Here is a 72,089-nt window from a genome sequence, read left to right on the forward strand (position 1 = left end):
TATGATATGCAACCTCCACGCCCTGGGTGGGCTCCATAATATTGGGGGCCCTGTACAGAATGACAAGTCGGCCCCTGCATTATTGTGACCTCCCTGAGGGCAGAGTTTTGTCTCTGTTTTGGTTGGATGGCCGTTCTTTTGCCAGTGCCTGGTGCCGGGTGGAGGCTCACGATATGTTGTTGTTGAATAAAGGCTCAGTGTTTAAGTCATGATATGGATGTGTTAGGGCTTCTTTTAACGTGTGTTAGGACTTTCTCTGTATCAGATGGGAAGCCAGGTGGCTCAGTGGTAAAGAATCTGCCTTGCAAGCAGGAGACGCAGGTTCGATCCCTGGGTTGGGAAGATCCCCTGGAGAAAGAAATGGCAACCAATTCCAGTATTCTTGCCTTGGAAATCTCTTGGACAGAGGAGCCTGATGGGCTGCAGTCTATGCCGTTGCAAAAGAGTTGGACACGAATTAGCAACTATATAGCAGCTGCAGCTGTTTCAGGTACGAGGCTAGGACAGTGGTTTTCAGCCTTGGCTGCGAATGAGAATCCCTCTAGGAATTCCTGCTAATCTCAGTGCCAGGCTCTCCCCTGCATCCATTCTATCAGAATCTAGACAGGGAGTTATTTTTAAAGATTCCAATGTGAGGTGGAGCTTGACAACCAGGGGTCCAGCTGTATTCTATATGTTGTCAAAGGCTGTTGTACACTGGAGTCACCTGGGTAGCTTGGTTACTGTGCAGATGCCTGGGCCATTTTCAGAAATCTAGAAACCAGTAAGTTTGAGAAACAGTTGTTCTGATAACAAAATTCCCAGGGGATTTTGCTCATGCTAAAGTTTAAAAATGTAAATTATCTTTTTGAACCCTATGATTATGCCCACTTTACAGACAAGAAAAATGGGCACTGAGAAAGGTTTTATCTAAAGTGTATCTAAAAGTTTATCTAAAGTAACAAGGTAAGTAACTGGCAGAACTAGGATTTGAACCCAGGGCTTCTTAAGCCATGGTCTGGGCTTACCCATTAGCTCCCTCGCCTTTCATTTGTAATGAAAACCTTTTTGCTGCGGGAGCAGAGAGTAAGGTGGTTGTGAAAATTAAAGATTAATGAGGTGCATGCATGTAATGCTGTTTTGAGGATGGGCAGGTTGGTACTACTACCCGCATGGGGAAGAAATAAGTCCAGCAGGGAACTGACCTCCACCCCTAAGGTCAGTCAGGCTTTAAGGGGCAGAGCTGGCATTGCAACCCTGGTTTCTGGATCCTAGATCTGGCCCGTTTCTTCAAGACCTTCAAGTTCCACATTAGCAAACAAATCACTAAGCAGCTAGAATTTTTGTTGCTTGCACCTGGTGCAGAGTAGGTTCTCAAGCAACGATGCCTAAATGAATAGCCATAGGGATAGCTGGTTGGGTGGGTGGGTGAGGGAGTGAAGGGGTCTGGGTGGCACCCTTCTGTCTCTGGTGGGGTTACTGTCTCCATTTTTCAATTAGAGTTGTAACCACTAGAGGGCGATGTCGGACAAGAGAAAGGAAAAAAGATGCTTCGCTGCTGTTTCTAGGACTGGAGAAAATATTAAAAATACACTTGTGGTGTGGATTTAAACCAAAAGGGGAGGCTCTAATTCACAGAGCAATTGAAGTGAGCATTGCTTTCCCCTGGGCTTGCAGGCTGCTGAGAACCTTTTTCAAACCACAGGAACATGTGGGCCACCCCTGACCTTTCTAGATTTAAAATCAACAGATCAAGGGGAGGGGGGACATCTTGGTTGGCCTGGAAAGTGGATGTTTATAGATAATAGGCAGTTTTAAAGAAAAGACATTTTGCAGTTTCCCAGACTTTTACAACATTGATGGGAGTTAATGTTTCGAGAAATGGTATTATGATGAAGTTGTATGCTGAATTAATTTTCCGTAAATAAAACCATACATTTCTACAGATCGCTTTTCCTTTCCTATCATGGGGGTGTGTACTCTTGGTGGCTGAACATTCTCTCCCCTTCCTCCACCTGCCCTGCTCCTCTCCATGAGCCCTGGAGTAAGAGAGACCTGGCTTTGAATCTGGGCCATGTTGCCACAGCTTGTGTGACCTTGGGAAAGTCACTTATGTTCTTGGAGGTCAGAATTGTCACCTGAAGAGTGACAATCTTCTCCTAAAGAGGGAGAGGAATTATATTGCAAGTTTGTTATGAAGTCCAAAAAGAACACGTGGAAAGTTTCCAGCCCAGGCAAAGCCCTGGGCTCGTGGGAGCCATTTTTCATGTTATGCTCCCATTTGCTTGGGAACATGGTCAAGACCAAGAAGTAGGCACAAGTCACCTTGGGAACTCCCCCTGGCTTCAGCTCTTTGCCCTTCTCTCCTCTCCTTTTGCATGGGGCACAGAAAGTCTTGTTGTCAAAAGCACAGCCAGATCTTCAGTGGGAATTAACCTGTTGCTCCTCCCTAGTGTTAGAACTAACTCACCCCAAGATTTGCACTTGTCTGAATTGGAGAGGGAAAGAATGGTGGCCTTTCAGAATCAAATCCTACGTAGTGCTAATAATGATGATAAGTATAAGAACATTTCCTGGCACATGTAATATGGTCTTCACTGTGTTAAATGTTTTATATGCATTATCTTCTTTAATTCTCACTACAAACTCTGTGAAGTAGGTGTTTTATCATGTTATTTTTACAGATGGGGAAATGGAGGATCAGAGAGTTTAAGGAACTTGGGCTGAGATCACACAGCTATTAAGTGGGCAAAGCTGGAGTCAAACTCAGGTCTGACTCCAAAGCTTGCTGTTGAGAAGGAAACTGGAAATAAAAATATGTGCATCACTCATGCACTCTACTACGCTGACATCATAGAAAGATGTAGCATGTTGGGAGGTTGAAGGGAAGGGGAGACACATGTAACAGACAGACTCAGAAAAACTTGGTGGAGATGAAGTCTTCTGAGCAGTGACCTAAAGATTAGGGAAGGTTCCAGAAGGCAGAGATGAGGTAGGAAGAGGCCTTTACAGGTGAAGGCAAAGGCAGAGAGGCTGCAAGCATAGGTTTGTTCTGGGGACATGGATATGTTCAGTAATGCATCACCGTATGACGTTGGTGCTACCTGTCATTATGGAGGAGGAAAATGAAGCACAGAGAAGGTGACTAACTTGGCAAAAGTCACACAGCTAAGTGGTAGAGTTGGCATTTGAACTGCCACATGTCTTTTAGAACATCTTTAAGGTAGAGATCACCTATGGATCTTAACTCAGTCATTAAGATATTGTGGCTTCAGGGAGGATTCCAGGCCCAGCAGCCCAGCCACACCCAAGCCACGTACCATGTGCCCCCACCTAGAAGTATGTGGGAGCCAGGATGGGGGAGAATACTAGGGAGCAGGAGAATTATAATAAGACTGTACCTTTGCACAACATGTGCTTTTCTTTTCTTCCTGCCTTGTCATCCAGTTACTATCTTGCATTCTTTTACATTGAATAATAATAATAACTCCTTAACCACCTGTCAACCCTGAGATAATGAAGACAGGTGGAGGTTGGGTGTCACAGCTAGGAAGTGGATGGAAGGTTCAAGAGCGGCCAGTGCCGCCGACCACTCTCCTGCTCCCCTTCCTGGTGGTTCTCGTCCTGGTCTCACAACAGCTCCAGAAATGTCTCTGCAGCTCACGGAGTCTGTCTTGCTGGGCTGGAGACTGTGGAACTGGCCTGGGAGACTGGATCCTGCCTCCTGGCCCAGTGCTGTCTCTGCTCCCCCTACCCTCCAGCCCTCAGGGCCTCTGCTGCTTCCTTCTGTCTGTCCACAGTCAGCAGTTGCCCATGGACTGTGAGTGTCCCCAACACCACCACAGATCTCAGCCTTAGGTTCTTGTCCCCTGAGAACTTGGCCTACAGGGGCCAGGAACCCCAGGCCACTCACTGGTGGATCTATTTATGTGGGTTTTCTGATCCATGGAATCCTAACTTGTTTTACATCTGTGACCAAAAACTGCCTTGGCCCTGGAGGGACATTTGTAGGGCAGGGGTGTATCCACAGATGGACAAGGCACAAACAGAAATCTCATTTAGAGGGAGGCGAGGTGTGAGGGGCACTGGAGGGTATTCCAACTGTGGACTGAGGGGAATTTCCAAGTAGTGGGAAGAGTGGAGACTCACCTCCATGTCTTCCTGGCAAAGGGAGGAAGAACACGTGTGCATTCATTCTGTCATTCAGTTATTCATCCATTCACTCAGCATGTACACGTGCATGCTTAGTCGCTTAGTCGTGTCTAACTCTTTGTGACCTTATGGACCGTAGCCCATCAGGCCCCTCCGTCCGTGGGGTTCTCTAGGTAAGAATACTGCAGTGGGTTGCCGTTTCCTCCGCGAGGGGATCTTCCTGACCCAGGGATTGAACTCGTGTCTCTTGTGTCTCCTGGATTGGCAGGTGGATTCTTTACCACTGAGCCACCTGGGAAGCCCCAACATGTACATGTTGAGCAGCTATTCTGTACCAAGCAGTGTTGAAGCAGGGAAGAAAACAGGTAAAATTCTTGCCCTCAAGGTGCCCTCACCCCATTCTCCTGGAGAGGATGGTGGGGGCAGGGGTGAGCAAATAAAGCAAATACCTAGTAAATTAGATGACAGGGACAAGTGACATGGGGGAAAGCAAACTGCGGAAGGGGGCATGGAAGGCTGGTGAGGTGGAATCTGTCTATATATGAATCTTCCTTGTAGTTCCAGATGGAGCTAGAATCAGATTCTTTTTGTTCTAATCAACCTGGGCATTATTCAGAGATGCCAGATTCAGATTCAATCCATTTAGGTAAAACGCAGGCAAGTTCAATATCTGGCACCCAGAGTTAAAGAGAGGACTTAACAGTAAAGCTACTGTCTGTTCCAGACGGGGCCCAGCACACAGAGCTGCGCTGCCCGGGTGCAGGGGAGGTGCCCAGGAACCCAGGGTGGGGGGGTGGGAACACTTCTATCAGTGGATCTCAGTGCTCAAGGCCAGAATGCATACATGTCCTGGGCCCTAGAGAGGTGGCCAGGCAGCTAACGTGGCTGGGCATTCTGGGGCTTGAGCTTCCCTAACGTGAGACTATAAAAACAAAATGTGGCTATAAGCCCACCATGTTGTTACATGTTAAATGGGGCTCTGGTACCTGAACCAAATCAGCATTAGTCACCTTCTACTTAGGGCCCACGAGCATCTTCTATTTTCACAGTCCACAGGGAGGCCCAAGAAACACAGATTTACGAGAGAATGGCTTTCTTTTGGCCACATAGTTCCATTCTGAGGTACTAGAGGCTGGGCTCCAACATGTGCATTTTGCAGGGTACCCAATTCAGCCCATAGCAGATGGGCAGTGGCTAGATGAAGAAAGGCCTGGGAGCTGTGTGAAGGAACATGGATTTCATCTGAAGTCTCACACAGAGCAACGATGCTCATGTTTATATTTTACAGAGTTCTAATAGAAGCAGTGAGGGGAAAGACTTGAAGGAGGGTGGAGATGGGTTTGAAGGTGCTGGGGGTTCTCTCTAAGAGAACCTGGCAGAGGGGAAATGCAGGGGGCAGAAGCAATGACTTGTGATGGGTCATCTGCAAGGGGGCTGGACAGAGTGAGTTAGATTTCTGGTTTGGATTACTGGGTGCACTGTGGAATTTATAACCAAGAGTTATAAAGAGTCCTGGAGGAGTCCTGGAGTTCTGGAGGAGAGTCCTGGAGGAGAGTGTGGCCCAAGCAAAGGGGTGGAGATGGGTCCAGGGTGGTGGGGGGACATGCTGAGTTTGAGGGACCGGTGGAACATGAGTGGAGGCTGATCTCCAGCTCTGGAAAGAAATCTGAATAGAGACATGGATTTGGGACTCATTAGTTTGGGTGGTAATTGAAGCCATGGGAATGGAGGAGGGAGGGGTACTGGCCATGAGTTTGAAGATTCAGAAGTGAGCTGAAAACTCTTGTTAAAGCTGGAGATGTGTGTGCCCAGAATGACAAATGCTCTGCTGATATGGAAACCCCGCTAATTTTTATGCCCATGTTCTGTCTGAGGAGTCACTGGAGACTGGGGGTGAGGAGAGATTCTCTGGTCTCCTGGGTGTTAGCTCTCTTCCCAAGCCCGCAGGGTGTTTAATCAACTTTTGAGACTTAATGAGTTACTGGACGCCCTCCCAGCTGAGTCAGCCCAGGGCCCCCTCCTGGGATGGGCTGTGAGTGGCCCTCCAAGACAGAACCACCTGCTTTATCGGGCAGGAGGATGGAGGTGTGACTGCCCAGGCCAGCAAGATCCAGTGGCTGGTCTACATAGCGTCACTAATGATGCCAAATGACGCCAGTGAATGAAAAGTGTTTGCTGAACTTTGAGGATGCATGAAACATAATTTTGGTAGTCATAGCAGGTTCGTCTTTTTTAAGATGTCTTTCTTGGACTGCTTTTAAAGTAATACCAGCTGACACGTATAGAGTCCTCACAAGTCCAGATGATGTGTGAAGCATTTTTCCTGTGCTGGCTCACTCCATCCTCATGGGTAGTTGTGCCCGTCTTACTAATGAACACAAAAGCTCAGAGAGGGAAGCAGCTTGGGTGAGATTGTGTAGTTTGCAGTGGAGGGGCCTGGACGTGAACCCCAGCAGGCTGATGTGAAGTCTCCCACGTTGTCACTTGGCTGATGCCTGGTGTGTTCCTTCACGGAAGGGACACCTTCCCTGTTTCCCTGGCCTCACAGTCAGACACATAGCTGGGGCTTGTTTCTAGCTCACCCCATGGCTGGCATGTGACTTGGGTCAGTTGTTTACCCTCTCTGTATCTCAGTCTGCCTTTTTTTGGTGAAATGAGACCATTATGTCCACTAGAATGGGACTTCAGAGTGAGTTTAGTGATAATGAGGCATAATGATTGTGAAGCACTTGGCTCCATGCTTGGAACAGAGTAAGTGCCTGTGGCAGATGGTTCCACTCAGAGATGGCCATGACAGTATCTATCCCATCCCATAGGCTCTTTTACTCCTGTGATGGTGACACTTCTTCACTGACCATTGGGTTTAGATCCCAACCTCTTGAACCAGGAGGTACCTTTGTAATCACCTTGGCCAACAGGCTAGGATGGAAGTGACGCTAGGTGACTTCTGAGGCTAGGTTATAAAAGTGTCTGCCTGACTCTCTCAGTGTATCTTGAGACACGTGCCGAGGGAGCCATGAACCAATATGTAAGCTGTCTGGTTATCCTGTGGCCACTGTCCTGGAACGTGCATGTGGGGAGACTCATCAGAGATAGAGCCCTGGCTCTTCCAGCCCCCAGACCTTTGAGTGTGTCCAAAAAGTGTGTCAGTTCCTACTCACTGAGAGTTTATGAGCAATCATAAAGGCTAATTAGATTGCCTGATAGCAGAAGGTTTGGACTGTTCAAATGAGGGCAGTCAGGATGAGAGCCCTGTATATGGCAGCAGAGGGAGGGGCATTTTCCCTTGTCTCTTCCCTGAGAGGCCTCTGTAAGCTAAGGTAATAAGACACCCTTTGGTGCATCATTTTACACTTCCCTCAACACTTCCATATCAGTAATCTCATTTCAGCTACACCATACGCCTCCAGGTTGGAGTAGGACAAGGGTTATTTACTCCATACTCCAGCTGAGCAAACTGAGGTACAATGAAGGGAGGGGACAAAATTCAGGGACACATAATTTGTTAGGGGCAGAGCAAAGAAAGTGTGTTCTCCTTGCCTTCAAAGCCTAGCTCGTCAACTTGCTAGCTGTGTGACCTTAGGCAAGTTAATTAACTTTTCTGTGCCTCAGTTTTCTCATCTATAAAATAGGGATTGAAATGGTACTCCTTTATAGGGCTGTGGTGAAGATTAATTTATATACTTCATGAGAAGTGTTTAGGGCTTTACTAGACAGTATGGAAAAGCTGGGAGATGGCTGAATGGGGGGTTTCAAATCAGGTAGTCTAACTCCTGACTCCACACTGGTGGGCCCAAGTCCTGGAAATTCCTACCAATCCTCCAAAAGGAGGTCGAACAGCAATATCCCAGGCACTCCCACCTCTTCCCTGGAGAGCCTAACTTTGAGTCCACCTTGGCCACTGTGCCTTGATTACATGATGCCTGAATTGAAGGCAGCACCATCACCGCCTCTTTTTTTAGTGCAGTCCAAGATTTCACTGTTTTTTTTTTTTTTTTTTTTTTTTGCAGTCAGAGCATACCATTGACATCCTGTTGGCAGTAAAATCCGAAGCATCCTTACCACAGGTACTCACATCAAGCTGCATTCCTACCCATCTAGGATTGACGCAGGTGGAGATGTAACAAAACTGACTATGGCATCATTAGTTTGTTACAAAAGATTTTGCTTTGTTGACATCAGCTACTTAAAGAAGAACCCAGATGAGTTCCTCCTCCCTGGGTACTTGGAAATGCCCCTATGCTGCTTCTAATACACCCTCCTTTTTTTTTTCTCAAGTTAGTAGGAGTGGCTTCCTGTTACTTGCAACCAAAAAGGTAAGTGATGGACTGACTTCTGGGTGGTCCATATGTAGGCAGGAAGGAGGTGTAGCGTGGATATCTTGCATGGCAGAGTGTAGAGAAGGCAAGCACTGGGAGCTTGTGCCATGTGCCACATCCAAGCCTGTGGCTGGTGTTATGGGTGATCATGAGTCTTTCCTGCTGAGTCTGGATGTGACTAGCTTTGATCAGCTGTCCCTGAATGTGAAGAGACCATGTTCTAAGAGGACACTGGTGTAGTCAGGCTTCTAGCATTTTGGTTGTTCAGATGGCTTCCCAGCTCCCTTAATGTACTGCTGTCTAACTCACATTTTTCTAGCTTGCCCACAAGGATGAAATGATATTTTTGTCATGTCTTATTTCTTGCTGAACTATAAATTATCTAAGTGGCCACACTGCTTGATCCTACTCGTCTAGCAAAGTTATGTGTGGTGCTGGCTCAGATGCCACTGGGTGGTGGTCTCTGGGCCCCACAGTGGGTGGATGCATCAGAGTGGATGGAACCCCAGCCCAGAGCCCACTGGGCATCCCTTTTGCAGTCAGTGGTGGGATGTTAACTCCTGTGAGTGCATTTCCACCAGGTGTCTGCTCAGGTGATATATGGTGCATGGCAAATGGACTCTGTTATGTCTACGGCTCTTTGTGTAGCTCCTGGGCAGTATTGGAGGACAATGCTGACTCAAGTAGAGGCTGAGGCAGCCTTGATGCTTTTCTGCCTTGTCTTTGAATCCTGCAAGTTGTATCCTAATTGACACCCATTCTCTCCCCACCTCAGGCCCCAGTCTAGGGACACCTTTCTATTCTGGGGAGATGTAAGTTCACCCTTACTTATATTCTCTCAAATATATTGTTTATGCATAAGCCCTTCTAATTTGCCTATGCCTTGGCTTTTGAAGCTCAAAGTTAGTTATTAACTTCTTTTTTCTTTTCCTCCACTGTGTTTTATGCCATTGCTTCCTTAAAGGGAGGAATGCAGACTGCTAAAAAACGAAGAGAAACATAGGGCTATAAGGAAATGCCAGAATGAAAAAGCATATTGGTGCATATTTTAGAAATGTTATCCCACTCCACAAATTATAGAAACTTGTTCAACCTAGCCTAAGTAAATTAGAGGAGTTTATGATAAGAGTGAGGTTTAGGCAAGGCATGGAGAGAAACATCTGCCTGTCACAAACGATGGGGTTCAGGAGCCAGGCAGCGTGAGAAGCTGGAAGAAGGCGCGCTCGCTGTTGTCACTGTATGGTTTCAGCCATCTCTTATCTCTGCCCTTCTTGGATGTCTTCTTGGCTCTTCTCTCTCGAGACTGGCTTTCACGCGGCCGTGGTGGGCATATGACATATGGATCCCCAGCCCTGCCTTTAGCTCAGATGGTGCCTTTGGACCAATTGGAAAAGCTGCCCTTTCACAGAAACACTTTACTACCATCTGCTGAATACTGTATTAAAAATACATAAATAAGGGAAGATTGCAAATGCAAATATCCACTCCAGAGTTGTTTAATGAACAGCTTATAGTGTTGTGTGCTATGACTGCAAGGGTGCCTCCAGTTATTCTCAGAAGCAGCCACAGAGAAGAACCAACATTCTTGAGTCTGAGCCCCAGAGAAACTCTGGTCCAGCCTGGGCCAGGTGTCCACCTGACTGTGCTTCAGTCAGCAGTCGCAGGGGGCCGGCTAGCCAGTACAAAAGTGTCTTCAGACAAGTAGCTGTGAAGGTTGGGCAGACCACCCCAAAATGCACATGTACAGGGATTTATCACATGCATGTTAGGGTATTTCTTTGTCAAACCCCCCAGATTTAACACATCCTTTAAAATACTGAATCAATAAATCTCAAGATAAATGTTCTTTAGCAGGACCAACATGGTAGTTTCTTTTGGGACCAACCTCTATACAGGTCACCTGATGCATTGTTGTCTAGTGTTGTTGCTTGAAATGGGATGATCAGCCCAAATGTCAGTTCCTCAGTAAACCTTGCTTGATCCCTTGAGGAAACAGCATTGCCTTCACTCAAGCAAGGTTAATGAAGGGTGCTTTCCCAAAGGTGAGGGCAGAGTTAAGGGAATCCAACAGGGAAGTTAATGTATTGCTGGAGCTAGCAAAAGCTGGCAGCCTTACCTCTGCTATACTTGAATAGGTAGGAGTAGGAGCAGCTTTTGGGGTCGAGAAAATGGTTGGAGTTGTAGGGATTGCGTAGAGGGTGCCTGGCAGGACCTGTGGCCTCAGGTGCAGGGAGGCAGCCAACTCACTAGGGAAGCTGCTGGGCAAGTAAATATCTCGACCTCACTCTCTCCTCCTCTCCACGCTCCTGCCAGTGCCTTGATTGTCTGAATCTAACTGGAAGCCAGGAGACAAGAGATGTTGTTGAAACAGTCCATATATGTTAGCTTCCTGAGGGTACAAAGGATGGAGAGAGATGGAAAGTGGATCTGGGAGAGGCAAACGGAAAATATCCAGCACATCCCAAACTAGGTCCCTCTCCTATTTGCCGCTCCAGAGGATTGCATGTCCTCATCATAATGCTCATTCTAATGTATTGTTTCTATAGGGAGATTAAGCCTTCCCAGGTGGCTCGGTGGTAAAGATTCTGCCTGCCAAGCAGGAGATGCAGGTTCGATCTCTGGGTTGGGAAGATCTCCTGGAGAAGGAAATGGCAACCCACTCTAGTATTCTTGCCTGGGAAATCCCATGGACAGAGGAACCTTGTGGGCTACAGTCCAAGGGGTCACAAAGAGTCAGATGTGGCTTAATGACTAAACCACCACCATTGGGAGATTAAGCATATGGTAAGGATTGTGTCTGACTTGTTCATTGCTCTATTCCCAGTGCCTACCACTGTGCCTGGTTTGCAATGGTGGGGAATAGTGCTTGGGAAATGAGGCGGTGGATATGTCTGATGTCCTCTCATAGGCCATAAATGTCTTTGAGAACAGTGAATCTCCCAGCACAATGCTTGCACATAAAGGGAGATTTCTGGTGAATAAATATCTGTGCAGTTAAGTGAATGGATGAATCCTGAGGATAGGGAACCCAGAAAACCCCATGGTACCAAGTTTATGTCAAGATTCACTCCCAAATTCGTTAAATTTAGCAGAACCTGTTCCTTCCTGAGAGGCCTGGGAGCTTATACATGAGTCATCTTCTCCCACCCTTTATCCATACCACCTTGGTCTGGTAGCATCCACTCCATTTCCTCAGAAGCAGACTAGGGATGGTCACCTCAGCCCTAGTGGAGGAGTGAACCATGATCAAGGCTGAGACCATCAGTCTCTCCCTGGGAATTAGCCTCTCAAATCCACCGATGATGGAGAATGTACCCCTTTCCTTGCCCTCTACCTTTTTGCCCTCAAATTGATCAGAGGTAGTGCTTGTTCCATGCATTAAAAAACTGATACACTCAGATACCAGACTTATCCGGTCATATGCTGATGTGTTTACAGTCTTGGGCTTTGCAGCTACGCTGCTTGATTTCACTTCCAGCTCTGCCAATTCTTAGCTGTGTGACATTAGGCAAGTTACTTGTCTTCTCTGTGCCTCAGTCAAGGATTCAGTGAGTTAAAGCATGTAAAAGCATGTGCCTGGCACATGGTGAGCACTCAGTAAATTTCATCCGGGTCTTGACCACTCAAGCAACTTGAGAAAAAATAATTGATGGAGTTATATTTCTTTAAGCAGTGGGTAAATGAAAGTAACAATCATGGAATAAATTGGAATGAATAAGACATTTCTCAATTTCTTCCCACCCACTCTGCTATAGGGTACGTATAGAGAAAAAAGGATCGAGAGCTGTTTCTAAAGGAAGCATTAAAAATGAGCTGGTGCCTTTTTAATTTTTCAAGAAAATCTAGAGGCCAGTGGCTGTATCTGGTATTCACTCTTCTCTTTCAGCAAAGTTCATGGGTTCTTGGCTCTAAATAAGCTTAGTTCTCTATAGCTTCCCACAAGGAAATTAAATTTTCAGGTCCTGCACAAAAGTTTAGTTATCGCTAATATAATCATCTGTGCTGTCACTGCAGGGCTGTAGGATTCAGGAGGGGGGAGAATGGGATTTGACAGCAATAAAAAAATTCCTCCTCTGGCCCTCCCTCTCAGACACTCAGACATGTGTTCCTCAAGCACACACCAGCACAACCATACACGTATGTAAACAAAGGAGTGGACTTTCTCAGACAGTTATTCTGAGTGATTTTTAAAAATCTCGACCCAGCCAGCCTTTTGGCAGTGTCTTGTTAGCCTGAACCAAGTGTTGAGGGAGCAGGAGAGAGGGGGTGCCATCAGCATGGTCATGTCCTGGTCCTGCCTTCCAGGAGATCTCATGGTGATGTGCTGGGGTGGGGGGCAGAGAGAGAGAATGCTTACCAGGATCTGATAAAAGGTAGACTGTGATGAGGGCTATGCGAGAGGTTAAAAAGTTGCTAAAGGTTGCTCTCTTTCTCTAACTTATTTTATGTGTGATTCTGTGTAGTAGTTTTGGAGTTAACCAGCCTTGTTCTGCCATCTGGATTTGACTGTGGGATTAACTGCTTAAGAGTAGTGACACTCTCTGAGGTTAATTTCCTAGTCTGTAACAGGATAGTAACATCACCTCTCTATGTGCTAAGATTGCTTTCTGTGGCAAATAACAGAAGTCAGATGGCAGTGGCTTCACCAAATAAAAGTATATTTTTCTCATGGAACGAGTAGCTCGGGGGTAGGCAATTTGAAATTGGTACAGTTACTCAAGGGACCCATCAAGGATGCAGGGTCTTGCTGCCCCAGCATCCAGGGCCACAAGGGGGCTATTCCAGTTTCAGGCAAAATGGCAAGAGGTCAGCTTTGAAGAGCTTTCTGGAGAGCCCTACTTAGTTATTCTATCTTATCCTTCATTGGCCACAGCTATGCTGGGATGTGGAGAAGGCAATGGCAAGGGACAGGGGAGTCTGGTGGGCTGCCATCTCTGGGGTCGCACAGAGTCGGACACAACTGAAGCAACTTAGCAGCAGCAGCATTCTGGGATGACCAACCCTACCTGCAAAGGAGTCTGGGATATCAAGTATTTTAACTGGACATATTGTTGCCTCAAACATAACTAAAGTCCTGTGAGGAAGCAAGAAGGAGAGACCCCAGCCTATCTGCAACACAGTCTTGGGAATTGTTGAGAGGACTCCCTGAGAAATGTCAAATTCTTGGCTCAATGCCTGACATGTAACTATCATTAGCAACTGAAACTCTTTCCAATGTCTTCTCTGAGAAGGATACCCCAGTGATGTGGCCAATGGAGACTCAGGCTCCTCACTGACGACTTCCTCCAACTTCTGCTCATCTGAATCTGACTCATGCCTCATGACTCAGGCAATCTCAGCTCCTAGACAGTCTTTCCTCACTTCTCTGGTCCTCAAAGGCATCACCTGCTCTTTTGAAAACCTGTAACACAAAATAACTACTACATTACTCAAATGTAATTTAACATATGTTTCTTGGTATGACTAATTTATACCTGTGTTTATTTTTTTTCTCCTAACAAGATTATAAGTTTACTGAGGACAGAAATGATGTTTTATTCCTGCATCCCTGCCTCAAAGTTTTGTTACTTGTTCTTACACAGAGTAGATACTCATGTTGAATAGATTGTAGGGTTTGGGAGGCAGCCAGCTTTTGTTTAAATTGCTAGTAGAGCTGGGGATGTGGTACTCCAGAGATTTATCCGCACATGTGCAGTAGTGAATCACATTCTTTGGGTCATTTGCTATTCTGTATACATTGGTTTTCAGAGCAGAGATAGCCAAGATATGGTCTAGTAAACATGGATTGTGGTCACTTTCTGAAAAAAAGCAGGGTAAAAAGTGAGGATAGAATGCTTACATAGAATCAAATATTCATTGATTCATTCATTCATTCAACCAAGTGCCTGCTAGGCACCATGCAAAGTTAACCTCTTGATCCTGTGTCTCTTTCTACAACTTCTTCCAGTCTTGAGGCAGGATGAGCTCCTTTGCTCAGAAGTACTCACTTCCTTCAGGTTTTGACTCAAGGGGAATTCCCTGAGCCCATCAATTTCAAAACCATTTTCTATTAATAATCTTGACTCAGCCACTTGCTTTCAAGGGGAGCCCTGACGAATAATTAAGAAAGTAGAACATGAAGTAGGACTACTGTGAGTGGGAAAGCCCCATACACACTTTCCCCTTTTTATCAGCTCATATCCTGGTCTCTTTTGGGTCCCTATGTGAGCGATCAGTAACCCCCTCTCTCCCGGTCCCATGTAAGGGAAAGGATTTGTCTTCAAGCAGATTATATTTCATCCTTTAAAATGAATTCAGCAATTGATTTCTGAGCCCCTGTTATGTATAAAGTACTATGCTGGCACAGATGACAAGAACACAAAGATATTAAATCAGTTAAGGAACTGATTAAATGTTTGATTAGAGTGTGCAAGCTAATGGGGGTGTCTTCATCTTTGTAAGACTGATACAGCACTTGCTCTGTGCCAAGCCCCATGCTTAATGCCATACATACTTTTTCTCTTTGGATCCTCTGAGGATTTACAACAACACTGTGAGACAGGTGGAAGATAGAATAATTATTTTTATTTAATAATTATTTTATATTCTATTTAAGATAGAATTTTTATCTCTCTCTTTCCCCAACCACTCACCTACCTTCTGCTTAAAGTTGAATCCATGAGGGAGGGGTAAGTGTTAGAGATCTAAAAAGGATCCAAAATTCTGGAAAGAGACCACTTGTTGGCTGGGTGCCCCATACCAATATGGGGTGACACCAGTAGAGTAGAAATGGCAGCATTTTTGAGTAGCAGAGGCTTGTGATATCTCCCCTGCATCTTGCCTCTGAGTCTCTTTCGAGTACAGAGTGGGTGGATGCGACCTGAAAATGTCCCTTAATAGAGGAGAGGAAGGTAGTTAAAAAGTCAAAGTCAGGTGCCAGCCATGGGGGTCACTGTGATGTGATTTAAGGTGATGTCATGGCAGAGTCTTTACTGTGGATGAGCCATGGTTGGGGCCTCAGGATCAGCAGAGCCAGAAAGATGCTGAGTCACAGGGAGGCAAACCTGCATGCTCTGTGCCACTATTCCGTTGGCTGTGGGCACTTTAGAAGCAGGAATGACAAGGGAGAAGCTACCATCCAAGACTAGCAGGACGACATATCGAGGCTAAGGTCAGCTGTGATGTTGAGTGGTACCTGGACCTACCAGGATGACAGGCTTTGTCTGGAACAGATGACCTTCCCATGAGGCCAGGGGGTGATTTGGGAAAAAATCTTTCTGGTAATTTAGCTTCCCCCTCAAGGGAGACAAGAAGGAGAGGGAAAAGGGAGAGTATTCAATTCAATGTAATAAATTACCCATAGAGATGTGCTTTGCCAGAGAAACGATGGCATTATTGTAATGTGGTTTGAGTTTTTTTTTTTTTTAACATTTGCAAGAACAGAGGTTTCAAAATTTTGACTGAGAACTTTATATCCACAAGAGGAGTTTAGGTAAAAATCCTTAAATATTTTCTTTTCTAGTCTCCTACTCTTGGCTTTTTCCTCACAGAGCCTCCTCATAATCCAAAGTGCCTGCCAGGACCAAGGTGGATGTTAAGCCCATGAATAATGGCTGAGGCTTCATTAGTAGACTCCATGGTTTCTTCAAGGGAGCACATATTCATATTCATCTTTTAATCAACAGAGAAACTAGAGAAGGAGTTGCCCTGCCAAGCTGAGGGGAAAAACATAATGCCCTTGACTAGAGTCCTTCTAGATTCTAGACTAGAGTCTTCCCTGGTGGCTCAGTTGGTAAATAGCCTGCCTGCAAGGTGGGAGACCCAGGTTCAATCCCTGGGTTGGGAAGATCCCCTGGAGAGGAAAATGGCAACCCACTCCAGGATTCTTGCCTGGGGAATCCCATGGACAGAAGAACCTGGTGGGCTATAGTTCATGGGCTCACAAAGAGTCGGACATGACTGAGTGACTGACAGAGTCCTTCTGGCTCCTAGTTCCTTCTTGGTGGAGTCAAGGTGGCCCTGTGAGAGCACATGAGGGAAGAGACAGGAGGTGCTGGTGAGACAGGTGGCAGCTATTTTGAACAAGGGATTCTTCCTGTCAGTGACTCCATCTTTACTCATACCCAGGCTCCAGTTCAGAAGTTCAGCTCCTTTCTCCAACACCCACTCTCAGATTCACACACTCACAGAAGAACCATCCTTCACCACAGCTAACATTGACCCTGCCCTGAAGCCCTTTCCTCTTCCAAAGGCAGGAAGAGGAAGGAACCATGGAAAAAACAACAAAACCAGGAAAACCTACTCCTTTCCTGGGAGTGCAAGCAATTCCACTTAACTTATTTTGCACCAAATAAGGATGCTGAGGAAACTGAAATGGGATGACTCCCACAGTGTGGGTTCAACTTATAGAAACTCAATATACTAATTTACAAGCCAGATCGATTAAGAGGTGATTATGCACTTTATAGGCAACTACTTTGCTTCAATATGGGATTCCTTTGAGCGTTTGCTCCCTAGGGCATTTAAGAATTTGCTTATAGATCATGACTATTGGATGGAAGGAAGAGTGAAGCAGAAAAATAGTAGGAGGCCTCATCTACTATAGATGCAGGAGGAATGAAGAAAAAAGGTGAAGTACTTCTGAAATGATATAAATCAATGGAAAAACAGGATGGATTTCCCAAATTTAATGCATATGCAACTTTGCATAGCATTATAAAATAATATTTACTATTATTTTTACTACTATATATTGAAACCTAATGTTTACTACTATATACTGAACTAGTTTACTTACATGAATCCTCACAAGAGCTATAGGAGGTAGATATTACCATCCTCATTCTGAGGATGAGTAAACTGAGGCTCAGGATGTGAAAAAACTGGTCAGAGGTCTCAGATATTTCAAGTTCACATTACTCTATCTATCAACAGTCATAAATCCAACTGTGGGTATTTGTCTCTCTCTTTCATTTTTGGTGCGAAGCAGAAAGGGTTAGTCAGTATTCACTTCTCTATATGAAAAATGTTCTTTAAAAAGGAAACTATTTTTGGATGGAGTGAATTAAAGAATAAACACGAATCTTACTGTTAGTTTATTTTCACTGAGTGCACACACTCCTCCAACGATAATTCATCCAGGATGTGAGCTGGAACTCATTAGGAGTCACCAAGCCTGAGGGAGAAGATAAAACCATGATTAAAGACATCTGAGCCCTTAAGGACAATTTATTATCTTGGATTTCATTTTTAATAGGAGATACTAATTCATATAAGAAGTCCCTGGGGCAAATGAGTGGTGCCCTGTAATTGTTGTGGGTCTCTGGAGTGTCCCAACATGTGCTGGCTCCTGGGCAGGGCAGTGTACCAGGTCTGTAAGCAGGTGCCAGGCCTGGGAACTCCTTGGGCTCTTGACCAGCCTGGCCTGGTGGGAGGAGGATCTCTGGCAATGCCATAAAGCAGAATGACTCCAAGTGGTCCTATACAAGTTGGCCAATTTTTTTTTCTCAAAAATCTCTCCATTTATCCCAGTGGGAGGCTGAAAACTTGGCCCTGAGATCAGGTTCAAAGCATTAATATAGGTAGCAAGTGGTAAGAGGAGCAAGTGACTGTACAGAGAGCCAGATTCTCACTGTTAGCAGCGTGGATGATAATGACCCACAATGGACCTCGGGTCCATTGTCTGCAAAATGAGAAGGTGATGACATAGCCTCAAGGTGCTTTTTAAATCTGGGATAGAGTTAGAAAGGCAGAGAGGGAAGAAATCCTGCAGTTCAATTCCTTGCTCAGTCCCTTCCTTTACTTGGGTGCTAGAAGTACATATTATAGAAATACAACAGCAGCAAGAGTATGTTGGTTATTTTCTGGTGAGACATTATGTTCAATGCTGCAAATATTGGGGCAATCTTGTGAAGTAGACATTGTCATTATCTCCATTTCATAGTGAGGGAACTGGAGTGCAGAGGGACTGGGTGACTTACCCAAGATCACATGGGTTCAGGTAGTATAGCTTTAGCACCTGCATTCTAGTCACTACAATCTTCATCTATAAAGTGGGAGTAATGGCATATATACCTCAGAGAGTTATAGTGAAGATGAAATGACATCACAGACTAAAGTGCTGAGCATGGTTCCTGGCACATGATAATCGCTTGTTAAGTAAATTAGATTTGTTTAGCTTGGAGAAGCTAATAAGACTAGGAGACTTAATTATTGTCTTCAAATATATGAATGATTTTTAATGATTCACTTATGTTTGATGAATATTGAGCCCCTACAGAGCCAGACTAAATGCTTTATATTATTCTTAAGTCTGTGTCATTCAAGAAGAGAATTTAATTTTAAATAGGAGAAATTTAATTAGACACAAAAATAACTTGACCTTTATACTAGGTATAAAATTCCAGAATAAATGATGGCAATTCACTGTGAAGGTTGTATTCATGGTGCTTAAATGGAGTATCAGTATTTGAACAACTTCCAGGTACAACTGTGCAGGTTGTATACTGCACAAAACTAGGGACTGCCACTTACGCCATAGTGAATATGTTAATAAGCATTCTTTGGAAATTACATAATACACAACCTGCATGGTCCTTTGTAGCAGTCCTGCCTGTTAGTCCTAACGTGTTTAGGTTGAAGCTGGTCTTATTCCAGCTGAAGGAATCTGTATCTTTGCATAAAAGTTGAGAGTTGATATAATTATCTAGGAAAGGGAAGTACATGACATGTACAATACAACAAATCACCCAGGGTTCCATGGCAGTCATAGATAATAAGTCATGGCCTCAGAGTTCCTCTCCACGCGACATTTCATAGGGAGTTACTATCCGTTCATCAAATCTGTCACGTTGGCTGAAACAAAAGTTGTTTAGCACAGTGATCAGTTAATCATTCTGAAGTCAGAATGATTGGGCTTGAATCTAAACTCTGCCACATATGATACTGGTGATCTTAGTGAATCAGAAGGGCCACTTTTGACTGCAAATAATAGAAACCAAGCTAAAAGATTACAGAAGGATACCCTTTTGAGAAACACTGTATCACCAAAGCTTTTGATAGAACAGAGGATCATCGCATATGGAAAAACTTGAACATTGATGACTCAGTGCAGAAGTCATTCAGGAGAGTTTAGACTTTCAATGGAAAGCAGGCTTAGGAATACCTTGACTAATTTACTCCATGGTAAAGAATCCACCTGCCAAGCAGGAGACCCTGATTTAATCCCTGGGTTAGGAAGATCCCCTGGAGGAGGGGATGGCAACCCACTCCAGTATTCTTGCTTGGAGAATCTCCATGGACAGAAGAGCCTGGTGGCGTACAGTCCATGGGGTTGCAAAGAGTTGGACATTACTGAAGTGATTTAGCATCATGTATGCACATAAGAGAAATAAGTGGTAGAAAAAAAATCTAGGAATAAGTGTCTAAATGTACTCTTTCACCAAGTATAATATAAAAATTCTAAATGATCAGAGTATGGTGTCATAAGTTACTTGGCAACATTTTTTTCTTTCTAGTTGGACACAACACACACAGTGGTGCATCTTGCAACTGATGGCCTCTTAGATGAGAAGAAATGCAACTTATCATATCACAAGAAGGCCAGAGGGAGGGTAGTGCTGGGGTTGGCTAATTCAGCAGCTCAGGAAAACTATTAGGGATATAGTTTCTTTTCTTCCTTCCCCATTGCCATCCTTAGTCTGTTGACCAGTTCTTTTAGGTGGCTCCCCTCATGGCCCCAAGATGGCAGCCCCAGGTCTAGGTACTGCATGAAAGTGACAATGTCCGGAGGAAAAAGAAGTGCCTCTTCTGTATCTTGTTTTGGTCAGCAAGGATTCCTAGCAGACTTCTCATGTTTTACTATCTATAACTGTGCCTTACATTCCTAATCATTGTCAATGCGAAGGGGATCACTGTTGGTTTAGGCCAGTTAGAGCCAGTTCCTGGGCCCCTGGAAGAACTCCACTCCCCTGAAAGACAAGATGCCTTGAACAAGGCTGAAGTTCTGATTGTGAGGCAGAGACACAGGAATGACTGTTGGTTACTCAACCAGAAGGGTCTGCCACTCGGGAAGTTGCTTATCTTTTCTTTGTGTCAGTATCTTCATATGTAAAATGGCGATGACAACAGCCACCTGGAAGGACAGTTTCAAGGATTAAATAACATGTAAAGTACTTAGGATCATGTCTGATATATAGTAAGGACTTAAAAAGTGTTCATATTATTGGTATTGTTCTTATTCTGATTGTTATTATAATTATAATGTCACCCTAAATCTAGATAGATAAAATCGTAACCTGCCACTGAAGAAAAGGAAAATCTGGGCCTCAATTACCCCAGATATTAGGCCAGATATTAGTCAGCAAAGTTTTTTGGGAGCAAATTCTCTGTGCTACATGGTGTTTACAGCCTAGGAAGATTTAAAAGCTCAAGGAGCGTATGTCTGGTTGCAGAGGCAAGACTTACACTTGGAAAACAAACAGCCTTTTGCTCCTAACCTTTGCACATACTCTACTTTCTGTCTGTAATACAGTTTATCATTCATCTCCTCGGCCTTTGCCTGGCACACTCCTATTCTTCCTGCCATGTCAGCTCAGTTGCTTCCCTGTCCTCAAACTTTGGGTAACCTGTGTATGCTGAACTCTTTCATAATCTATTAGGACAGCAAAGTTATATTATAGTTTCCAGTATATAACACAGAGTAATTGTGCAGTGTGAACATGTTAAATAAAAGAGTAAATGAATGTGTTTCATTTAGAACTCATTTAGGGGTGAAAGAAAAAGCTAATTTAACCTGACTTAATCAAAAAGAAACTTAGGGACCTTATAACTGAAGAGCTAGAAGTTGCTCTAATAACTTCAGGTGTGGCTTGATCCAGGAGCTTAAGCAATGACATTAATATTCAGTATCTTTTCATTACTCAGCCCTGCCTTGCCAAGTGTTAGCTTTATTTTCAGGCTTTCCATGGCATTCCTTGGCATCTTCAGGTTCTCATCTTCCTAATTTAACCCCAGTGGCAAGAACCTGCTCCTCTTTCCTATGAATTCTATCAGATATCTCACTGATTCTGATTAGGTCGTGTATTCACTCCTCCAAGAGTTATCATGGCCAGGGGTGGAGTTGGAGTAGAGGTTTCCTCTCCTGGATCATATAGACTGACAGTGAGAGAGGTAGTGATTCCCAGGGGAAAATTTGAGATACTAATTAGAAGGGGGCTTATGGATGCTGGACCACGAAATAATAGATGTTCACTGTAAAATGAGCAAATGGATGAATAAATAAATTATATAGAATGGAGTAATAAAATCAGATATTGAAAAGAAAGGGCTACAGAATTTGTGACAGGCAGAATAATGCCCCCATCCTCCCACGATGTCCACATCCTAATCCTTGGAACCTATGACTATATGTTAAGTCATAGACGGAATTAAGGTTGTTAATTAGATGACCTTAGAATAAGGAGATTATCTTGGATTTTCTGGGTATGTCTAACACAATCACAAGCATTCTTAAATGGAGAAGACAGAGGCAGGAAGAGGATGTCAGAACAAAGAGATGTGTAAAGTACTCAACTCACAGTTGCTGGCTTGAAGATGGAGGAAAGGGACCATGAGCCAAGGAATGTAGGCCTCTTCCAGAAGGTAGAAAATCAAAAAATATGTTCTCTCCTAGAGACTCTCCTAGAAAGTCATGCAGCCCTGCTGATGTCTTGATTGTAGTCTAGTGAGACTTATTTTGGACTTCTGACCTGCAAAACTGTAGGAAAATAAATTTGTGTTGTTTCAAGCCACTATTTATAATAGTGGGAGAACAATAGAAAATTAATAGATTTCAAACATAGTAAAAGATATTCCAAACAGAATAAATGAATGAACAGTGAATAAATGAGTGAGTGATACAGGATCATGTAATGAAATTGAAGCAGAGAGAGAAGTGCCACAGAGTTCAAAGGTGGGAGAGCTCTTTGTTGCTGTAGTCAAGGAGGGCTCTGGGGGAAAGGCAGGATTGTAGTTGTAGTCTCTCATAAGCTTAACAAAAGGAGAGAGGCTCCCGGCTGAGAAAAATGGAATGTTTAAGAGCAGGAGTGAATTGACATATTGGGGACTTCTCTGAAATTGCAGGTTATGGTTGGAGAAGAGTATGAAATGGGGTTGGGTAGATAAGAAAGGGTGGACTGGTGGAGGGTCTACAGTTCTGGGATAAGATAAGATATTTCTATTTGTTCCATTTAGCCAAGAGAACGTAGCATAGACTTTTCAGTGGAAACATTTTGTGATGAAAACAGTGGCGCTTGGGATGGATTAGGGACAGTGGAGGCCAGAGTGGGGCCAGGCTGGCAGTGTGGAAATGGAGACAGGCATCCTGTCTCCAGGAGCAATGGCTAGAACTCAGCAGTTAAATAGAAATGAGAGAGGAGGGAAGAGAACCCTGGAAAGCTCTCCTCTGTCTGTGACTCAGGTCATCAAAAGCACTCCTAAGATTAGATGCAAAATTTAGGGTGTTTGCAAGTTTCCCTGGGAAAGGACCTACATACTTTATTGCATTCTCAAAAATCTGTGTGATTCTAGACGCTCCAGAAAGGTAAAAATCACTGGTTTAATTTTAATTCACTTTACTGAGGAATAATATATGTATAGAGAAGTGCACATATTATGAGTACACAGCTTGTTGCATTTGCACCATCTGAATATCCCTAAGTAACCATCACCCAATAAAAAAACAGAACCCTGCCAGGACCCCAGAAGCTGTTCCTTAACCCTCTCCTATCACACCCTTGCCCTCCTGGCCATTGTAATCACTGCCTTGACTTCTAGTTTCTGATAAAGTGTGCAGTTGGGGCTGCTTGGGGCCAGCACCAAAGGAATGGAGCCACCATTTCTAGAAGCAAGTATAGGCTAGAAACCACATATTGTGGTTTTCCTCCAGTGGTTTTAAGATAGAATTGGTTGGTGGGAATGCAAACTAGTACAGCTACTATGGAGAACAGTGTGGAGATTCCTTAAAAAACTGGAAATAGAACTGCCATATGACCCAGCAATCCCACTTCTGGGCATACACACTGAGGAAACCAGATCTGAAAGAGACACGTGCACCCCAATGTTCATCGCAGCACTGTTTATAATAGCCAGGACATGGAAGCAACCTAGATGCCCATCAGCAGATGAATGGATAAGGAAGCTGTGGTACATATACACCATGGAATATTACTCAGCCATTAAAAAGAATTCATTTGAACCAGTTCTAATGAGATGGATGAAACTGGAGCCCATTATACAGAGTGAAGTAAGCCAGAAAGATAAAGAACATTACAGCATACTAACACATATATATGGAATTTAGAAAGATGGTAATGACAACCCTATATGCAAAACAGAAAAAGAGACACAGAAGTACAGAACAGACTTTTGAACTCTGTGGGAGAAGGTGAGGGTGGGATGTTTCGAAAGAACAGCATGTATATTATCTATGGTGAAACAGATCACCAGCCCAGGTGGGATGCATGAGACAAGTGCTCGGGCCTGGTGCACTGGGAAGACCCAGAGGAATCGGGTGGAGAGGGAGGTGGGAGGGGGGATCGGGATGGGGAATATGTGTAACTCTATGGCTGATTCATATCAATGTATGACAAAACCCACTGAAATGTTGTGAAGTAATTAGCCTCCAACTAATAAAAAAAAATATATAAGAAAGAAAAAAAAGAAAAAAAAAGATAGAATTGGATGAGACAACCACTTTCGTGCTTTCCAGATGTCCCCACGTGGCTTTAACTTAACACAGAACCCCTCCAGGCAGACCCCCTCCCCAGGTCTCTGACCACCTGACTTGCTTCCAAGACCACGCTCTCCCCCAGGGCCTCAGATCTCTGTTTCACTCTGTTTGCTGCATTAGTCACTATAATCCTGGGGCCTAGGCCTTGGGAAGAACAAAATCTAGTTTGGACATTTCATTTTATGAGTTGATCATTATTTGGTTTCCTCTCTGGTTCAGAATCAAGGGCCAGGAACACAGGCTCTTAAGTACATAGTTACCGTGGTGTGTTTTCATGCTGCAGTGAGTGGCTAAAACGCGTTGGAGGGTAAGAGGATTAGACAGAGAGCGGCGTCTGGTAAATATTAATAGGAAGTCATCCTGCGAGGGTGATATGGAGCATTCCAGCGCACCCGAGGCCGGAGGAGATAGATGGGACATAATAGGGTTCAGAATCTATCTATTTGCCTTTTCGAACAATAGTCAAATGAATAAAGGTAACTGGATTTCAGATTCGGTTTCTGCCTAAGCACATAAAATCAGGGAACCCAAGCAAAGAGAAACAAGGTGAAGCTTTTTGTGGCCTCATCAAGAATAATGGATACTGTCAGGGGAAAAAAAAACAAAGATGAAAATTAAATTTCGTCAGTAAAACAGGGAGGGTGTGGAGTGGAGGGGTGAAACTGTGTTGTCCTTAGCTCAGATCCAGTGAACAGGCCCTCCCCGCTGGCCACCCCAGGTACAAGTGTGGGTCATAGCCCGTCACAACTCATTACCAGGGGCTGCCCTAATTCTTGAGTTCTGTTGCGATTTTGGGGTATTGTTGGTGTTGGGCTCAACACTGGCTGGGCTTTCAAACTCTATTTTGGAGAGACTTTCATTCAGATGATATTTGTTCTCCTGGGCAGGCCCTGCCCCCAAGAAGAACTGTGAAGGTGGTAAATTTGGTTTGGGTCACTCTTCCTCATTCTCTTTCCCCCTCCAAGCCCCCGTCTCTTTGCATTTTCCCTCTGCTGTGTCTCACACTCAGCTCTCCCTCTTTTCCAACCTGAATTGACTCTATAGGCCAGGAAACTCCAGCCCTTTCTGTGATTCAGGCTATGTTTTTTAATGTAAAAAAGCTGTCATAGGCAGAGATGGTACTTTTTCTTTCTTTTTTGTTGGCCACACCATGTAGCAAGTGGCATCAACCAGTGATTGAACCCATGAGCCCTGTATTGGGAACATGGAGTCATAACAACTGGACCACCTGGGAAGTCCCAGATATGGTACTTTTAGTGTATTCTGCTGTTTGTTTTTTGTTTTGTTTTAACTGAGAAAATATATGGCCAAAGCTAATAAGATTACAGAAAAGCTCTTTAGGGTGCTAACTTGTTCCTAATTATAATAGGTGGTAAAATATATTTATTTGAACATAAAATAAATAACATTAAAAAGGTGCTTTAACAGAAAGAATTAAGGTGCCCTGAATACTTCCATTTAGATGTGGCAGAGTGAACAGCACTATTAAGCTGGGTTTCCTCCCTAAACCCAGCTAAAATGATACTAATTAACTGAAGATGGCAAAACTCATAAAGACAAAGAAAGAAAATGAGAAGTCAGCAGGATGGAAGATGTGAGGTAGGAGTGATAAGGGACTTCTCAAAGAGTTAGGGGAGCTGAGACCTAGGAGCCTGTAAGATAAGGGGCATGGGGGCTATAAAAAGCATGTTGATTCATCCCACAGAATGTCTAGAGATTCAGGAATTGGAGATACAGGAATTGCAGACTCCTCTGCAAGCCAGAGTGCAAGTGTCCCAAACACAGGAAGAGTTTAAAAGTTGTTTAAAGGGTAGTTAGACTCACAGGGCCTCTCTCCTAGCCTGAGCAGCTGGACAACTCTCCCTTCCTCATTCTAGCTAAAGATGAAATGTGTTTTCTTTGGAGAGGTTGAACTTGAGTTTCTGGGCTTAGGACACAGTTGAGCATGGAAGTGATACTCTTCATTGGAAATGGATATTAAGTGAAAGGCTTTTCGTTGACTATGGAGGACTCCAGCTTCTTTCCATCACTCAGCTCCCAGGATGCTGTGGTCAGTCTCACATCTCTACACAGGTAGATTGGATGGTGGTTCTTAGGGGAATGGACCAATGCAAGAGAAAGTTCTATAGCTACTGGGTACTTCCTGGTCAGTGCTTCAAATAGCTGCCATGGTTCAGTGAGAGCCCTCTTCTGGATTCACAGCTAGTGCCTTTCCACTGTGTCCTCATGGTGTAGAAGTGATCAGGGAGCTGTGTGGGGTCTCTTCATAAGAACAGCAATCCTATTCATGAGGGTTCCATCCTTCTGACCTAAGCACCTCCCAAAGGCCCCACCTCCTAATACCATCTCATCAGGCATTAGGATTTCAACATATGAATTTTGTGGGATACAAACATTCAGACTATAGCAGCCTCCTCTCAGTGTAGTCAAATACTGAGGCTTGCTTCTAATTTGAAACACAGATATCAAAATAAATTAAAGGGGAAAACAAAACATGGAGGAAGCAAAGACAATTCAGTGATAAAAAGAAAGGTTTAAAGTTATTAGTATTATCCTCAAAGAGCAAAGAAGTTATATCTATGAGGCAAAAATAGGGTATCATAAAAAGTATTCAAGTTTTTGACAGTTAAAAATATGGTAGGAGTTCCCTGGTGGCCTAGGGGTTAGAATTCTAGGCTTTCACTGCTGTGGCCTGGGTTCAATCTCTGGTCAGGGAAGTTGCATGGCAACTATATATATCTGTGTCTATATCTATATATATAGATATAAACAGGAATAAAAGTTTCAATAAAAGATTGTATGGTAAAGTAGAGGAAATCTCCCTGAAGGTAGGTGGAAAGGAGGAGAGAAAAGACAGCAGAGAGAAAATGGAGAATCTATCTCTGAGGTCAAACATCAGTTAATAAGAATTCTAGGAAAAGGGAAAGGAAACTAAAGGAGAAGCTGGTATCAAAAAATTGATATTTCCTGTAATGGAAGGATCTGTGTTTCTAGATGCAAAGTGTCCACCAAAATGTTCAAAACAAGAACAGTAACAGGACCCTCACATGATGCATCACTGTTAAATTCCGGAATGCCAGAAACAGAGAAACTCTTAAAACTTCAAGGAGAAGAAGAAGGCTATGTACAAAGGAGAAAAATCAGAATGGCATTGGGCTTCTTAAAGGCTCCATTGGAAGATGGAAGTTAGCAGAAAAGTGTCTACATTCGAAGGGCAAATGACTTCGATTCTGGAGTTGGTTTCCCAGACAAGTGGTGAATCAATTGTGAAGGATAAAAAAGAAGATACATATAATCTTGAAAATTTTTACATCCCATAGAAATCTTTCTCAGCTTTATGTTCTACCACACTGAATAAGTACAATAAGAAAGAGAAATTCATGGGATATAGGAAATAGGAGATCCGGCACAGATAAGAGCTTAAGGGAATTCCCAGACAGTTGATGAAAGAGGTTCCAAAATGACAGTTGCTTAGCTAGTCTAGAGAACACCCAAGTACAGGTTGGAATTGAAGGATGGAAGGTTCTAGGAGGATGTCCCTAAGCAAAACTGTCCTTGAGAGACTGCTAATGGATTTGGGTATGCTGAGAGAAATTCTTAAGAGCTCCAAGGGAATGTTTGGGGATAAATTAGTAATAGGCACATAGAAAACTAAGCAAATGACAATGTCAATCACAATCACAACAGAAACAAGAAACTCCAGGAAAATCAAAATGTCATATAAGAAAGAAAATGAAGTCATAGCATGGCCGTTTCTATGGGCAACACACACACAGTTATGGTATTTTATTTTATTATTGTTTGTTTATTTGACTGTGACAGGTCTTAGTTACCGCATGTGGGATCTTTGATCTTCGATGTGACTTATGGGATCTAGTTCCTTGACCAGGGATGAAACTCAGTATCCCTGCGTTGGGAGTGTGGAGTCTTAACCACTGGACCACCAGAAAAGTCCTAGTTACAGTATTTTAAATGCTAGATAATGGTTAACCAAATCATGATCTAAATATGTTAGGAGAGTGGAGAGAGAGGATGGGCCTATGAGGAGGAGAACTGTGTGAGAAGGTCAGGGCCACAGTGGGAAGTCTATAGCTAATGTTTAAAATGGAATGCTCAGGAAATATCAGTTCATGAATTTTTTTAGTATATGAAAATAAATAACAGGAGAAACATTCCAAAGAGCTGAAACTCACTAGCCTTGGAGAGGGAGTCAGGGATACAAAGACTGATAAAGGGAAACTCTTGCTTTTCTGGCAAAGGCCTTGTGAAACTATTTCTTTCTAAAGGTTTTACAGTAATTGCTCTGATAAATTTAAACTTAAATTTAGCAAAGGAAAAAAAGGATCTTCTCATCTCACCTTCTATGTATTAATTATCAATAGTTTGGTGATTATTCTTTTGGCCTTTGTTTTCTATGTGTACTATTACAAAAATGAAATTTTTAATTTTTCCATCTTTGGATCATTGTCTTCCTTAATGCAAATTGTGCTCCATTTTCTTTTTCACTGGTATCTTCAATACTTTTTCCACGTTATAGAGGTTAATGATAATGTTTTTTATTGAATGTCTGTCTCACCAGTCACAACTACAACCTTCTACTTTGGAGAAAGAGCGCTTCTTTTGAGTGGGAGAGCCAGCCCTCAGGATCCCATCCTTCAGGCCCATCCTTCAGCTGACTCACCTTTGGGTATCATTTGTCCAAACCCATACTCAGGTATTGATCAGTATGGGTTTAATAACTTATGGCTCCTCACAGACATTTGCAGTTTAATCGATAACTCCTAAAGATTAAATAACAACAACATAACTTCAAGAATAAGCTACTAATAGGAAAATTCCTGGTGCTTTCAAAGAAAGTAGAAGGGCTTGGTTTTGTGTAGAGAATTTTCAGTGTAACTATTTTCCTAACCCTGCTTTCTGTTTAAGGAGAGGGAATGCCCCACTGTGTGAGGTCTTGGGGGGCGGCAGTGCTCTGCCTTCCTGGTGGAACTCCTCTCTGTCTTCTCCCAACCCCAACAGCTAAGGTATGGACACATGCTCCGGGCTTGACACCCTTCTACCCGGGGCTTTGACTCTTACGAGTAATGCAAAGATGAAGAGATGCTCTTCATGGTGTTGTGCCATCTCAGTAGCCACATCGCTGATCTTCCTCCCGGCCCCTGGTTCTGTCACTATGTTGTCATCCATTGCAGCCTGTTCTTGCTCTACCCCCTCTGGCTCTAAGGGTAGGCTATCTGCCCTCTCTGTATATATTTAGGTTGAACAGAAACCTGGTCCTTCAATTCCCATAGTGCCAAGAAGCCAGTATACAGATTCCAAGGAGAACGTAGTGATGACTGGGAACAGTGGAAGAGAAGGACACATGCAAGAGTAATACTACAGGGGATAGAACTGCCTCTGGATCTAGGGCAGATTCACCTTGCTTACAGACTGCCTCTGTGTTACCTGGAGCAGCAACTTCACACTTCTGACCTCCCTCTTTCTGGCAGTGTTCTAGGTATCTTTCGAACCCCAGAGAGCAGAAGGTGTTTCCTCTCATGCATGTGTAAGGACTGGCCTCTTTCCAGGAGCACTGGCAGTGGGAATGCTATTTCTCTTCAGAGAAAACGCCATCTGCTTGCTTCAAGGAACTTTGGTCAGGTCCTGTGGCCCAGACAAGACTATCACAAAATAGTTTGAGATGGGTACATTTTCTAAACTCTGGGTGATTCTTTTATTATTATGGTCACCTTTCACCCTAAAAAGAAAGAGTGCTGTTATTGATACCAGTACTGCCTGGTAGTGGCAGTTGGAGATCTGCCACTCAACCCATGTGTCTGTCCAACTAAGGAGGACAGAGACACAAGTCTCAGTATCTAGATGGGACTCAACAGTCATAGCAGCCCAGTGAGTGCCTGATACATATTCATGTGCAGAAGCTTTGGTGAAAGCTGGACTAGAATATCTGGCCCAGGCTCAAGGCTAATTAGGCCTCTTCTGTGTATGTTGAATATGAATCTGGGGACCCATGCACTCAGGCATGCTGATAAGCAGCGGAAGACATGCAGCAGATCCCATGTCCATTTGCCCAACCAGCGATGTGGACCAGAATGGCAAGCTTGCCACCATCCAGCTGGGATGGGCCAGCAGAACCAGAAGGAGTAACCCTGCTGACAGCAAAATGTCAAGGGATGATCAGTAGGATTAGCCTCCCTTCCTGTGTGGAGGAATGGGTAGAGAGGGAGAGAAGTATGTCCCTCCTGGAGGGAGAAGGGGAAAGGATTCCTCACAATACCTACCAGAGTGTCTGGCACTTGGTGTCTGCCCAGTAAATGTTTATGCATGAGAAGCAGCACATTATCAAAAGCTAATGAGAAACACAAAACAAAGAGGAGCTCAGAGAAGGCTTCATGGAGGAGGGACACCTAGAGTCATCTCCTCCATCTATCTGTGGCCTCTCTGAGTGTGGAACATAGCTCATCTGACCTTGTATAAGTGAAATGTTTCCCCAAGTAGCTATGGAGGGCTATGGCCATGGGAGCAGAATTATCTGTCATCACTTCAGTTGGGTGCTGGCTAGAACTTTTGAATCAAGCGGTAATTGTCATTGAAGTCAAATATATAAATAAATGATATGATCTAGATGTCCTTTAATTTCACCCCACTAAAATAAACTCATAAAACCTGAGTCTTCTATGGGATTACTGACAAAAAGAAAAATAAATCTCAATAAACCTTCCATGAACACTTGACTAACAACTGAATCATATCCAAAAGTCATATACCAAATGTGGAGTCTCTCATCCACCATTCTGATCAATAAATCACTTCAGCAGCCAGTCCATGCCCACACATGGATTTTGGATGACAAGTGGCAGTTAAAAAACTTGAATGTCCCTGGAATCAATGGCAGAAAGGAGGAAGGGCACTGAGTGAAAGAATTGGGTATGCAGAAGAAATGTCCAGGGGATGGTGAGCACACTCAATTGGCAGACGAATTAATCTGCTCATTAATCACTCTGCTGCTCTGCCAAAAGGAAGCATTTGATGCTGGTGTCCCAGAGAAACTGCCTTCTTAGGGGAAGAAGCTTACTGACAAAAATTTAGGGGTGGTTAGGGGATATTCCTAAAATTTGTGAATGACTAAAAAGTTGTCCCTCTGTATGCTTATGAAAAACAATTTTGAGGCTGACTCACTCAGTTCAGACCTCTGCTAAGAAGTCAGCTGTGTATTTATTTATTAATTATAGTTAATTTATAATGTTGTGCCAATCTCTGCCGTACAGCAAAGTGACCTAGTTATACACATATAGATATTCTTTTTTTTTTAAAATATTCTTTTTCCACTGTGGTTTGTCATGGATATTGAATATAGTTCCCTGGGCTATACAGTAGGACCTTGTTGTTTATCCATTCTATACATAATAGTTTACATCTGCTAATGCCACACTCCCAGTCCTTTCCTCCCCCATCTCCCTCCTCCTTGGCAACCACAAGTCTGTTCTCATTGCCTTTGAGTCAGTTTCTGCTTTGGAGATAGGTTCAGCTGTGCCATATTTTAGATTCCACATATAAGTAATATCATATGATAGTTGTCTTTGTCTTTCTGAGTTACTTCACTTAGTATGATAATCTCTAGTTGTATCCATCAGTTCAGTTCAGTTCAGTCATATCCGACTCTTTGCGACCCCATGGACCGCAGCATGCCAGGCCTCCCTGTCCATTACCAACTCCCAGAGTTTACTCAAATGCACGTCCATTGAGTCAGTGATGCCATCCAGCCATCTCATCCTCAGTCGTCCCCTTCTCCTCCTGCCTTTAATCTTTCCCAGCATCAGGGTCTTTTCAAATGAGTCAGTTCTTCGCATCAAGTGGCCAAAGTATTGGAATTTCAGCTTCAACATCAGTCCTTCCAATGAATATTCAGAACTGATTACCTTTAGGATGGACTGGTTGGATCTTCTTGCTGTCCAAGAGACTCTCAAGAGTCTTCTCCAACACCACGGTTCAAAAGCATCAATTCTTCGGCACTCAGCTTTCTTTATAGTCCACCTCTCACATCCATACATGACTACTTGAAAAACCATAGCTTTGATTAGATGGGACTTTGTTGGCAAAGGAATGTCTCTGCTTTTTAATATACTATCTAGGTTTGTCATAACTTTCCTTCCAAGGAGCAAGCATCTTTTAATTTCATGGCTGCAATCACCATCTGCAGTGATTTTGGAGCCCAAAAAATAAAGTCAGCCACTGTTTCCACTGTTTCCCCATCTATTTGTCATGAAGTAATGGGACTGGATGCCATGATCTTAGTTTTCTGAATGTTGAGTTTTAAGTAAACTTTTTCACTCTCCTCTTTCACTTTCATCAAGAGGCTCTTTAGTTCTTCTTCACTTTCTGCCATAAGGGTCGTGTCATCTGCATATCTGAGGTTACTGATATTTCTCCTGACAATCTTGATTCCAGCTTGTGCTTCATCCAGCCCAGCGTTTCTCATGATATACTCTGCATATAAGTTAAACAAGCGGGGTGACAATATACAGCCTTGGTGTACTCCTTTCCTTAGTTGGAACCAGTCTGTTTTTCCACATCCAGTTCTAACTGTTGCTTCCTGACCAGTATACAGGTTTCTCAAGAGGCAAGTCAGGTGGTCTGGTAAGTGGCATTATTTCATTCTTTTTTTATGGCTGAGTAGTATTCCATTGTATATATATACCACATCTTCTTTGTTCATTCTTCTATCAATGAGCATGAATTTAGGTTGTTTCCATGTCTTGATTATTGTGAGTAGTGCTATTATGAACATAAGGGTGTGTATATCTTTTTGAATTATAATTTTGTCTGGGTGTATGCCCAGGAGTGGGATTGCTGGATCATATGGTAGTTCTCTTTTTAGTTTTCTGAGGAACCTCCACACAGAGGCCAGCATTTTAAATACCAAGAAGACCAGCTGGCTCTACCTCAGACCATGTTCCTTTCACTCCACCCAGTGCAATGGAGTGACCTAGTGACTTATACCAGTGAACTAGTACTTTCTCAGAGTGGTCATGCCAACCTCACTTCTTTTGCTGGGGCAAGGACAGGCTCTGAGTGCATTGGGATAAAGGAGGCACTTGAAACCTGTTCCTTTTCCTTGGCTATACTAGATGCAGAGCTCTGCATTTGTCAATAGACCATTCCCCCATCTCTGTAGATAGGCCTCCTTCTCTTCTGCTATGGCTGAGCTTCTACCATGTGGCTGAGGACATAGGGTCATGTCCACAGTCACCTCTAAATTCATAATAACCAAATCTAGCAACCTTGGGAGAAAAACAGAGGACCTTGAGTTCAGAAGACTTAGAACTCTGGAAGAGACTTATTACTCTGCCTTGGGTCTCTTGCCCTGCATTTGAACCAATCTCTCCAGCCAGGGAGATGAGGATGAGCCATATACTAATTATTTCAGAGAGATGAGCATGGAACTGGATTGGCAGTCCCACTGATAAACAAGGGAAGCCTAATGAAGCAGCAGTGATGCCATGAATGGAGGTGTGTGCACAGGGAGGCTGTGATCCAGTGAACCAGAGGAGAGAGAGATTAGATAAAGCAAAGTAACAGATGTCTCCCACACCAGGGAAATCAGAAAAAATGAGTCATAAAGTTTGGAGTGAAAAGAAGCAGAGCATGGAGAAATTCTGAAATAGACAGCAATACTTAAAGATTTCTTTTAGGGTGCTAGAGGCTTTAGGTGTGGATGGAGAGGAAGCTGGGCATTGGCCACGCCCTGACACTGCTGGAAAAGTAACTGCAAGAGCCAGTCATGCCTCTTCCTATGTGAAGGTCACTGACTGTGCCAGGCGGGAGGGAGCTTAATACTGACCCTTGGTGGCCTCTTGGTTTAAACTTGTTTTCTCTAACTTAAATCACAAAGATGTCAGGGCCTCTTTCTCACTGCTCTGGGAGGTGTCTTTCCCATTGCTGGTGGTCATTGAGCTGTCAGGAAGGCTGCCAGTTTAGCTAAAGGAAATTTACTGCTCTTGTTTAAACCCAGGAGAAATTCACTGCATCTAGAAAGGCAGTTTGCATCATGGTATGTTGAGCTCTGAATGAACACCATGTTCAGGGAGGGGGGTATTGAATATTTAGAAACACAAGAGTGACCACAGGAACCACAGGGAAGATTGAGTCAGTTAAAGGGAAATCTGCTGGTTTCCTAGGAAGGGAAAGTAAATGAAAGTGGCATTGCCCCCTGACATATCTCCAAGGTAATATTTTGGTATGATGTACCTATCAAAATTATAAATTTGTTTGCCAGGGCTGGTTACTGAGGCTGAATGTTAAAGAGTGCTCGGAATATTGTGTTAAGAAAGATTCTGAAGCAGTATCCAGACTCAGCTGGAAGCAGTGCTACAATGAATTCCAGTGTCATCAAAATGGAGCAGTATACATCTACTATATTTGATTTTTCAGGGATGCAAGAATCTCATTTCCAAGGATTTACTCCAGGAAACAACTACAATGGGAGAAAAAATTGCTATATGCCAAAAATGTTCTCCTTGGTCTCATTTACTGTAGCAGTAATTTGTCCTTTAGAAGAGTAATGTTCACTTGTCAGAATTAAGTTGTTGACCATGAAAACCATGAGGAAACACTGGAAAATGTGACACATACTAATGTTGAGGGAAAAGAAAACATTTATATACAAGAAATGATTGTAAATAGGTGTAAAAAAGACATAAAATACATAAATATTTATGTGCATGTGGGGGCCATTTCTTTTTAGTATATGGAATCCAGTTCTTATCACATAGCAGATACACAATAAATATTTGTTGACTGTTTTTTGCTAGTTTATATGTTTTTACAGTAAAATAGTTCCCCAAAGAGGGAATAAAAACTAAAACAAAAAAACCAAACTGCTGAAAGTCAATGTGTTCACAGAAATAACAATTCGTTCTGCCTTCTCCATTCAGTTTAGCATCACACTTAGACTCATTCTAGTACTTCACTGAGCAGCTCCAAAGACATCTGTTAAATTCCTTCAGGCGTTCACACTTAACAGTAAAGACTTATCCACTTTTGCTCCCAGATGCTCAGGCTTGGGCTTCTGGAATTCTGAAAGCTTTTATTATCCTTCCAGAGATTGTTGACTTGCCCCAAAGAAATTTTTTCTTTCATTTTTATGTAGTCAGAGAGGTAACTAACTTTAAGAATGGCTTCAGTAGCATCTTCAAGGCCATTTGAAAACTTTTGATGGAATTCAGGATTCAGATCTGAAGTCTATGAATATGGTTACTGGAATGACTGACAGATTGAGGCCAGGTATCAAACAGATCTCAGATGTTGACAAAACCTCTGCTCATTGGAATGAAGTCCAAATATGTGGACAAATGACCAATTACTGTGTAACTTCATTAACTTAAGGAACTCTCCTAATATTCCCTAATTCCATTGACCAATAATCTTTCTTTTTTCTCCGAACTACACAAAGCACTCATATCCCTCGACTAGGAAATGAAAGTTTATTTTCAATTTCCTTGGGCAAGGCAAAGGCAAGGGTAGATTAACAGTCTGTAGCATGTCTGGAACTAGAAAGGCACTGAAAATGTGGTGGGGAGTTACATTGTAGGAAAATCATCCAAAGACAATGCGATATTTAGCTGATGGTAATCTCAGAAGACATACTTGGAGGACAGAAGCTGCTGGATGGACAGGCAATATCTCTGGTAGCAAAGAAAATATGGAGAGCAGAGGCAGTTGTTGCAAGGATTTAGACCAAGAAGAAAAAGCCATGGTGTGTCTGTCCACACCAATCTAGTGTACCAGACAACACAACATCTGTTTCACCAGGTCCAAAATAGTCAATCCACTGTCATATGTAATTTACTCACTATTACAGTAAAAGTTTTCTGTCTGTCTGCTTCTCACCCAAATATCTTCTGTTCCTAGCCCTTTATTTTTAATATAATACCATCATTTTTAAATTATAACAACAATTCTTGTGTGTGTCTATTCTACAGATTTTTCAAATGTCTCCGATGGAGAGGCAGTGTGTGAGCATCAGGAATAGAGAGTGAACAATAAAAATAGTCAGGCATACAAGTGATAGCAATTTGCTGTTATTCTGTAAGGCTGTATTAGGTGCTCTCAAAGCACTGAAAGTAAAAATGTTAGTCATGTCCGACTCTTTGTGACCCCATGAACTGTAAGCCCACAAGACTCCTTTGTCTGCGGGATTTCCCAGACAAGAATACTCAAAAGGGTTGCCATTCCCTTCTCCAGGGGATCTTCCTGACCAGGGTATTGAACCCGGGTCTCCTGCCTTGCAGGCAGATTCTTTACCATCTGAGCCACCAGGGAGGAGGAGGCCTAACCTTGGTTGTCAAAGGCTTTCTGGAAACAGTGACAGATGCTTCTGAATGCAGATGCAGGTCTGAACATAAAATGGCTTGGGTGGTGGAGAAGCATCCTGTACAGCTATAATCCTCCGCAGGTAAAAGAACTGTTAGCATTTATGTGTATTTTATTCTAGTGGGTTTTTTTTTCCTATTCACATAGATATGTTGGTAGATATATATATATAGAGATAAGGTAATAATTATGATTAAATAGATATGCATAGGTTTTAGAACTGTGATCATAATCTCTATGTACTTTCAACGCTGTCTTTTCCATGCCTTTATTTTATTTTATTTTTTTATGGTGCTCCGGGCAGCTTTTTTTTTTTTATTTTTTTTTTTTTGTCATACATTGATATGAATCAGCCACAGATTTACACGTATTCCCCATCCCGATCCCCCCTCCCACCTCCCTCTCCACCCGATTCCTCTGGGTCTTCCCAGTGCACCAGGCCCGAGCACTTGTCTCATGCATCCCACCTGGGCTGGTGATCTGTTTCACCATAGATAGTATACATGCTGTTCTTTTGAAATATCCCACCCTCACATTCTCCCACAGAGTTCAAAAGTCTGTTCTGTATTTCTGTGTCTCTTTTTCTGTTTTGCATATAGGGTTATCATTACCATCTTTCTAAATTCCATATATATGTGTTAGTATGCTGTAATGTTCTTTATCTTTCTGGCTTACTTCACTCTGTATAAGGGGCTCCAGTTTCATCCATCTCATTAGGACTGGTTCAAATGAATTCTTTTTAACGGCTGAGTAATATTCCATGGTGTATATGTACCACAGCTTCCTTATCCATTCATCTGCTGATGGGCATCTAGGTTGCTTCCATGTCCTGGCTATTATAAACAGTGCTGCGATGAACATAGGCAAAACACTCTCCGACATAAATCACAGCAAGATCCTCTATGACCCACCTCCCAGAATATTGGAAATAAAAGCAAAACTAAACAAATGGGACCTAATGAAACTTAAAAGCTTTTGCACTACAAAGGAAACTATAAGTAAGGTGAAAAGACAGCCCTCAGATTGGGAGAAAATAATAGCAAATGAAGAAACAGACAAAGGATTAATCTCAAAAATATACAAGCAACTCCTGAAGCTCAATTCCAGAAAAATAAATGACCCAATCAAAAAATGGGCCAAAGAACTAAACAGACATTTCTCCAAAGAAGACATACAGATGGCTAACAAACACATGAAAAGGTGCTCAACATCACTATTATTAGAGAAATGCAAATCAAAACCACAATGAGGTACCATTACACGCCAGTCAGGATGGCTGCTATCCAAAAGTCTACAAGCAATAAATGCTGGAGAGGGTGTGGAGAAAAGGGAACCCTCTTACACTGTTGGTGGGAATGCAAACTAGTACAGCCGCTATGGAAAACAGTGTGGAGATTTCTTAAAAAACTGGAAATAGAACTGCCATATGACCCAGCAATCCCACTTCTGGGCATACACACTGAGGAAACCAGATCTGAAAGAGACACGTGCACCCCAATGTTTTCCATGCCTTTAAATATGTATTGATAACGTGGATTTTGATTCAGTTCAGTTCAGGTGCTCAGTCGTGTCTAAGTCTTTGTGACCCTATGAACCGCAGCATGCCAGGCCTCCCTTGTCCATCACCAACTCCCAGAGTTTACCCAAACTCAAGTCCATTGAATTGGTGATGCCTTCCAGCCATCTCATCCTCTGTTGTGCCTTCTCCTCCTGCCCTCAATCTTTCCCAGCATCAGGGTCTTTTCAAATGAGTCAGCTCTTCGCATCAAGTGGCCAAAGTATTGGAATTTCAGCTTCAACATCAGTCCTTCCAATGAACATCCAGGACTGATCTCCTTTAGGATGGACTGGTTGGATCTCCTTGCAGTCCAAGGGACTCTCAAGAGTCTTCTCCAACACCACAGTTCAAAAGCATCAATTCTTCAACTCTCAGCTTTCTTTATAGTCCACCACTCACATCCATACATGACCACTGGAAAAACCGTAGCCTTGACTAGACGGACCTTTATTGACAAAGTAATATCTCTGCTTTTTAATATGCTGTCTAGGTTGGTCAAAACTTGCCTTCAAAGGAGTAAGAGTCTTTTAATTTCATGGCTGCAATCACAATCTGCAGTGATTTTGGAGCCCAGAAAAATGAAGTCAGCCACTGTTTCCACTGTTTCACTATCTATTTGCCATGAAGTGATGGGATCAGATGTCATGATCTTAGTTTTCTGAATGATGAGCTTTAAGCCAACTTTTTCACTCTCCTCTTTCACTTTCATCAAGAGGCTCTTCAGTTCTTCTTCACTTTCTGCCATAAGGGTGGTGTCATCTGCATATCTGAGGTTATTGATATTTCTCCTGGCAATCTTGATTCCAGCTTGTGCTTCGTCCAGCCCAGCGTTTCTCATGATGTACTCTGCATATAAGTTAAATAAGCAGGGTGACAATATACAGTCTTGATGTACTCCTATTCCTATTTGGAACCAGTCTGTTTTTCCACGTCCAGTTCTAACTGTTGTTTCCTGACCTGCATATAGGTTTCTCAAGATTTCTCAATACCAGGTGGTCTGGTATTCCCATATCTTTCAGAATTTCCAATAGTTTATTGTGATCCACACAGTCAAAGGCTTTGGCATAGTCAATAAAGCAGAAGTAGACGTTTTTCTGGAACTCTCCTGCGTTTTCAATGATCCAGCGGATGTTGGCAATTTGATCTCTGGTTCCTCTGCTTTTTCTAAAACCAGCTTGAACATTTGGAAGTTCATGGTTCACATATTGCTGAAGCCTGGCTTGGAGAATTTTGAGCATTACTTTACTAGCGTGTGAGATGAGTGCAATTGTGCAGTAGTTTGAGCATTCTTTGGCATTGCCTTTCTTTGGGATTGGAAAGAAAACTGACCTTTTCCAGTCCTGTGGCCACTGCTGAGTTTTTCAAATTTGCTGGCATATAGAGTGCAGCACTTTCACAACATCATCTTTCAGGATTTGAAATAGCTCAACTGGAATTCCTTCACCTCCACTAGCTTTGTTCATAGTGATGCTTCCTAAGGCCCACTTGACTTCACATTCCAGGATGTCTGGCTCTAGGTGAGAGATCACACCATCCTGATTATCTGGGTCATGAAGATCTTTTTTGTGCAGTTCTTCTGTGTCTTCTTGCCACCTCTTCTTAATATCTTCTGCTTCTGTTAGATCCATACTGTTTCTGTCCTTTTTTGAACCCTTCTTTGCATGAAATGTTCCCTTGGTATCTCTAATTTTCTTGAAGAGATCTCTAGTCTTTCCCATTCTATTGTTTTCCTCTGTTTCTTTACATTGATTGCTGAGGAAGGCTTTCTTACCTCTCCTTGCTATTCTTTGAAACTCTGCATTCAAATGGGTATATCTTTCCTTTTCTCCTTTGCTTTTTGCTTCTATTCTTTTCACAGCTATTTGTAAGCCCTCCTCAGGCAGCCATTTTGCTTTTTTGCAGTTCTTTTTTTTGGGGATGGTCTTGATCCCTGTCTCCTGTACAATGTCACGAACCTCCGTCCATAGTTCATCAGGCACTCTGTCTATCAGATCTAGTCCCTTAAATCTATTTGTCACTTCCACTGTATAATCATAAAGGATTTTATTAAGTTCATACCTGAATGGTCTAGTGGTTTTCCCCACTTTCTTCAATTTAAGTATGAATTTGCAATAAGGATTTCATGATCTGAGCCACAGTCAGCTCCCAGTCTTGTTTTTGCTGACTGTATAGAGCTTCTCCATCTTTGGCTGCAAAGAATGTATTGAGTAGATGTTTCATAATGTATTTGATCATTCTCTTTGTGTCCATCAGAGTTTTTGTTTCCAAGCCACCAAAACCAGCCCTGGCTAAATTAAGTGGAAGAGGAATTTACTGGAATAGTATTAGGTAGTCATAGAATCTATGGAAGGGCTGGGAAAATAGGCTAAGAACAAGGGCAGGAATCAAGATAGGTTCAGCAGAGGAACCCTATTTAGGGTTAACCACAGAAACAATGCCTTAGGTCTCAGTGTTTCTGAGGAGCATCTTTCTGGTCAAGCCTATAAAGTCTGTCCCACCCTACCTACAAGGGAACAGACTTTTATAGGAAGAATTTGGGCCCTGTGTCTCATCAAGACTCAGCCAATAGGGCCTGTCCCCAAACGGGAAAGGCCTTAGGATATGACTAGCAGAAAACCCCCAGGAATATCCACTCCCTCCTTACTATTAGTTGTTTCCTTTTATTTTTCCTTTGTATTATAGAACTATTGAATGGTCTTCAACAAAAAAAGTTGAGCACTTCTTTGATTATCTCCTTAAAATAAATTCCCTAGAAACAGAATTTCTGAATAAAGGAGTGTGGACATTTTTAAGTCTCTTGATACATATTGCCAAATTACTTTTTGAGAAAGTTGTTTCAACTTAAGCTCACTCTTGGAGTATGTATGAGTGTGCATATCTTCTGTGCCCACACTGAGCATTATTGTTTTTAGAAATCTTCATGTCAACTCCTTTCTAGTCTGTGCTCATGTATGCAGCCTGTACCTCATTAAAACTGCATTTTGAAGTCAAAGCACCTAGTGGCACAGCAAATAGTTCAGTAAATAAGTTGTTTATTTTCTTGAATGTATTTGAGATAATTACCTTTATTGATTTTCTTCCTCATTAATTTGATTAATTCAGGGGATGCTTCTTTTAATAGGCTGTAGAGAAGCTTTTTTTTTTCCATTCTGGAAGCGAAGGGTTTACAAAGCCCTGATTGCATGTGAAATAATAGAGAATTGAATTTTGCAGGTGAGATTCTGAGAGAAGAACTCATCCTCCTTCAGCATGTGTCTCTTGCTAATGCTGTCCTGGCATCATTTTCCCAGACCTCTTGGCCCATGGGAGGTCACATCTCCAGAAGTAGTTTCCTTTAGAGAGCCATAGCAGTGATGTAAGTCCAATAGCCCCTAAACTGGGATGAATATGAAACCCAGGGAGGTGATGAAATACTTCATGAGTCTTCTATCAACTTAGAAGAACATCTTTTTTAGCAAAAAATTGAAAGGCATGAAGAATGTTAAGACCTGGGCTTCCATCAAGAGAATGCAAGTAGGGTCCAGGAAGAAGCATTTGATGAGAAAAGTCTGGGCCCCAGGATGCTGGTCCTGCTTTGTCATCAACTAGCTGTGTGGTGTTGGAGAAATCACTTATATCTCTCTGGATTTCACCAGGGAGTGGGCCACAGGATCTTAAGGAAATTTTCTCTTCTAATAGCCAAAGATCCTAAGGCTACTTAGACTTTGGATTTTTCAACATTATCTTGACTTCAGATGATAATGGTAATCAAACCATATCTTTCACTTTGCTTCCAGGTAGGAAATAACTGGATGAATAAACACATATCTTTTTCTCTCACCCTTAGGCTCAGAAGCTTCTCTGGGGCCCGTGAAACTAGCCAAAATTCAAGCATTAAACAAACTAAATTTTTCTGGAGAAAGCCATTTCCCCCCCTCTATTTGCATAATTTGATTCTCATGTTTTGCCCTTGTCAAGTTCTTTCCTACTTGTAGACATTTATACAATGGATTATAACTGTATTATTTTATTGTTGCTCATTAACCATGGGTGAGTCACATTTTTAAATGGGCTTATGTGGCTTGTTAAGTATTCTATTCATGAGGATTTAGAAATAAATTTGGACTAGAGATTTTGAATCATTGACATGAACAACCATCACTAGGTGTCTGTGCTTGGCAGGCAGCCCAGTTGGTTACCAGCTCTGATTGGTTAGATGGTTTCATGGCCATATGGCCTCGAGTCCAGGCGAGGATGTGTGGTCATGCGACAGTGGGCAGGGTTGACCTCTCTGTGAGGGGATATTGAGCTCACTGAAAAGTTTGTATAGAACAGAATTGTTTTCAATTTTCCCTAAGTAAATATCTGGCAAGGCCCAGAATTGGATCAGATCCAATTTTGCAGATAAAATGCCCCCAAACATGTTTATCCCCTGGAGAAAGGCTGAAAATGTATGCACATTTGTATTTGTCTATTTAGGCAAATCTCATTAACATGAATGATGTAGAAAAATATACAGTGATGGAGTGGTTCATATTCTCATGCTAGTCTGGGAGGGACTTTATTATGATCCAGCAGGAGGTTAGCATTTACTGAGGTTGTTTCTACATAAGGTTTTTAAAAATATAAGACCCTAATCCAAGGATAGCAAATACATGGTACTTGAGCCTCAACTCTCCCTCCCAAATGCAGAACAGACATCACTAATGGAATATGGCATTCTTTGCTTCTGAGACCACCAGTCAGACATCCCAGTTCAGGGAGGATGAACATAATCATTCTCCCTGCCCCAAGATGTCAACCAGCTTGTCCATATGGGAAATCATCTTTCTTGGAGAAGAAAGGAGATCCTGTTACTTCTTGGGTATGATTGATGGAACAAAATTGAATGCTTCTAAGCTTATCAACCAATGTTGTTGTTGTTTAGTTGCCAAGCTGTGTTCGACTCTTCACAACCCCATGAAATGCAGCTTGCCAGGCTTCCCTGTTCATCACCATCTCCCAAAGTTTGCCCAAGTTCATGTCTAATGAATTGGTGATGCCGTTTAGCCATCTCATCCCCTGTCACCCTCTTCTCCTTCCTTCAATCTTTCCCAACATCAGGGTCTTTTTCCAGTGAGTTAACTGTTCACTCAGGTGGCCAAACTATTGGAGCTTCAACTTCAGCATCAATCCTTCCAAAGGGTATTCAGGGTTGATTTCCTTTAAGATTGACTGATTTGATCCCCTTGCTTTCAAAGGGACTCTCAAGAGTCTTCTTCAGCACCATAGTCAGAAAGCATCAATTCTTCGGCACTCTGCTTTCTTTATTGTCCACCTCTCATGTTCATACCAGCATGTTAAATTGATTTTCATTGTATTCTCAGAGGCTTAACTAAGTCTTCATGGTTGAGCATAGTGAGTGATAAGTACTCATGCCTTCTGGGAAAAAAATATGCTAGACACTAGACTCGTCCATGGAGAATTGCTGAGAGTCAGCAAAAATTGTGCCTCCTATCTATTGCTTATCTCCAGCCTACATAAGAGGAAGACCAGAAATTGGAGAAGGTGGGATTAACAGAGGGGGTATCTTAGGAGAACGCTTTGAATTTTTCCTGACCACTGCTACCACTTCTAGGCAAATAAGAGAAATATAGAATGAATATCTAGAGGTACTAGGGGTGCATGCCCTTGCCTAGAAGATTCTGCAGGCAGGAGGCTGACTAGAACTGTCTGTGATGGTGGAGCCAGGAGGGAGGGGAGCAATGGGAGCAACAATCCTGTGTCATTTGTGGGACAGGATGAATGTGTTTCCTATGGGCTGGGTAGGCACAGTGGAGGGAGGGTAGTCAGGATTTAGCCACTCAGAGTGCTCCCACCCCAGAGGCCTGCCTGCCTACTCCTTCTATCTAAGTGTTCATTCAAAGCTTATATCCTCAGAAATGCCTTCTTTGACCACTTAGACTAATATAGCACCCCCTCCAGTCACCCCTTATTACACTTCCTGTTTTATTTCCTTGGTAGCACTCTGTTACCTGTCCAAAATTTTTTTGGCAGGGGAGGAGTTAATAAGGATGGAGAAGTTTTGGAGAAGGAATCTCAAAGAGACCATTCTTTAAAACCATAAAAATGTTCCATGAGAGCAGAGACCATATTCATCTTATTCACCATTATTCCCAATGCTCAGAACAGAACCTAGCACATAGTAGCTGCTCAATAAAAATATATAAAATAGTAAATCTCTGCCAACAAGAGCCCTGAGAGATCAATAGACATCAGTTGGTTCTAAAAATGCAATTTCTCAATGTCTGAGTTGAGAAGAGTTTAGTAGGAGAACCGGATAGGAACTCTAGACTGGGATAAAGTTTGTATCCTCTCTGGGTTTCTGTTTTTCCTGTTTCACTGCCTGGATAACTGAGAAGCAACTCTTTAGTGAAGTTCTTTCTATCCTGGGCTCTCCTAATCTGCAAAGTCTGTGGCACCTGGAAGCCTACGTGAACTTTCTTTTAGTTTTGCTTGATTTGCTTTGCAGGGATGAGCTCTCCTCAGCCTAGCTATGCCTCTAGACTTCAGGGAAAGTTGAGTACCTGCCCAGATGTTTGGAGACAACCTACAAACATGGAAACATACAAAGGCATGCATTGCTTGTGGCTTTCTACACGTGATGTGAAATTAAAATCATTTACCTTAAGCAAGTGTGTTTCCTCAGTGATAAGGACCCCAAATAAAATAATTTATGAGGAGAACACGGGGAAAACCAGGGTATTTTAAAAAGTCATTCATTTCCTATGCATCTGCTTAGAATCACAAATGAAATATCCAACAACTTCAGTCATACAGTGATGAAAGAAATCACAGCCTGTCCTTTCCGTAAGATATGGTTTTGAAAGATAGAAATAAAAATCTCTTACCTTTGAATAACATTTTGTAGTTTACAAGGATTTCTACGTATGTCATAGAATATGACTGAAAAAAAAGGTAAACCATCTGATAAACTTTAAATCCTTCATAATGCTGAAGAATCTTCTGGGTGTTCAGTAAAATAAACAAATACCTGTTTGTGTGCAATGTTGAGACAGAACCATCATTGCATCTTCCCTCTAGAGTTAGGATTATACCTCAGATTGACCTTGAGTGACAGATCACATTTTGAAAAAATCAGAGAAGGCTGTTTTGAGAGCTACAAAGTACAGAAAACTCCAGTCAGGTCCATATCTAAGACTCTCTGGGCCCAGAATGAGAGTACTTATAAATGGAAGTTCACTTACATATGTGTGAGTATTTAAAATGTGTAAACCAAGCCAGGAAACTGCTAAATAAAATATATTCCATTCTTCTACCTTGATAAGTAGACGTTCATAATGCTCTGGAACGCCAGTTTGAATAGAGAATTCTTGAACACCTCAGAGGAGTTTCCCTGTGGAACATGATGGGGCAAGGGGAGTCTGACCTGGGTACCCTCATTCTCTTCCACTTTCATCTGCCTCCTGTACCACACATGCACATCCTTCCTTGAGTGCAGGTGAGTGCACACCCAGCCCCACACTGAGCAATATCCACACCCTCTCAGGAAAGTGGACCCTAAGCAAGAGGTCTGCATGGTCCCAAAATTGAATGTAGGGCCATTTAGACAGGAAAGAGGTGGGTGCTGGAGCCAGGTAGAAAAGTTCCTTTGGGTCCTGGGAGTCCTCACTCCATGGGCTGAGGTGGGGTCAGAGGAAGGAGCAGACAGGCATCTCTGAAGTGCAGGGGCTTGCACAGACCCCTCTTGGCCAGGTCTACAGGAGGCACTAAATCCAGTGATAGTTGGAATTAAATTGAGTGTTTTTTGCTCTTCAACTTGTATCTAGTTATACTTTAAGTAAACATTTATAAATGTTGCACTAATCAAGGGCCTATTTAAAATGAAGCTCAACTTTGTTTTGATTTTTAAAAATTATTTGAGGCTACTTGGGATAAAGCATCTAATACTTAGAACAAATGAATCTAAATTAGAAGTAGGAAGTGGGAAGACAAAGTATGCTGGCACTAGTTTATATAGATGAACCAAAAGAGCAATAATCACAATGATAATGCCTTTACTAGTATAATTCTTTGGTTCCAAAGCTCTTTCATTTATAAATATGTATTCACATATACAAATCACTGGATTCTTATAAGAATAAACATCAGTACTTTGAAAGATGTATACTCCAGGCAAATAAAAACGAAACCCTGCTTGTCACTTTGAGGAGTACATTTATACTTCATTAGCCTGAGGGGGCAGTGTAGGAGGTAAAAACCAAGATGCCAAATAGACTTCAATGTGGGGCCAATTCTAATCTATCCATGCTGCTGCTGCTAAGTCACTTCAGTTGTGTCCGACTCTGTGTGACCCCATTGATGGCAGCCCACCAGGCTCCCCCGTCCCTGGGATTCTCCAGGCAAGAATACTGGAGTGGGTTGCCATTTCCTTCTCCAATGCACGAGAGTGAAAAGTTAAAGTGATGTCACTCAGCTGTGTCCGACTCCTAGCAACCCCATGGACTGCAGCCTACCAGGCCCCTCCGTCCATGGGATTTTCCAGGAAGAGTACTGGAATGGGTTGCCATTGCCTTCTCCAAATCTATCCATAGTGTCTGCCTAAAGAGCTTGATTCAGAAAATCTCAGGCCATGCCCCCCACTGGTGGCTGGTACTGAATTAGGTCAAGGGAGGGACTGGGATGGCATATGTGCCATGAATGTGCCATGTCTCGGCTTGAAGAATGCACTGGATAGGTGATAAGGGTAAGCAGGATTCTTGAGGTCATCCTTAATCTATTGAAGTTGTCAGTAAGGAGGAAAATCAATTCAAATGCTTAAGAAGAATTCTCGCATTCTTGAATATTTCTATCTTCCTCAAACAAAAATGATCCATTTTAGGTTTCTTTGAGAAAGATACTGCTTTTAATGTGTTTTCCTTGTATGGAGAAAGATTGGCTACACACCCGCTAAGGTGTTAATTGGTGATAACTGGATTAATAGGAGACTTGGTTTCTCTTCTCATCTCTGTCACTAGCTAGCTGTGTGACCTTGAGCAAATCCCTTAAGCCCTCTGGACCTCTATTTCCTTATCTTCAAAACAGGGATACTATCTCAGTGATCTCTCAGAATTTTGTGAGGCTTAAAGGAGATGGTAGCAAAGCAAGCACTTGAATTAAAAAATAAAAATTGTATAGATGTAAACCATTTATGATTCCACTGAAAAATGAACAATTTGGACGAGGGTGCCACTTCCCAAAATGTGTTGCCTGGAACATTAGTTCCATGGAATGTCACTAGGTGTTACACTAAAGCCCCAAACAACAAGTTTTCTCTGGCCAAATAAATGTAAAACTCTGGGCTGAGCAAACTTAAATAGGCATTGTTGCCATAGAAATTATTACTATTTAATGTGCAGTGTGAATCTTTGGCAGTGAGAAATAGTATACAGTGGTTCATATACTTATTTGAATATAACACTCTTAATATATTAGTCCCTTAGAACACAATCTTTGGAAATCATTGAACAAGCTTCTCTATAAGTTTACTTCAAACTTGAATGTCCTCTGATTCATTCATTGATAAGAGTTTTGTTTTAAAGAAGACAGGTTTTTTTTGAAGTATTTCAGTTCAGTTCAGTTGCTCAGTTGTGTCTGACTCTTTGCAACCCCATGGACTATAGTATGCCAGGCTTCCCTATCCATCACCAACACCCAGTGCTTGCTCAAACTTATATCCATGGAGTCAGTGATGACATCCAACCATCTCATCCTCTCTCGTCCCCTTCTCCTCCTGCCTTCAATCTTTCCCAGCATCAGGATCTTTTCCAAGGAGTCAGTTCTTCACATCAGGTGGCCAGAGTATTGGAGCTTCAGCTTCAGCATCAGTCCTTCCAATGAACACTCAGGACTGATCTCCTTTAGGATGGACTGGTTGGATCTCCTTGCAGTCCAGGGGACTCTCAAGAGTCTTCAACACCACCGTTCAAAAACATCAGTTCTTTGGCGTTCAGCTTTCCTTATAGTCCAACTCTCACATCCATACATGACTACTGGAAAAACCGTAGCCTTGACTAGATGGACCTTTGTTGGCAAAGGAATGTCTCTGCTTTTTAATATGCTGTCTAGCATATTAAAGTTGGTCATAGCTTTTCTTCCAAGGAGCAAGCATCTTTTAATTTCATGGCTGCAGTCACCATCTGCAGTGATTTTGGAGCCCAAGAAAATAAAGTCTGTCACTGTTTCCATTATTTCCCCGTCTATTTGTCATGAAGTGATGGGACCAGATGCCATGATCTTAGTTTTCTGAATGTTGAGCTTTAAGCCAACTTTTTGACTCTCCTCTTTCACTTTCATCAAGAGGTTTTTTAGTTCTTCTTCACTTTCTGCCATAAGGGTGGTGTCATCTGCATGTCTGAGATAATTAAGATTTCTCCTGGCCATCTTGATTCCAGCTTGTGCTTCATTCTAGTCTGGCATTTTCACATGATGTACTCTGCATATAAGTTAAATAAACAGGGTGAGAATACACAGCCTTGACATACTCCTTTCCCAATTTTGAACCAGTCCATTGTTCCATGTCCAGTTCTAACTGTTGCTTCTTGACCTGCATACAGATTTCTCAGGAGGTAAGTCAGGTGGTCTGGTATTCCTATATCTTTAAGAATTTTCCACAGTTGGTTGTGATCCACACCGTCAAAGACTTTGGCATAGTCAATAAAGCAGAAGTAGATGTTTTCCTGGAACTCTCTTGCTTTATCTATGATTCAACGGATGTTGGCAATTTGATCTCTGGTTCTTCTTCTAAATCCAGCTTGAACATCTTGAATTTCTTCATTCATATACTGTTGAAGCCTGGCTTGGAGAATTTTGAACATTACTTTGCTAGCATGTGAGATGAGTACAATTTGTGGTAGTTTGAACATTCTTTGGATTGCCTTTCTTTTCTAGTCCCGTGGCCAATATTGAGTTTTCCAAATTTGCTGGCATATTGAGTGCAGCACTTTCACAGCATCATCTTTTAGGATTTGATATAGCTCAACTGGAATTCCATCACCTCTACTAGCTTTGTTTGTAGTGATGCTTCCTAAGGCCCACTTGACTTCACATTCCAGAATGACTCTAGGTGAGTGATCACACCATTGTGGTTATCTGGGTCATTAAGATGTTTTTTGTATTGTTCTTCTGTGTATCCTTGCCACCTCTTCTTAGTATCTTCTGCTTCTATTAGGTTCAGACCGTTTCTGTCCTTTATTGTGCCACACTTTGAAGTGTTTATTTTTATTTATTTTTTATTTTTGGCTGCACCATGCATCAGGCAGGATCTTAGTTCTTTGACCAGTGATCGAACTCATTCCCCCTGCATGGGAAGGCTAAGTCTCAACCACTGGCCCACCAAGGAAGCCCCTAAACAAAGATTTATAGAGCCCCCATTATGGGCAGACACTATTCAGTGTACAAAATAGAGGCCAAAAAATCCCTGCTTTTCTGGAGCTTATGTCTTAATGGGGATTTGATGTCACTCTTCCAAAGGATGCTTATGCTTAAAAAAGAGACTTCTATGCCTTAATTCAAAGAAATGAAATATTCAAGTAGAATTGTTAAAAACAGAGTAGGGAAGGACAGTTTGTGGGCAAGTAGGAAACACTGCTCCCAGTTATGACTTCTGTAGCTCAGCCTCTGAGCTAAGCTTAAACCATGAGCTTTGATCTGAAGAAGCAGGTAGTTACTGCTTCCTGGCTTCCCTGATGGCTCAGACTATAAGGATTCTGCCTGCCATGCAGGAGACTAAAGTTCAATTCCAAATCAGGAAGATCTGCTGGAGAAGGGAATAGCTACTCCAGTATTCTTGCCCAGAAAATCCCATGGACAGAGGAGCCTATTGGGCTACAGTCCATGGAGTCACAAAGAGTTGGACGTGACTGAGCGACTAACACCTTCCCTTTCACTGCTTCCTGGGGGCACATGATCTCATTCATCCATTTATTCACTCATCCACTTACCAAATCCTTCTGAGCATGATGTGTGTAATACACAGAAGTGTATAAGACATGATCTGTACCCTCAGAACCAATTTCCAGGTGGGCAGGCAGATAAAGATGTGAGCAATTGCAACTCATTGTGCATCTCATTCTATTTACCATAGTGGGACATAAAGGATGATGTGGGAGCACTTGAGCAGGGTACCCATCATCACACTTCAGAGAAGTCATCTCAATGGATGTGACAGTTAATCTGAATTATTCAGAGGTGATAATTTATTTACCAAACTGGCTTAGGGTGAGTGGGGGAAAATGGTGGGTAGGAAAAGTCTTTGGATGGTAGAAGCAGCATGTGGAAAGACCCAGTAGCACTCCTATTGAACTTGTATAACCAGAGTGGAATGAGCTATCTATCTAGGATTCTGTGAATGATATTCTCTGAAAGAACATTTTGTTGTTGAAATAAAACTTGAAAATCATTGGAGTTATCTAAAAGGAAATTCTTGAAGCCCCTACCATCATTATAATTCCTAAATTCTCCCCCTCCTATCAGTCTCCTTCCCCAAAGTGTTTTCATTTTCATGGGGATTATGGCAGATTTAGAATCTCAACTCTTAAATCCAAAGGAACACATTACTACTGACACATGTATTCATTAGAACTATTTTGGTGATAAATGACAGAAAACAAAACTCAAGATGACTTTACCAAAATAGGATATTATCTTACATAGAAAAATCCAGAGAAAGTTTGATTTGGCAGCTCTAGACCTAATCTCTCTTCATCTCTTACATCCTTTGTCCTCCAGGAATTCTTCATTTTTAGGCTCAGTGTGGTGGCAAAATGGCTGCCAGCATCTCTATATCTACATCTTCCTTGTCTAAGTCTAGTTGGAAGAGAGTTGTTTTCCCAAAACTACCATACTGGGCTCTGTGTCACTCTGATTGTACCATCTTATATCATGTGCCCATCCCTGAACCAATCACTGTGGTTCCTGGGGGTAAAATTACAATTATTAGACAGGCCTGGATCGCATGATCCACTCCTTAAGTAGGAAGTAGAGACTGATCAGAATCATGTGGCTGAGAATGGTTTCCTAAAGAAATTTAGGAGGCTATTAGCAGAGGAATAGATGTGTGTGGGAGAGATTATGTATGAGAGAGAGAGAAAGAAAGAAAGAGAAGAGAGGGACAGAGAGAGAACTGTCAAGGAAGGAAGGAAGAAAGGGAGGGAGGAAAAAAGAAAAGGAAAGAATGAAGAAGAAAAAAGGAAGGAAGGAATAGAAAGAAATTTCAAGGAGGAAAATAAGAAAGAAGGACAGAAGAAAGAAAATAAATCTTTTATTTTAACAATAACATATTTAACCAATGTGAAGGGCTTCCCTGTTGGCTCAATGGTAAAGAATCCTCCTGCCAATGCAGGATACAGGACTTTGATTCCTGGGTCAGGAAGATCACCTGGAGAAGGAAATGGCAACCTATCCAGTATTCTCACCTGGGGAATCCCATGGACAGAGGAGTCTGGTGGGCCCCAGTCTATGGGGTCATAAAAGTGTTGGACACAACTTAGTGACTTAATAACAGCAGATGTGAAAAATAAATCTATGCTGTGGAACACTTTTGATTGTTCAAAATAGAAGGGTACGAAGGAAGAAAGAGGAAGGGCTGTGCACGTAATATTGGTTCAATTTGAATATTCCCCCTGAGTCTGTCCTTCATCAGTTACATACCCATCAAATTTCTAGGTAGGAAAAAAATTTCGAGGTCATCACTTCCATATGATCATCAAATGCAGAATCTCTTACAGCTAAATGTTAAGCTGGAATCAAGATTGCTGGGAGAAATATCAATAACCTCAGGTATTGAGGTTGACAGATGACCTCAGGTGACACCACCCTAATGGCAGAAAGCGAAGACGAACTAAAGAGCCTCTTGATGAAGGTGAAAAGGTAGAGTGAAAAAGCTGGCTTAAAACCCAACATTTGAAAAACTAAGATCGTGGCATCCAGTCCCATCACTTCATGGCAAATAGGTGGGGAAACAATGAAAACAGTGGCAGACTTCATTTTCTTGGGCTCCAAAATCACTGCAGCTGGTGACTATAGCCATGAAATTAGAGATGCTTGCTCCTGGGAAGAAAAGCTATGACAAACCTAGACAGCATATTCAAAAGTGGAGATGTCACTTTGCCAACAAAGGTCAGTATAGTCAAAGCTATGGTTTTTCCAGTAGTCATGTGCGGATGTGAGAGTTGAACCATAAGCAAGGCTGAGTGCCAAAGAATTGATGCTTTTGCACTGTGGTGGTGAAGAAGACCTTTGAGAGTCCCTTGGACAACAGGGAGATCTAACAAGTCAATCCTAAAGGAAATCAGTGTTGAATATTCACTGGAAGCACTGACACTGAAGCTGAAGCTCCAATAGTTTGACTACCTTTACTCATTGGAAAAGACCCTGACTCTGGGAAAGACTGAGGGCAGGAGGAGAAGGGGTGACAGAAGATGAGATGGTTGGATGACATCATGGACTCAATGGATTTGAGTTTGAGCAAACTCCTAGTGATAGTAAAGGACAGGGAAGTCTGGAGTGCTACAGTCCATGAGGATGGAAAGAGTTGGACATGACTGAGCAACTAAATGACAAAAACAAATAGCCAGCATGAGACCAATGTCCTTGAATACCTCCAAACAACAGGAAACTCATTCTTCTTGTTGCTAATCATTTCACGTTGACTGTCTCCCATTATTAGCTTAGGTTAAAAAAAAATTCAACTGAATAAATTTTAAAACTCTCTTTAGCTTTATTTGATGGTTCATAAAGCAAGCAGCATCCCATAGAACAAATAGAAAGGAGCTGTGAAGAACTGTACAGAATGAAAAGACCTTTATAGGCAGAAGGGGACAAGACAAGAAAGTTACTAACGAAGAGTGGATTGCTTGTGGCAAGATCACCTTCCTTTAACGGCAGCATAGGTCTATCAGGCAGATTAACTCATTGGTGCTCCAAGTTGACTGGGTTAAGATTCCACTTCTGGAAAAGGTTGAAACTGTAATTAACTTCAGTATTGTATCTCGGTTTGGTGACTTGGGCTTAACACAAGTGACTCCATTTTGGGCCTGCTGTCTCTCTCTCTTTTTTTATATATAACTGAAAAGTTGAATTTATTATTTTTATTTATCTTTTATTTACAAAAGTTGAATTTATATATAACTTTGCAGAAGTACCCATAACCCACATTCAGCTGGGCCCCCAACTCAGTTCAGTCACTCAGTCATATCTGACTCTTTGTGACGCCATGGACTGCAGCAAGCTAGGCCTCCCTGTCCATCACCAATTCCCTGAGTTTACTCAAACTCATATCCATTGAGTTGGTGGTACCATCCAACCATCTCATCCTCAGTCGTCCCCTTCTCCTCCCATCTTCAAACTTTCCCACCATCAGGGTCTTTTCAAGTGAGTCAGTTCTTTGCATCAGGTGGCCAAAGTGTTGGCGTTTCAGCTTCAGCATCAGTCTTTCCAATGAATATTCAGGACTGATTTCCTTTAGGATTGACTGGTTGGATCTCCTTGCAGTCCAAGGGACTCTCAAGAGCCTTCTCCAACACCACAGTTCAAAAGCATCAATTCTTCAGCACTCAGCTTTCTTTATAGTCCAACTCTCACATCCATACATGACTACTGGAAAAACCATAGCTTTGACTAGACGGACCTTTGTCAGCAAAGTAATGTCTCTGCCTTTTAATATGCTGTCTAGGTTTGTCATAACTTTTCTTCTCAGGAGCAAGCGTCTTTTAATTTCATGGCAGTAGTCACCACCTGAAGTGATTTTGGAGCCCCCAAAATAAAGTCTGTCACTGTTTTCACTGTTTCCCCATCTATTTGCCATGAAGTGATGGGACTGGATTCCATGATCTTAGTTTTCTGAATGTTGAGCTTTAAGTCAACTTGTTCACTCTCTTCTTTCATTTTCATCAAGAGGCTCTTTAGTTCTTTACTTTCTGTCATAAGGGTGGTGTCATCTGCATATCTGAGGTTATTGATATTTCTCCTGGCAATCTTGATTCCAGCTTGTGCTTCATCCAGTCCAGCATTTCTCATGATGTACTCTGCATATAAGTTAAATAAACAGTGTGACAATATATAGCCTTGACATACTCCTTTCCCAATTTGGAACCAGTCTGTTGTTTCATGTTCGTTTCTGACTGTTGCTTCTTGACCTGCATACAGATTTCTTAGGAGGCAGGTCAGGTGGTCTGGTATTCCCATCTCTTTCAGAATTTTCCACAGTTTATTGTGATCCACACAGTCAAAGGCTTTGGCATAGTCAATAAAGCAAAAGTAGATGTTTTTCTGGAACTCTCTTCCTTTTTCTATGATCCAGCAGATGTTGACAATTTAATCTCTGGTTCCTCTGCCTTTTCTAAATCTAGCTTGAACATCTGGAATTTCACTGCTCATGTGCTGTTGAAGCCTGACCTGGAGGATTTTGAGCATTACTTTGCTAGCATGTGAGATGAGTGCAATTGTGCAGTAGTTTGAGCATTCTTTGGCATTGCCTTTCTTTGGGATTAGAATGAAAACTGACCTTTTAAAATAAAATAAAATAAAATACAGGAACATTAAAAAAAAGAAAACTGACCTTTTCCAGTCCTGTGGCCACTGCTGAGTTTTTCAAATTTGTTGGCATATTGAGTGCAGCACTTTCACAGCATCATCTTTCAGGATTTGAAATAGCTCAACTGGAATTCCATCACCTCCATTAGTTTTGTTCGTAGTGATGCTTCCTAAGGCCCACTTGACTTCACATTCCAGGATGTCTGGCTCTAGGTGAGAGATCACACCATCCTGATTATCTGGGTCATGAAGATCTTTTTTGTGCAGTTCTTCTGTGTCTTCTTGCCACCTCTTCTTAATGTCTTCTGCTTCTGTTAGATCCATACTGTTTCTGTCCTTTATTGAGCCCATCTTTGCATGAAATATTTCCTTGGTATCTCTAATTTTCTTGAAGCCATCTCTAGTCTTTCCCATTCTATTGCTTTCCTCTGTTTCTTTGCATTGATCGCTGCGGAAGGCTTTCTTCCCTCCGCCGCCCCCCCCCCCCCCCCCCCCCCCCGCCCCGAGGAAGGCTTTCTTATCTCTCCTTGCTATTCTTTGGAACTCTGCATTCAAATGGGCATATATTGCCTTTTCTCCTTTGCCTTTCACTTCTCTTCTTTTCATAGTTATTTGTAAGGCCTCCTCAGGCCACCATTTTGCCTTTTAGCATTTCTTGGCCCCCAACTACTCATGTAGATTTCACCCAATATAAGGTGGGTTCAAGCCTTTTTATTTTTTAAAAATTTTTTAATTAAAGGATAATTGCTTTATAGAATTCTGTGGTTTTCTGTTATACATGAACAAGAATCAGCCATAGGTACACCCATGACCCTCCCTCCTGAATCTACTTCCCATCTCCCTCCCCATCCCACCCTTTAGCCTATCCCAGAGCCCTTGTTTGATTTCCTGAGTCATACTGGGCCTGCTGTCTCTTTTTTTTAAAACAATATTAGTCCTTTCGGTGATCTGAAACCTTCCTCCTTATAACTCTCTGCTGTCTTCAGTTATCTCTTGTTTTTAAAGAGAAATTCTCAGTTCATCAGAGGTAAAGTGGTAGACTATTGGCAAATGAGAATCCCTTGGACAGCAAAGAGACCAAACCAGTCAATCCTAAGGGAAGTCAACCGTGAATACTCTTTGGAAGGACTGATGCTAAAGCTGAAGCTCCAATACCTTGGCCACCTGATGCGAAGATCTGACTCATTGGAAAAGACCCTGATGCTGGAAAAGATTAAAGGCAAAAGGAGAAGAGGGCAGCAGAAGATGAGATGATTGGATGGCATCACCAGTTCAATGCACATGAACTTCGGTGAACTCTGGGAGATGATGAGGGACTGGGAGGACTGGAATGCTGCAGTCCATGGGGTTGCAAAGAGTCAACAACAGCAATGGGCGAATCTGATCAGAGATGAAATCATTGCTCAGCACACTACTTTGAGTACAGTTGATTGTGGGTGCTCCAGGCAGGCAGGGTCTTTTCCCTGTGGTCTCCACAAATCCCTGTTATCATACTCCCTGAGAGCTTCAAATGTTTGTTTATACTTCCTGCCTGAACTTGGAAGGAAATTGATTTTGCAATTCCTGGTCTAATTCTTTCATGTGGTACTCGATCAAGTACTTTGAAGACTGTAGTGTAACAGATTCAAAAAATAAGGAAGGGAAAAAAGAAAAGAAAAAGGATGGAACTTGAATTTACACTGCCCAGTGAATGCTTCTCCTTCAAAGTGTCACCTTGGGAGTGATATATACTTTCTCTGATGATACTGCTTTTGCTCAAAAGGATTTTCAGACTCCTCTTGGAATTGTTTTCAGAGCCTGAAGTAAATTCTTTGAATACCTCTACCTATGTCAAATCCTCAGTCTTTGAGAACATTTCTGATTTTTGGAAGAAGCCAGAGTCATTGAGAGCTAAGTGTTCATAAACAGCTTGGCAAGGCATGGCTGCCTGCCTCATCCTTTTTTCTGTTTCTTGGGCAAAGTTGCAGGTATGCAATCATGAGGCTGACACGGTCCTTGTAGGCTCATTTTAAATTTTTTGTTTTATTTTTTCTTATTTATTTTAATTTTGTTAATTGAGTAACCAACCCATTCACATAGTTCGAATTTCAAAGGGCAGATAGGATGAGTGTTAAAAAGTCAGTTTTGCTTCCTTGTCCCCTGGCCACCCAGTTTTCCTTCCAGGTTTTGTATGTATTCTTCCAGACAGTCTCTGTGTATTGCTTCAGTGCCTTGAAGAAGGCCCAGAGAGGCATCTATGAATAATTGAAGCATTGCTTGAATGCCTTTTAGGATCACTTCACTACATTGTGTGTAAATTCTGATATGTCTATGCCAAACACAGGTCTCATGATTTTTAGTTATCTTACCTTAGGTATAAACTGCTGCCTTCCTTAGGGATAAATTGTGGCCCTGAGAAGTCTCTGTGATGGGAGGTGGTCTCCTGGCTTAGCCACCTGAGCTATGTGAGAGACCTGGTAAGTGACTTTATCTCTTTGAAATAAAGAGATGTCTCTGGTTTCCTCATCTGTAAAACGGAAAGCAGTCCTCTCATAGGTTATTGTGAGGATTAAGTGAAATGATGCATGAAAATGATTCAAGGAGGATGTGGTGGTGGATTTTATGTGGTAAATTTGGCCAGGCTAAGGTGCCCAGTTTTTTGGTCAAACACTAGTCTAAATGTTGTTGCTGTGAACATAGTTTGTAGATGTGATTATTTACAATCAGTTGACTTCAAGGAAAGCAGTCGTGTCTGACTCTGTGACCCCATGGACTGTAGCCTGCCAGGCTCCACTGACCATGGAATTCTCTAGGCCAGAATACTGGAGTGGGGAGCTCTTCCCTTCTCCAGGGCATCTTCCCAATCCAGGGATCGAACCCAGGTCTCCCGCATGGCAGGCAGATTCTTTACCATCTGCACCACCAGGGAACCCCAAGGAAAGCAAACTACCTTCCATAATGTGGGTGAGCCTCATCCATTCAGTTGAAGATTTTCAGAGAAGGAATTCTTTTTTAAAAAAAGAATTTTTAAATTGGAGTACAGTTGCTTTACAATGTTGTGTTAATTTTTGCTGTACAACAACATGAATCAGCTATATGTGTATATATATCCCCTCCCTCTTGAGCCTCCCTCCCACCCCCACCCCCCATATCCCACCCTTCTAGGTCATCACAGAGCACCAAGCTGAGCTCTGTGTGCTATATATATATATATATACAACAGCTTCCCAGTAGCTATCTATTTTATACAAAGCTAGGGTATAAAATAGTGTATATATGTCACTATGGTAGTGTATATATGTCAATGCTACTCTCTCAATTCATCCCACTTTCTCTTTCCCTCCACTGTGTCCACAAGTCCAATCTCTACATTTGTATCTCTATTCTTGCCTTGCAAATAGGTTCATCAGTACCATTTTTCTAGATTCCATACCTATGCATTAACATATGATATTTGTTTTTCTGACTTATTTCACTCTGTATGACAGATTCTAGGTTCATCCATATCACTACAAATGACCCAGTTTCCTTTCTTATTATGACTGAGTAATATTCAATTTTGTATATGTACCACATCTTCAGAGAAGAAGGAATTCTGCCTCAAGACTGTAACATAGAAATCCTTCCTGTTTCCAACCAGATTGCTTGCCTTATGGATCTCAAAGTCAAGACTATAACATCAGCCCTTACCTAAATTTCCAGCCTACTGGCTTGCCCTAGACATTTTGGATCTACCAGCCTCCACAATCATGGGAACTAATTCCTTGAGAACTCTGACTGATGCAGAGGGAGAAAACTCTGGATTTTGAGTGTGTGTGTGTGTCTTGGGGAAGAGATTATTTAAAAAACAAAACAAAACAAGTTTTAGTCCTGGCTCTTCCACTGGCCAACTGAGCCTCCCTGAGCAAAATTCAGTACTATTAAGCTTCTTAAAGCTTCTGTTTAAAGCCTCTCAAGGTTGCTGGAAGAAAGATACTATGAAAATGATTTGTGAAGCATCATACACACACAGGTGATTATTATCTGGTTATATCTTCCTTTGAATGCACATGTATCTTTAGGGTCACTCTTCAGTGGCCCCCAGGCCTATACCTCTCTATGTCCCTTTCATGGGCATTGATACTTATCTATATCTCTGGCTGTTGGGCCCATACCTGGGAATGAAATCCAGTCCTGCAGCAAGTATTTGTCAAGGGGGCTGAAGAGTCTCACCCCTGACTTCAGTGGTCTCTGTACTCACAGGCATGGGGAAGTGGAGGAGGAAAGAGGAGAAAGTGGAGAGAGGAACTTGTGGAGGTGGGAGCAGGGAAGGGGGAGGGAGCATGAGAGAGGAAGGGGGTCGTGTGCCAGGATGGGTTCCCAGGGGTGTGGGGCTGATTAGCTAGGGTACCTGGTCTGTGCTACGGATTGCAGGCTGATTGCCACATATTAGCTGGGACTTAAAAGGGGCCTCGTCAGAGCACATGAATACAGCACTGAGTGTTCTATTTCTCTCATCCTGGGACTAGAGCCAATCAAACAGGAGAGGGTCAGCGGGGAGAGGCACTCTGAATAATCTGCTTCCTTTACCGTCACAGTGCTTCAAAACACCACTTGGTTCCATTTCCACTTGTTTTTTCCTCTGCCAGGGATTCAAGCGCTGGCACTTGAGAGGGATGAAACTTTCTGTAGTGTCTGAGACTCCCCCATGTTCCCACCTACCCCATCCTGATGTTCTTTATCTCATCACTCAGCCCTATCTTTTACTCCATTTATCACAAGCTGAAATTATTTGATAAATAATTATTTACAAAAACCCCTGCTCTCTCCACTAGCATGTGACATGAGATCAATAACCTTTTCTAACTTGTTCATTCCTGTAGTTCCAGTTGCTGATGGGTTGTACATGGTAATGCTCAAAAATGTTTGTTAAGGAATGGGATGGATATATACCATTTATCAAGGACCCTCTGTGTACCAGACAAGGAGCCTGGAGATGTACAGGCATTTCTCATCTTCTCTTAATGATGGTTCTCTCAAGGAAGTGTGACAGTCTTTATTTTACTGGTAAGGCTCAGATTGGCTAAGTAACATGTTCCTGGTCACATAGTCAGAGCTGGGATTCTAATATGGGTTTAATAAAGTATAGACTCTTAACCACTATACCAAGAACAAAATGTGCTTTATCTGCAGTGCCAGCATTATTTGATTGGCAGTTGCTTCTAGGAGCCCTTAGCTAGAAGAATTTTGAAGCAGTTTCCTGACTTAGCGGGAGGAGTGCTGAGATCAATTAGTACTGTCTGCAGGGGCTCAGATGGGATAGCTAGTAGTACATATGTTGTCTATTTTCCATTCTTACAATAGATGATATCACCTCCATAAAGATGTACAACAGAGGCAAAAAAATGGAGACAGGGAGAACAACTAGATTCTTTTTTAGCACTAGTTTTCATTCCTTCTTGACTTTGTCTTTTCTATTGGGAACATTGAGAACACAGCTACTTACAGGATTGTTTGGAGGAGAGGGTGCAATCGGAGGTGGAAACTAGCTTTGAAGAGTTTGGCAAGCAAAGGTTGAGATACTGCTTCATGGACTAACACCAGGATTGGGTTGGACGGTGGGGGGGGGGGGGTGTATGTCTTCAGATCATGTGATATTTCTGTGGGACTCCAAGACCTCTGTGAAGATGTACTTTTATTATTTCCCAAAGGCCCTTCAGTGAACAAAGGAGCAGGTAGTGTGGCGAGGCAGGTGACAGTCAGGCTGTTGAGCTGGATTTGGGGATGATGCCTGGTTGCAGGTAAGCCTTTGCAACCCACTTGTCATGAGATAATGATCATGTATTTATTCTGCCTAACAGAAACCTGGGAGGGGGTACAGTATATTGGTTAAGGTTGGAGTTTATAGATTTTAGGTCCCAATTTTGCCACTTACTGTGTAACCCTAGATAAATCATATAATCTCTTTGAGCCTTGGTGGCTTACTTAAAATAGCATCTATTTTAGGGGCCTGCTGTGAGAATGAGAAAAGTGTGCAAGGAAACCATTTGGCTCTGGTATACAGCAAGCACTCAATGCATATTTTTTTGATGTCTGTGAAGAACCTATAAGCCTATGTGGAAACTGGAAAATCATTGCAATTATCTGAGTCTATCTGTGTTGCCCCAAGCCAGATAATTGTTGATTTTTCATTTCTGTTTGCTTCCCGCTGCCCACCTCCCCGCCCCCCGCCCCTGGTTTACACCTGGGTATTTTGAATACCCAACCTCAGTACTTTTAGGACTGGAAAAGGGAAAAAGCAGGGTTGTTCAGAGCTGTTCATCTTGAAATACACAGTCTGAGGTCCTTGTTGCTGCTATCTGGCCTCTTCCTAACTAATCAAGAGGAAAATCCATTCTCCCACTATGTGCTAAAATTGTGTTTTGAGAATATAAAATTGGGCATTGCTCTGCTTACCTACAGTGGAAACCCACTGGTCCAGGACAGCCCTCCTTCCCCTCTTCCATTAGAAGTGGTTTAAATCATGTTTACCTGTGGTGATGGCTGTCATTTATTGAACACTAAGTGTGCCAGAATTTTATGCTCTCAACAGTCCTCCAAGGCAGCCATTATTCCCGTCCTGGTTGTGCAGGTAGGATGACTGCAGCACAGTATGTTTAAGTTACTTGTCCACAGCCAGTTAGTGCAGAGCTGGGATTCAAACCCAGGCCAGCCGGGCCTCAGGGGCTGCCTGCTTAGCACCGAACAACACTGTCTCCTGGAAACTCTGGCTTGATGAAGATGTCTATTTGGCAAAGGGAGTAAAATGCCAGATGTGTAAGTCAGGGGCAGTGAGAGACCAGGGAGGAATGGGAGCCATGCTTCTTACTCCCTGCTGCACATCTCAATCACCTGGGGAGCATTCATGAAATAGAGGTGCCCGGCCGGACCCCCCAAAACTGATGCTCTAGATCTTGGATGGAGGTGGAGCTTCCCAGGTGGCTCTGATAGGTTTCCAGGCTTGAGGACCACTGGAGCAGCAGAAGGTCAGAAAGGGTTTAGCAAATTCCTCTTGGTTAGGAACCTTTCTACTCCCTCCTTGGAAGGGACTGATTCACATTGCAGGTGGTGTACCTTTATCTCAGCATCCCTGTTTGCAGGGTGTGGGCAATGGAGCTTGAAAACACTGCAGGGGGTTGGGTAGATAAACAGCCTGGGAAGTGCCATTTCAGTGGAAAGTGTTGGGCTGAAGTGTCCCTGGGGCTTTGAAGTGACCCTGTTTCAGTTTCAGTGGGATGGTGCTCTGGGCCATATCCCTAGCAGTTCCGGATCATTGATAACCATTGGGAACCAGGGTTTGAGGTATCCACTTGCACAGCCTGGGGTAACCGGGTAACTCTGATTGCCCCATCCTTTGGTTGAGGAACAGTGTGAGTGGATGCATAATTCGAACCATTAACTTGCTCTCAATATGGAGAATGAGATTTGTGGCTCCCTCTCACAAAGAAAGTATGAAACAGTAAACACCCTTCCAGTTATGGATGGGGCTAAACACACCATTAAACTGAATGCTAATGACTGTCTTCTGCTTCCTGGGAACATTTCACCGTGGCAACCAGCAGGTGCCCTTTTCTTGCCTTCTCTTTCATCTTCCCATAATTCTCTTCTGCCACGGCTTTTTGGATAATAACGGGCACATGCCTGAAATAGTAGTTAAAAGGCAGATTTTTTTTAAAGCAAATTAGATTAGAGTAGGTTTCCAGGTTATCACATTTTTTACTTGTAGGATGTAGCAATCTCAGGTACTGAGAAACAGGGCAAGACAGGTGAACATCTTTAATTGATGTATCTTTAATATATTGCCTATTAAGGGCATCAAGCCTGGTCTGACTTTTGAAGCTTGGTCACTAAATTGTGGGAGCAGCATAATTGAGGCTTAAGAATAAGAGCCGGAGTTGGACACTTTCGGATAGAAATCCTTTGCTGTTGCCTTACAGCTGGGGAAATTTCCCTCTCTGTGCCTACGTTCCTCCTATGTAAATCAGAGATAATAATAACCACTGTCTCATGGTGGAGTGGGCTGATTAATGAAAATGTGTATAAAACTCTTAGTAAAGAGTGCCTGGCTTCCCTGGTGGCCTAAAATGTAAAGAATCTGTCTCCAATGCAGGAGACCCGAGTTTGATCCCTGGTTGCAAAGATCACCTAGAGAAGGAAATGGCAACCCACTCCAGTATTCTTGCCTGGTGAACTCCATGGACAGAGGACTCTGGTGGGCTACAGTCCATGGGGTCTCAAAAGAGTCAGACATGACTAAGAGACTTCACTTCATAGTGCCTGGCACATAGTAGGTGCTCATACATGGTAGCCACCCATTCTGATGATATTGGTGATGAGTAACATTGGCTGGGTGATTTTGGACCATTAACTTACTCAAGATTTAGATCCTTCATCTGTACAAGGCAAGCTAACCATAGTACCTGGGTCATTTTTTTAAAGCTCTAGATAAGAATTAAATGATGAAAAGTACTTGGCACAGGGCTTGGCACATACAAAGAGTTCAATACGGACTTGCTGAATGAATGAAAAAAAATATGCTATACTGGCTGAAGAAGCTCAATCATCAGACCCGACGCATTTAATGTGAGACATGGAGGGAGAAAAATACCAATAGCCCTGGACTTTTTTGTCTGTTACATTTTTTACCAGTTTTAGACCTTCCTTTGCTTCCTCTCTCCTCGTTGTGCCTACTCCTCTCAGCCCTTATCAAGAGCGTATGCCGTAAAAGAGAAAGCATGATGCTGACACACATAAATGAATTCCCAGTATCACAGTGGCCACTGAGCAAGGCCTCAGACCGAAGGGCCATAAATAACAGAGCTGCCTGCACAGAATCGCTCAGCTAGTGAAGCTGGCCATGGACTCTGGGTCCCCTGCCCCCGCCCCTCAGGTGCCTAGCCTCTTTTCCTGCAGCCCCATCCCCTCCTCTCTCCATCTAAAGCCCTCTCCCAGGTCTGTTCTGTAGGGCAGTGACTCACGCTCTGAATCTGCCTCCTCTCAGTCTTCTGCCAACTCTAGCTCCTCCATCTTTCTTCCTCCAGCTCTCCCTGGAAGAAAACAATCTGGTAAACCAGGACTGGCACAGCTGCTTAGTCAGCTACTCACGGGAGTAATTGAAATGTCTTTTAGATAGCATTTGATGGTTTTAATTTCTAGTTATAAAGGGGATTCATGTTTATTTTAGAAGATTTCAGGAAAAAAAATTGGAAAAAGAAACCAAGCACATAGAAGAAAATAAAAATCCTGAGACCCAGACAACATCCCAGACTGATTAAATCAGTGTTATTATGGGTGGGGTCCTGTATCATCATTAATTTTTTTTTAATTTCAGAGGTGATTCCATTGTGCTGGCAAGCCTGAACCATCAACTTTGAGATACTTGCCGATAGCACTTTGAAGTATTTCCTTTATTTTATATTTTTGTATTTGGATCATACTGTATATACTATTTGAAACCTGATTTGAGTTTCTTTGGACTAACAATATGTGATGAACATCTTCCCAAATCTCTAAATATTCTTCTGAGACATAGTCTTTTTTAAAGTGGCTATGTGGTTTAACATCTTATGGCTGCACCATAAATAGTTAGCCCATTACCTGTTAATAGACATTTTTCCAAAATTCTGCTGTTTGAACTAATACTGAGATGTATTTCTACTCCTATCTCTGATCACTTACTTAGCTAACACATATAGTATGTAACCATATGCTGGATACTGCTCTAAGGAATTACATACATTTCCTTTAATCCTTACAGCTAGCTTATCAGGTAGCTACTATTATCATCCTCATTTTAGAGATGAGGAAACTGAGGCTCCAAGAGGCTAAATCACATGATTGATGAGTGGTGGAGGCAATCTGACTCCCTAGTCCATGCTTGGGAATTAAAATCGCTGAATCAGAAAACATTTAGGATCAACATGTATACACTACTATGCTTAATAAGCAATAATCACACCTCATTAGCTACAATACTGCCACTGCACAAAGCTACACTACTATATTTAAAATGGATAAACAACAAGGACTTACTGTATAGCACAGGGAACTCTGCTCAATGTTATATGGCAGCCTGGATGGGAGGGAAGTTTGGGGGAGAATGGATTCATGTATATGTATGGCTGAGTCCCTTTGCTGTCCACCTGAAACTATCACAACATTGTTAATCATCTATAATCCAGTATAAAATAAAACATTTTTAAAAATATGAACATTTTCAAGGCTTTTGAAACACACTGCCAAATGGCCTACCAGAAAAGTTTTATGCTTATTATATGAGACAGAGCAGGAGTCTTTGAGTTTGAAAATCATTCTATAACCCAGTGAAACCTATCAGTTGAAAACCTCTCTTTATTGTAGGTCTTTTACATGTTCAAAATCTTTTTAGTAGGATTTTATAAATATTATCTATCAGGTATAAAGTGTGGCTTTATCGTTTGTAACTGCTGTGCCAAGCATAAGAGCTGGCATTGTTTTGTGGAGGCAGGGAGACAGGACTGCCTAGAATTCTTCACTTTGTGGTCTGCTTAGGGGGCTGACTTCTAAGGACAATCCTACATATTCATCCCTCTCCAACTCTCTTCTTTTTTCCTAACTCTCTTCTTTGGGTAAAATAGACCAATGTTTGTTTTTGGTAAAATGGAGCAATAGCTCCTAGAAGAGGTACTGTAAGAGGAAAGATGACTTTATCAGGTAAAGAAACATTTGTTGGGTTTCTGATGAAGGGATCTGAAGTCCCTTCCTCAAAGGAATCTGATTCGACCTCCTCTTACTGCCCATGGGGATAAATGGAACTGGTTTTCTGGGAACTCAGGAAGGAGGGCAGAGGGGCCCTCACAGCCTAGAGGACAAGGGAGCCCCCAAAGAGGAGGAGATAGATGAGAAAGAAGAGACTTCTGGAAGCCCCCTGAGGGGCTCCAAGGGTACTGCTGTGTCTCAAATATAAGGTTCTGTGCACCACTCCTCTGGTTTCTCTGTGTATTTGTCAAGTTCAGTCATTAGCTTGGTTTTACTATTTTTGTTTTGGAAAAGGATTGCAACTACATAAGATTTCCTCTCTTCCCCTCCTCGCTCCCCACCCATACTTTGATAGTACACACATTTCTGAGCAGGTTCCTATTTATAGCAGGGAAGCAAAAGAACTTGCCACAACTGTGAACTCCTTGAGGACAGGGACCCTGTTTTTTTTTTTTTTAAATTATATTCATTATCAATGGCTCTGGCAGGTCATAATTTTGATTTCTATTCACAGAGCACCCCTCCTGTTAATTGATGAGAGTTAATGTTAGTGAGCTTTACAGGTCTCCCGCATTGCAAGCAGATTCTTCACTGTCTGAGCCACCAGGGAAACCACTCTGGTTGTTACAGAAGCCCAATTCTAATTCTCTTTTAAAAGTGGGGAGAGTCTAGGATCGAGTGGAAATATGGTTGAATTCAGAGTTTTGAAGGATGTTGTCTGTCTGTCTCTTTCTCTGGGCTGGTCTATTTTCTTTTACTTAAAAATGGGCTCCCTATGGCTAATTCATGTTGAGGTTGACAGAAAACAACAAAATTCTGTAAAGCAATTATCTTTCAATAAAAAATAAATTAAAAAAAATTTTTTTTTAAAAAGGGCTCCCTTCACATGGTCCATGCCTTCTCTTGAATTTCACGTGTGAACACTGAGAGAAAGCAGTTCTCTTTTGTCTTGGGCCTGCCTTATGTGGGTTGATGAGGCTGGAGGCTGTCTGAGCCTGTCTCTTGCTATATGATCTCAGCTTAACCTGGTGGAAAGAGAGGACTGCTCTCCATAACATCCACATGTCAGTCCCAGAGAGGGACAGGCTGACTTGACTTGAGTTACACCAGATCAATCAACCATTGCATCCAATGGAATAAAGTGTTAATGAGAGGTTGGACAATTTATATGACACCTTATGTGATAGGAGGCTGCACCTGGTACCCACAGGAAAGGACTGGAAAATAGTGTCTGAAGACAAACCAACAAAGAACTGTGTTGCGAGACTCACTGTGTTCTTGGTCTATGGTTTCAGCTGGTCAAGTTAATTCAGATTTTTATTTCTGTTGTTAATGGCCTGTCCTTTCTACTTTTCTGTCTGTAATAAGGTTCATGTGTGCATGCTTAGCTGTGTCCGATTCTGTGACACCATAGACTGTAGCCCACGAGTCTCCCCTGTTCATGGAATTTTCCAGGCAAGGACACTGGAGTGGGTTGCCATTTCCTTCTCCAGGGGATCTTCCCAACCCAGGGATCAAATCTGTGTCTCCTACATTGGCAGGCAGATTTTTAACCACTGTACCCTATCAAAATCTGATTTTTTAAATCCTTATTCTTCAGTCATTGCTTCCTTGTAATTTTAAAATATGCAGATATCTTCACATTTATTGCCAAATTTCTCAAATAAGGAGGTCAGCCTTTGAAGCCTCCATGTCTTGACCAGTTATGCTATAATTCCCTCTAAATAGAGGGTCCAGACACACTCTTCCACTGAGGTGGCTTTTTGTAGGCCACTGATCACCCCTGAGTCACTGAAATGATTGTTTGTTCTTGGCCACATTCTCCTACCCATTGCAACACTTCATAATGTGTAATCTTACTTTTGAGTGCCATCTCCATTTTGGGAGCAAAGAATGTCCTCACGAAGGACCTGGAAAAGTTATTTCTCTTCTTGGCACTTCTGCCTTTTGGGGCTGTCTGGTTTTGTTCTCTGTCTATAAATAGAGGAGGGACTCATTGTTTGCCCCTTCACCCTTTCATCTGGCTATATTTTGCCTTTGGCTGGCAGAACTGACTTGTGGAAAGAGCACAAGCATTGGAATTAGATAAACTTGAGTTCACATCCCTGCTCTACTGCTTGCTTGCTGTGGGGCCTTCAGTGAGATGATTTTTTTTAAAAAAATTTCTTTGAGCATCAGTTCCCTCTCCTGTAATTGGAGGGAAAAAATGGCATCTGCCTCATAGGATGGCCCTATAGCTTTATGAGTAACATGGAGGTACAATGCCCAGCACCCCAGTAGATAATCAATGAATGTGAATCTCTTCCTTCCCCCCAAAGATATTTATTTGGTTTGTCCTTGGTCGCTTTGGGAATTAGCTGTGTGATGAATCACCATAGTTATACATCCTATAAAAGTTGCCAATCCATTATATATTTTAAAATACATTCATGCTTTCCATATTCTAAAGTAACTTGCCATTAGAAACAAGCATAAAGCTAACTACTCTTTGGTGAAGCCTTCCCTGTTTTTTATTCTATACAACACAACCTTTTCTTTTTATTCTTTCTGGTATACAGACATGTTACCATGTCTCCCCTGTCCCCTCTTCTCCAACCTGTTCAGCATCTGCTCCATCTCCTGTGGAAAGAGCTTACTCCCTTCTTTCAAGAACTGTTCCTCTTTCTCAGCATCTGGTTTTAGGAGGGGCTAAGGAGAATCATGTGACCAAAGGTCAACCAATCATAGTAGCTCATTCCTTTCTTACAGCAGCTTACTCACTAGTGGCCACGTGATCCAAGTTTGGTTTAGTATTGGTGTCCTTCTCCTGAATTTTACATGTGGGTTCTGGGAGAGAGAAATGTTTCTCTTTAGGCATTGCTAATCTGGATTGAAGCCTGCAGTTGTCTGTGCCATGTCTCCTGCTGTATAGATAAAGGTCTTACATCTTAGGAGAGAATGAACCCAACACGTGGAGAGAAGCAGGGAGCTGAGATATGGGGTGAAGGAGAATGGAGGGAGAGAGAAATGATCTCATTTGATTTACTGAGGATACTCTAGTCCTGACCTTCTCAGATATGAGCCAGATAATTCTGATTTTTCCTTAAGCCAGATTGGGTTCAGTTTCTGCTCCTTGAAATCAAGGGTCCTGATAAATTTATTTGTCTGTTTAAAGTAATGGCTACCTTATAAATGAGACTTCTGTATATGTCATCATAAAATCTGACAGCCAGTCAAAGTTGCTGATAAGGAATAGAGTTATAAATTGAATTCCTGTTAAGGGCAAAATTATGTAGGGCTACAAAGCCACTTCTCCATTTGTGCCACTGGAAACTAATGTAGTTCCTGAATGTAGAAGGTCCCAGTATATATGTAGGAATAAAGTAGGGTGTGAAGGAGGATCTGACTGATTTGGCTGGTCAGTCACTGTTCAGTGCAGGAGAGTCCTACTGGCTAGTCCACTGACCCTGACATGGGCCGTGGCCAGTTTATAGCCTCGCTATCGGTTACATCAGGCCAGTTGTCAATGAGTGAGTGAAAGTGGCTCAGTCGTGTCTGACTCTTTGTGACCCCATGGACTGTAGCCCGCCAGGCTCCTCTGTCCGTGAAATTCTCCAGGCAAGAATCTTGGAGGGGGTAGCCATTCCCTTCTCCAGGGGATCTTCCTGACCAATCCAGGGATTGAATCAGTGTCTCCTGTGTTGCAGCCAGAGTCTTTACTGTCTGAGCCACCAGGTTAGGGAACTGCAGTATAGAAAATCACCTCTTTTGCACAAGAAATTGTATTTATCCTGTGGGATAGCAAGTTCATGAGTCTCACAAAAGGGACAGAATAGCAGCCTGGCACTTCACTTGGCTTGTCCAGGCCATTTGAGCCCTCAGTGAAGGGTTTGGAGAGCCGGGGGAGTTCCAGAAAAAGCTGAGCTTTTTCTGTCCTGCTGAGGGTCCCCCCTCGGACTTCTCTTCCAGAGGAGAGTGGTGACCCTAGACGAAGTGGAGAGTTCCGTGAAGCCATAGAAGCCTGAGCACCTGCCAGAGGATGGCTGACTCCAGAGCAACCACTGAGACCTGTGGTGAGAAACAAGTCCATCCGGTGGGGAGGCTGACCCGCCAGCCGCCTCCGCTGGAGTGAGAACCTAGGGAAGCAGTAACACTGTTGGTGTCAGCCTGTCTCTGGCTGTGTCCCCAGGCCTTTTCCCCACTGTAAGCTAGCACTGGTAGAGAGAGGCCTCTCACCTCCTCCTTGTAGGGTCAGGAGGGCCCAGGAGCAGAATTTGTTCTCAGACACCCAGCAGATGCCTGTAGGGGCTGTAGAGAAAGTGTAGGAAAACAGCCCCCCACAGAGAGGGCTAGGTGAGGAGGACTTGGCTTTGGAGGGCTGGCATTTGAAGCTGATTTTAATCTTGGCCTTGTATACACAGCAGGAGAGGTAACTTGGAGGCAGTCAACTGCACCCAGAGGATAGAGGTCTGGGATTCACCCAGTTCTCTCTAGGCAGTTTTGGGACTAGGGCCAAGCCTGTCTCCTTATGGTAAATTGAGGGAACTTGGGTCACATGGGCTTGGAGTCCTTTTCTTGGTGAGTAATCACACCTCCCATCAAATGATTGATCTAAATTCACCTGCTCAACTGAGATGATCAATCTGGAAAAGGTGGGCCTCACAGTTAACTTTCTTTGTAGGCAGTAGAGCATGAATGAGAAGCAGAATTATTTCCAAACAGAATGACAATAGTAATAATTGTTATAGTAGTGATAATAACAAAACAACCATTGAAAAAGTACTGACCTAAGCCAGGCACTCTTTTATGGTACATTACCTTATTGATCTTTTACAGCATTGCTCTGGGGTGGGGGTGTTGTGATTCTTGTTTTGGAGACGAAATTATTGACGTTCAGAGAAGTTACATGCCCAGCATCAGTTCAGTTCAGTTCAGTCGCTCAGTCGTGTCCGACTCTTTGTGACCCCATGAATTGCAGCACGTCAGGCCTCCCTGCCCATCACCAACTCCCAGAGTCTACTCAAACTCATGTCCATTGAGTCGGTAATGCCATCCAGCCATCTCATCCTCTGTCATCCCCTTCTCCTCCTGCCCCCAATCCCTCCCAGCATCAGGGTCTTTTCCAGTGAGTCAACTCTTCACATGAGGTGGCCAAAGTATTGGAGTTCCAGCTTCAACATCAGTCCTTCCAATGAACACCCAGAACTGATCTCCTTTAGGATGGACTGGTTGGATTTCCTTGCAGTCCAAGGGACTTTCAAGAGTCTTCTCTAACACCACTGTTCAAAAGCATCAATTCTTCATCACTCAGCTTTCTTCACAGTCCAACTCTCACATCCATATATGACCACTGGTAAAACCATAGCCTTGACTAGATGGACCTTTGTTGGCAATGTAATGTCTCTGCTTTTTAATATGCTATCTAGGTTGATCATAACTTTCCTTCCAAGGAGTAAGTGTCTTTTAATTTCATGGCTGCAATCACGATCTGCAGTGATTTTGGAGCCCAAAAAATAAAGCCTGACAGTGCTTCCACTGTCTCCCCATCTATTTCCCATGAAGTGATGGGACCAGATGCCATGATCTTAGTTTTCTGAATGTTGAGCTTTAAGTCAACTTTTTCACTCTCCTCTTTCACTTTTATCAAGAGGCTCTTTAGTTCTTCTTCACTTTCTGCCATAAGGGTGGTGTCATCTGCATATCTGAGGTTATTGATATTTCTCCCAGCAACCTTGGTCCAGCTTGTGCTTCTTTCAGCCCAGCGTTTCTCATGATGTACTCTGCATAGAAGTTAAATAAGCAGGATGACAATATACAGCCTTGACGTACTCCTTTTCCTATTTGGACCCAGTCTTTTGTTCCATGTCCAGTTCTAACTGTTGCTTCCTGACCTGCATACAGGTTTCTCAAGAGGCAGGTCAGGTGGTCTGGTATTCCCATCTCTTGCAGAATCTTCCACAGTTTATTGTGATCCACACAGTCAAAGGCTTTGGCATAGTCAATAAAGCAGAAGTAGATGTTTTTCTGGAACTCTCTTGCTTTTTCGATGATCCAGTGGATGTTGGCAATTTGATCTCTGGTTCCTCTGCCTTTTCTAAAACCAGCTTGAACATCCGGAAATTCGTGGTTCACGTATTGCTGAAGCCTGGCTTGGAGAATTTTGAGCATTACTTTACTAGCGTGTGAGATGAGTGCAATTATGCGGTAGTTTGAGCATTCTTTGGGATTGCCTTTCTTTGGGATTGGAATGAAAACTGACCTTTTCCAGCATATTGCTATTAAAAGGGTGGCAAAGCTGAAATTTGAAGCCAACCAGGTCTGCTTGCTTCTAAACCCCATGTTCTTTTCTACTCTGTTATCTGGTGGATGGGTGGTGCCTTCCACTTTATACTGTAAAAACAGGTACATCAAGGCAGCAATTACTCCCAGGACTGATTGTTTCTCTCTCTTTTAAAATAATTAATTAATTCTTTTTTTTTTTTTTTTTTTTACTTTATTATAGTGGTTTTCTGCCATACATTGACATGAATCCACCATGGGTGTACATGTGTTCCCCATCCTGAACCCCTCTCCCACCTCACTCCCCATCCCATCCCTCTGGGTCATCCCAGTGCACCAGCCCCAAGCACCCTGTATCATGCATCAAGTCTGGACTGGTGATTCATTTCACATATGATAATTTACATGTTTCAATGCCATT

Source organism: Cervus elaphus, chromosome 9, assembly GCF_910594005.1.
Source record: "Cervus elaphus chromosome 9, mCerEla1.1, whole genome shotgun sequence".
Lineage (NCBI taxonomy): Eukaryota > Metazoa > Chordata > Mammalia > Artiodactyla > Cervidae > Cervus > Cervus elaphus.